This window comes from Cavia porcellus, unplaced genomic scaffold (genome assembly GCF_034190915.1).
Source record: "Cavia porcellus strain 051 isolate PalLab524CR breed Dunkin Hartley unplaced genomic scaffold, mCavPor4.1 scaffold_17, whole genome shotgun sequence".
NCBI classification, from domain to species: Eukaryota; Metazoa; Chordata; class Mammalia; order Rodentia; family Caviidae; genus Cavia; species Cavia porcellus.
In genome coordinates, this window is record NW_026947500.1 from 46,948,387 (window position 1) to 47,020,475 (window position 72,089).

A 72,089-nucleotide genomic window follows, 5' to 3' on the forward strand; every position below is an offset into this window, starting at 1 on the left:
TTTCCTGCCAGGGCTTCTACTAGGGACAGGGTATATGCCCCGTTAACACCGTACATGGTGCTGGCCTCCTTAAGGTGCTTTATCACTTTTATATCTACAGGCAGGTGGGCTCTGTTTCCCTGAGCATCTACAGCAACCGGAAAAGCATGGAGAAAACGGCCCAGGCCTCCTGGGTCCTCTCTTTTGACTTGATGCCATAGGTCTTCCTGGAATGTCCCAGAGGACGCCTGGACCCGTTGCGGGCAGCTACATAGCTGATGGCAGGGTCTCGGGTAAACATGATAATCTGGTGGGTAGGGAGGCAGAGCCGTAGGTCTTATACGGGGCGGCCCTAGGATCCCATACTCGCTTTCATTGACCCATTTACTCTGAGAAATCATGTGTTGCAGCTCATTTATGGCCTCAGAGTAGGGCCCTCTTGACTGCATGTGTGTGACTTCCCCTCTTTCGGTGGTGTCTACATCCATTACCCATGTTAATCAGAATTTCAAGAGTTTCTTTTTATTTTTATTTTTGTTTCCTTTTTCCTTTATTTTTTTTTATAACAGGGACAGCTTAGTCCCCGCGCCCCTTTACGGCGCCCCTAAAACTGGCCTCTTTATGGCCCCTGGAACTCTCTTTACGAATTCCTCAATCCGGCCTCTCTATGGCCCCCGGAACCCTCTTTACGAATTCCTCAATCCGGCCTCTCTATGGCCCCCGGAACCCTCTTTACGAATTCCTCAATCCGGCCTCTCTATGGCCCCCGGAACCCTCTTTACGAATTCCTCAATCCGGCCTCTTTACGGCCCCCGGAACTCTCTTTACGAGCTCCTCAATCCGGCCTCTTTACGGCCCCCGGAACTCTCTTTACGAGCTCCTCAATCCTTGCGATGCATCCACCCAAGGTTGCCCGATAGCCCCCGCTATCCGGCCCAGCAGCACTCGCTGCCTGTTGAACAGTTTAACCTGTCAGCCCCCCGCCCGCCGAGTAGCCCCCGCCATCGGCGCTTGACGGTTTTACCTGTAGCGGACAAAGAGGTTGGTTCCCTGTACTGTCGGAGAGAGGGTCTCAGCACTCCTCGTACTGTCAGAGAGAGGGTCTCGTTCCCCGTACGGGCCACCAGTTGACCGGCGCAGCTCCCCAATGAGACAGGAAACGCTTCAGGTGGGTAACAGGAACTGCCAACTTTATTGTTGCAGGTTCTGGCTTATATATCTGACTGTAGCCAATCAGGCTGCCACGAGGAGGAAGGGCTGGAATGAGACACGGGCTCTGGCTAATATGCCCAGCTGTGGTGAATACGAAGTGAGTACGGGGTGACTAATTTGGAGAGGGACGTAGCGCATTGCGGAAGCCAGCGTGGTCCTTAGTCCCGGGTGGGGTATGGTATGTTGAGCACCTGCGCCCAACAATAATCACCATCCCAGAAATCCAACACAAGAATAGATTATTAAAAGCTGTCAGAGAGAAAAGACAGATCACTTACAAAGGAAAACCTATCAGAATCACAGCAGACTTCTCAGCACAAACAATAAAGTCAAGAAGAGCATGGAGTGAAGTATTCCAGATCCAAAAGCAAAATGATTTCCAACCTACACTTATGTATCCTGCAAAACTATCATTCAAAATTGATGGTGAAATACGATACTTCCATGACAAAGAACAGCTGAAGAACTTCATGAACACCAAACCAACCCTGCAAAAAATATTGAAAGACAGTTTAGATACACTAAGGAAAAAACCACTAAGCAAAGCAGATAATTAAACACAACAGAAAGATAAAGATGCAACAGCAGAGAGATAACATGTCAAAAATAAACCAGCATTTAACAGTAATAACCATTAATGTAAATGGTCTCAATGCACCAATCAAAAGAAACAGACTAGCAGAATGGATCAAGAAACAAAATCCAACCATATGCTGTTTACAGGAAACACATCTAACCCAGAAGGATACTCACAGACTGAAAGTCAAAGGATGGGAAACAATACTTCATGCAGCAGGAATCCAAAAAAAAAGCAGGAGTAGCCATTCTGTTTGTAGACAACATGAACATTAAACCAACAATAACCATAAAGGACAAAGAAGGTTACTACATACTCGTTAGTGGAAAACTCCAAGAGGAAGAGATAACTATCTCAAATATATATGCACCAAACTCCAGAGCACCCAATTATATAAAACAATTATTAACAGAAATGAAAACTCAAATTATCAGTAACACAATTGTAACAGGAGACCTTAATATGCCATTGATACCAAAGGACAGATCAATCAGACAGAAAATGAGTAAAGAAATAACAGAACTGAATCACATCTGGGAACAAATGCATTTGATAGACATATACAGAATGTTCCACCCAACAACACCAGAATACACATTCTTCTCAGCAGTACATGGATCATTCTCTAAAATAGTCCATATATTAGCTCACAGAACATATTTAAACAAATGCGAAAGAGTTGAAATCATCCCTTGCACGTTATTGGATCAATATACGTAAATCAATAAATGTAATCCACCATATAAATAAAGCCAAAAGTAAGAATCACATGATCATTTCTATAGATGTAGAAAAAGCCTTTGATAAGGTCCAACATTTATTCATGATAAGAACTTTACGGAAAATTAGAATAGATGGTCTTTACCTCAATATAATAAAGTCCATTTATGACAAACCAACAGCCAGCATCATACTAAATGGACAAAAATTGAAAGCCTTTACTTTAAAATCAAGCATAAGACAAGGATGTCCTTTATCACCACTCCTATTTAATATAGTCCTGGAAGTACTAGCAAGAGCAATTAGGCAAGAGAGAGAAATGAAAGGGGTAAAGATAGGAAAGGAAGAAGTTAAATTATCATTGTTTGCAGATGACACGATACTCTACATAGAAGACCCCCTAAACTCCATTGGAAGACTCTTAGATATAATAAATAAATACAGTAATGTGGCTGGATACAAAATCAATACTCAGAAATCAATAGCATTCCTATACATGAACAACAAAATCACAGAGCAGGAAATAAGAGAAACTACACTCTTCACATTAGCAAGCAAAAAAATGAAATATTTAGGAATTACTCTTACGAAAGAAGTGAAAGACCTATACAGTGAAAATTATAATACACTGAAAAAAGAAAATGAAGATGATCTCAGAAAATGGAAAGACATTCCCTGCTCATGGATAGGAAGAAAAAACATTGTGAAAATGGCCATTCTCCCAAAACTGTTATACAGATTCAATACAATCCCAAGAAAAATACCATCAACATACCTTATAGATCTAGAGAAATCACTCCTAAAATTCATCTGGAACCAGAAGAGACCTAGAATAGCAAATGCAATTCTAAGCAGCAAAGGCAAAGCAGGAGGCATCACAATCCCTGACTTGAAGTTATACTACAAAGCAACAGTAGTAAAATCAACATGGTATTGGAATCAAAACACAGCCAAAGATCAATGGAATAGATTAGAAGATACAACCACAACTACCAACACACTCAACCACCTTATCTTTGATAAAGCGGCCAAGCAGGTTCACTGGAAGAACGACAGTCTCTTTAATAAATGGTGCTGGGAAAACTGGCTCTCCATTTGCCAAAAACTAAAGCTAGACCCATGTCTATCACCATGTACTAAATTAAAATCTAAATGGGTCAAAGATCTAAATATTAAAACAGAAACACTAAATCTATTGGAAGACAAACTGGGTAGAAACCTTGAAGACATAGGAGTAGGTAGAGAATTCATGAACAGGACTCAAACCACACGGGAAATACTTCCCAGAATCAATAACTGGGACCACTTCTTATTAAAAAGTTTCTGCATGTCAAAAGAAATCTCCAGCATAGAGAAAAGAAAACCCGCAAGCTGGGAAAAGGTTTTAGTGAACTCTCTCTCAGACAAGGAACACTTGTCTAAAACATATAAAGAATTTAAAAAACTCAGACCCCCAAAATTCAAAGATCCAATCCAAAAATGGGCATCTGAGATGAATATGCACTTTTCAGATGAAGAAATGCAAATGGCAAATAAATACATGAAAAAATGTTCATTATCATCGGTCGTTAGAGAAATGCAAATTAAAACCACACTGAGATTCCATCTCACTCGTGAAAGAATGGCCAGGATCAAGAAAACCAACAACAACAAATGCTGGAGAGGCTGTAGGGAAAAAGGAACTCTCCTACACTGTTGGTGGGAGTGTAGACTGGTACAACCTTTGTAGAGGTCAGTCTGGAGATTTCTCAAAAAACTGGGACTGGAAGTCCCATTTATTCCAGCTATTCCACTTCTAGGCATATTCCCGGAAGAACTGAAAGCATCATACCACAGTGATATATGTGCACCTATGTTTATAGCAGCACAATTTGTAATTACCAGATCTTGGAAACAACACAAGTGTCCATGAACTGAGGAATGGATAAAAAAGTCATGGTATTTCTATACAATGGAGTATTACTCAGCTATAAAGAAGGATAACATTGAGATATTTATCAATAAATGGGCGCAGCTTGACACCATACTCATAAGTGAAATAAAATAATCTCACATGTGTGAATACTGAATAGTTTCCCTAATGTAAGTAATGATTCAAATATATAAAAATATGTGGTAATCATGATTCCCCATTGTGTGGCCTTGAAGCCTTATAAAGTGTTCACTTATTAATTGGAAAGGTTTTATTCTGGGCTTCTTGATATGGAAATATTTGTGGCTATAGTATATGAAGTTTTATTCAAATATTTCAAGGAAAAATACAGACACTATGGTAACTACTATTAAGTCAGGTTATTTGGTGGTGAAGCACTAGGTTGCTGAAACAGTCATGCTTTGACCTGTATTGTTATATTGTTATGTCCTCTTTTATCTCAATCTCTCCCTTATTCATTAAAAAATTATTTAGTTATTTTCATGCTTTCTTTTAATTAAGGGGAAAATTTTTAAAAATTAGCAGGATATATAATAGTAACATTTTTTGATTTCCTATGAACTTGTTTTGAAGTCCTGTAATACTCCCACTATCTTGTTTTGACTGATTAGACTCTGTTCCATTCTGTATGATAGTATCAAGTTTGAGGATATAGGCCACTACTTTTAAGGCAATAAGATTCACTAAGATGCCCATTCTGCTTTGACTATTTTCTCCTTTGGAATTCCTGTAATGTTTACAATGCTTAAGTTTTATTGGTCTTGTTCTCTACTGTTTTGTTTACCTTTATAATACCTAATGAGATAGACAATTCTTTTTAAGGAAATGAGACATTATGGTAACCATTGTTGATAACCTTGTACTCTGTTTTTACATCATGTGCTATATCTATCCTTGGTTTTGACTGACAGCTTTGTTTTGCCATATCTGACATTATTCTCTCCCCCCAAAAATGTAATAAGAACTAAGGAGTAATAAAACCCAAAATGTGTAAATTTTGTTGTAAAAAAGAGAAGGGAAAAAAGTGCTCTAAGGGATACAACAGCAAGTGTGTTTAGGGGTGTTAAATAGCTGACCATATTAATGTTTTTGGTTGGATCATTGAACACAACTGTTTGCAGCTTCACTGTTTGAATGTCCACTTTATATGCTTTGATACTGTGACTTGAGCAACTATCTCTAAGATGATAATATGTAATCTATTACCTGGTGATCTCTTACTGGTTTTTTTTTTTTTTTGGTAGTTCTGTATTACTTGTACCCTTACACTGCTTTGTTTTGTTTTGTTTTTTCTCTTTTTCCTTTTAAATAAAATTTTTTAAAAAGTTGAGGCTGTGGCATAGCTATTGTTGGGGGATTTTATCCAGAATCAAGAGCAAAGAGCCCAGCAGGATAATTTAAAATACTGTGCATCTGGCGAGAAGGAAAACAACAGAGCTGGGCCTGGTGGCTGATGCCTGTAATCCCAGCACCTTGGAAGCTGAGGCAGGACAATCATTGTGAGTTCGAGACCAGTCTGGTCTATCAAGTGAGCTCAGGGCCAGCCTGAACTGCAGTGAGACCTGTCTCAAAAAGACAAAAAAAAAAAAAAAAAGAAAAAGAAAAAGAAGGAAAACAACAGTAAAGCCTTAGAATGTAAAGATAGAACAGAGACTTTGATTGCTGAGAAGAAACAAGTAGATAAGAAAGATGGCCATGGGGTATCCCTGGAAGCAGTGGATCTCCACCCTTTGCAGCCTCAAAACTGAAAAAGCAAAAGAATTTGCTCAAAGGGAAAAGCTGCAGAGCACCATGATCCAGAATGGTGTCAGAGGCCACATGAGGTTCCAAAAGAGCAGCAGCCACATGAGGTTCCAGAATGGCAGCAATATAGAGAAGCTTTTCTTCAAAATCAGGTTCACATAGCCCAGCAATCCAGGCAACTGACCCCTACAGCCAAGAGAGAGAAAAGCCTGGCTACTACTCCAGCTGGCAGCAAACCTTGGTGGCATCCACATGGTGCTGATTTTAGGTGCAGGGAAATGCACAAATTCTGAGGTTAAGAAAGCTTCCACCTTGATTGCAAAGGGCCTGGGAGGCCAAGAAGTGTGCCCCTAAGAAGACAATTTGTAAAGATGTAAAGGTGAAGCCAAAGGTACAATGAAGACCCCAGAAGTGAGGAAAAGCGAGGTATGTGGGTCATCCGAGAAAAGCTGCAAAAAGTGAACAGAGAGGGTTCAAGATAGAAGCTGTGAAATCCCTGAGAGTGCCATGGAGGCTGGAATCACCCAAGCATTTTAGAGCTTGCAACCAGATTGCTTCAAATGCTGAGCATGGACTTAATGTTCATCCTGATGGATGTTGGACTTGCTTTGTTTCCAATGCTTTATATTCCCATTTGCAAGTTTTAGAATTGTAATGTTTATCTTCTGCCTTTGCAATTCAAAAATGTTTAACCTTGTTTCATTTGTACCAGTGGTTATAGTTAAGAGTTTGCTATAAACATGAGAGGAGACTTGGGACTTGGACTTCTCAGCAATGCTGAAGATGTTAGGAGTTTGGCAACTTTTGGAGATAGACCAAAGGTTTTTTGTATAAAGGATGTGCACGAGTCCTTAGGGGCCAAGAGTGGAATGTCATGGTTATGTTGGTGGCCCACAAGCCTCATGCCTTTGTATTATGCATTTGCAATTGGTTCATTGCCTACCACTTGGATTGGGGGTGTGAGTGCTACACTGGCCTAGGGGTGGAGCCAGGATGTGATGTAATGTCAGGAAAAAGGTGTGTCTCACTCTCTTGCTAGTTTCTACCTTGCTGCTTACAACCTCTGTGCACTGTGCAAAAATATATAAAAGTACTCAATGTCCTTGGTCATTTTAGATCTGCAAGTGAAAGTAATACCCCAGAATAAATGGTTAGCATCAAGAAATTAATCAATAACAAATGCTGCAGGATCTGGGCGGGGTGGTGCTGGTAAGGAACAGTTTTCCACTGTTGGTGGGAGTGTAGATTGGTACAACCACTGTGTAAATCTGTATAGAAATTCCTCAAAAGCCTAGGATTATAATTCCATTCACAGCAACTATTCACCTTCTGGGAATAATAATTGAAAACATCATGCCACAGCAATATATGTGCATTTATATTTGTAGCCGCATGATTAGCAGTAGCCAAATCTTGGAAACAACTGAAATCACTTGAGGAATGGATAAAAATGATGTGTCATCTTTATACAATGTAATACTATTCAGATGTAAAAAAGATAAAGTCAAAGTTATTTATAAATGGGCACAACTAGAAAATATTCTCATAAGTAAAGTCAATCAGACTTGCATGTGTAAACACCATTTTGTCTCACTAGCGTAAAAAACTGAAAGACTAAATATGATCTGAATTTTCCACTAGATTCGGTAAAAGAGAAACAGACTGATCAAAGTGAAATTATATTGTTTGATAAATCTTGCATACCTGCATCTGGTAACCTGAGAAACTATTTTGAAGATAACAATACACAATATAACAACCATTGCTACATTCCTATCACCTTGCTTTAAAATCCTATTTCACTTTTTTTGTCATTTTGCTTTTATTGTTGTTGTTATTTGATTGTCTGGTAGTTGTTGATTTTTCTTTTTATCTTTAAATAAATAGATAAATAAACAAATTTTTTGTCTAAAACATCAACATGCCTCATTGCAGCACGCAGGTGAGAACTGTCTCCTCCCTGCACTTGTGGCTGGAATGGGGACTTGAGTAAGAGCTTGTGAGATTACAGCACTGAGACATGTGGTAACATCACAGATGAGGATATGTGACTCTTAAATAATATACTCTCCTGCAGTAAATGGGCCAGCCTTCCATCCATCAAGCTATCCATCGCATTGATAAATGGAGAGCCTCTCTGCCTGATGAGTGGTGTTCTGTTTGTCCTGATGACCAATGTCTGAAAAGATTTTTCTGTTGTACTGTACCATGCCCCCCACTCACCTCCCTTATTGACAGCAATAAAAGCTATGAGCTCTTGTAGCCGTGGTTCTTTTTTCCACAGAGAGCACTGGAGCATCCCAGACCTCCTCAAGTGCAGAATATTGTCTTTGTCTTTCTTTTGCACTCAAGTGCCATGTTGCCAGATGAAAATGTGAAGCCTCTGCAGGTGTTTTAGTATAGCATAATTTACAAAATTTTTATACAGTTTTAATTCAATCCCAGTGAAAGCACCACTAGCATGCTTCACATAACTAGTGAAAACATTCATAGCCTTCATTTGGTACCAGGAGAGATCTAGAAAACAAGACACAATTCCAGACAAAAAAAAGACAAGGCAGGGTCCATCACAATCCCTGACTTAAAATCATACTACATATTTTGAAAATAGCACGGCACTGGCAAACATAACACACGTAAGTGTCAATGAAATAGTTTGGGAGATGCAGAAACAATGTCAAACACACTTGGGCTTGATAAAGAGACCAAATATTTTCAATGAAATCAATAAAAACGCTTTAAGAAATGATGCTATAAACATTGGCTTTCCACATGCCCAAAACTAAAGCTAGACACATGTCTATCAGTATATATTAAACTAAAAACAAAATGAAACTTTGATCTAAACATTAAAATAAAAGCACTAACCCTGCTGCAAGAGAGAATAGGTAGAATTCTTATAGTCATGTGTGTAAGTAAGGCTTTTATGAAATATAAAACCCCTGATTGTTTTATAATCATAAATGTTGGAGTGGCATTTGTTGCAGTTACAGAAATGGATCATCACATTATACTAAGCCAAGGACTTAGCACAATGTAAAGAATTAAAAATATTAGGAAGAAGCTGCAATGTACACTCCATTAATGTATTATCATTGTGTATTGATCTTGAAGTGTCTATAGATTCAGTGCAATTACTGGTTCCTGAGGCAATAGGAAAGGTTTGTGGCTTGGAGATTTATGTTGGCACATAAAACTAGTGCTCAGACAAGCATGGGAACTATGAAGAAGATGGTGTAACTGCAATGATCCCTGGCTGTACGGGACTATCATAGGGAATATATGAAGGACTAGTGCATATTCTTCATGAGGGTGAACTCTCAGAACATTTCAGAAACACATTACATTGAGCCCACAGGTGCAAGCCTTCTGCATCATCCCAAGTGATCTCTGAGTAAAGATCTCTGAGTAAAGAACCTGTTGATATAAGTGTGGAAGAAAATTGGAATAAAAAGAGGCCCTTGGGATCTTATAAGTGCTCTTGGTTGAAATCTTCATGGCTGGAGGTGGAAAAGCAGATCTTTAGATATTTTGCAAGTTTCACCTGGACACCAGATCACAGATGCAGAGCTTCAGGGCAAAATGATGGAAAGTTCCTCCAGAGATATGAAGGAGGCTTGGCTGAAAGAACTCAGGAGTATTAAATACATACACTCCAGTTTAGTTTAAAAACTCACATAGATACTTATATTCATATATACTTACATACATATATTTCATATTTACCAGCGTGACACTGGAATTTCCAGCTGCACTCTGACTTCATTCTTATAGAGGCTCAGAAGATGCTGCCTTTGAGTATCACCTGCCTTCTCCTGCAGCTGCTACCCTTGGTGTGCACTTGGGGCAATGGCTACTGCCTTCGCAGGAAGAGCACCAGCGTGCACAAGGATGGAGATGTGGTGATTGGCGGCTTCTTTTCACTCTGCACCGGTGCAGAATTCACTGGCACCACTAATATAAAGCCCATCAAGGACTTCATTATCCTGCAGTAAGTGCATTATTCTATTACTCTTTTTCCTTTTCATTATCATAAGGAACAATGCCTAGATGCTGAACCATGGATATCTCACAGGCTCTGCCTCCTTAACCAGTCTTTCCCCCACACACCACTGATGAACAGTTCGTACTTTACCATTTTGTGTTTCCATTTTCATTTTAGCAAGTTTGAAAAGAGAATAATAATTTCTTGGTGTTTGTGTTCCTCTTCCAGTATTAGAACTTAAGGGAGACACCATCTTCAATCATATTGTCGTATGTGTGCACCACCTTACAGCCTGGCAATGCAGCTGTAAAGTGATATTCATTACAAATTCAATCCAGACCATTGTACCCAATGCAATACAATGCAGATAAAGTAAACTCTCAGGTTCATAAAGTCCAATGTCTTATATATTTTCTTATTTATGAATAAATTTTTTGTCTTTTTTTTATCAGTGCCAGGGATCAAACTCCCGTCCGCACACTTGCAAAAAATCCTCGTTGTGTTGGCAGATTCTCGCTGTGGATATCTGAATGTTTTCTAATACTCTCAATATCACACTTTCATACTGCATGCCTCCTGGAGGTGCACATCAAGCTAGATAGAGAGGGGATTTTTCTATGATTTTTAATCACCTAAGTTGTTTCTTATTCATGTACGCATTTTCTGTGTTCAGGTATCACTGCATGAGTTCCTATGCTGAAGTTATCATTTTAAAAAAAGCATTTTACAGAGTCAGAAAATCCCAGAAAGTTACTTATGCTCTTGGAGAAAAGAAAGTACCATTACACGACTGCTCATGTCTTTGATCATTATTGTTGTCCTCAGTAGCTGCTCATGTTTCCAGCAGGGATGGCGTGGGTGGAAATCACAGCATCTTCCTGCCACAGAAGTTGCTACTTCCTATCACATATTCCTTGTCAAATGCAAAACATTACTTCTAAATTTTTCTAGTTAGACACTTCTCTGATGTTTATATACTTTTCATGAAAGGATTCATTATGTTGTCAAGGTTTGTCGTCATTTTCTTGGTGGAACCCACCTTCTAACTTCAGGCTCTCACATGACTATGAGAGAAATTATGTTCCACTACAACCTAACGATTCTCCCCACAGTTTTCACAATTTTTTTAATACTATTGATCAATCCATTTAATGTAAAACTTTTGATATTGATGATTTCTGTTTATTATTTTTATGTCTAGTTGCAGGACTTTAAGTCTATTGGGTCAGTTAGTCAGGATAATCTGGTCTGAATTTCCTGAAATCGGTTCCAGGAAAAAGCTTACTAATGGCATTTCTTGAAAATGGGAACAAATTTTTATATAGTCAGGTAATGAGAGGCAGTGTCCTGATCACTGCAATCAGAGTTACCCTTTCATAAGAGGGTTGTGGGGTGGTTTCTAAGCCTTGCATATGTAATGGGGGTTTATTGCTGAAATACAGGAAGCAGTCAGGATGCAGCACTGCTGAGAGACAGTGTGCAGTCAGGATGGTTCTGGCTAACCCACTCTGAAAGGATTCCAGCAGGAGGAAGCCCAGGGTAATCAGACAAAATCTGAGGACAGTAAAGGAAAAGCAACCTGTGAGATGCAAAGTGTGATGACTAGATTTTGGTATATTTCAAACGTGTTGGAGAGAGTTTATTTTTCTCCCAGAAATCACAGGAAAGGCTTTTTGCTACTTATTTTCTCTTATGCTTACTCTCATGGCTCAGGCAATCTCTGTGTGCTAACTGAACTTTCCCAAACCCATGCACACTGTACAGTATCTGTAAAGAACATCCTTTAAATTTCACAAGCTTTTTATGCCATGATTCACTGATTATCTAGGGAGAAATAACTTTAGAGCTACCCTGGAATATTTAAACATCTCCTAAGGTAAGAAGAACAGGAAAAACTGTGGAAGACAAAAAGTACACATATAAAATTTATGTATTTGTCTATACAAAAATGTTACATAGCAAAATATAATTAAATTACATTATGAAAAATTAACAATAAAATAAAATGAGAGTCTCAATAAGGGATACACTGTGTATCATTATCTCCACAATATTTACTTCAAATGAAGCTTTTCTCTTACAAATAAGAAACCAGATGTTAACACAGAAACTGCTTTTCAATAAATTGAGAGAAATTAATCATACATGATATATCTAAATTTTAAAAACTATTCTTCACAATGTATTTTCCTTACATAACAAAATGAGGGTTAGTTATTCATCACAGCCAATCCAACAATTTTTTTACTTTTTTACTTTTTTTGATGACTGCTTTTTCTAGATTAAGATGGAAAGTTAGTGTTGTTTCAATTTGCATTTTTCTGTTGCCCAGTGAACAGATTTTCATGTGCTATTCAACGGTGATGTCTTCTCTTTTTTCTGAGAATTGCTTGCTCATTTGACTTGTCCATTCCAATGAATACTTAAGCTGATGAGAAAATATATGTAGTTTAGCAGGTATTTAGTTGACTTATACATGACAACATGAAGATGAAGGATGCAGTTGATGGGTGTTTAGCCTAGCAGCATGAGTGCTTGCCTGCCAAGTGTGAGGTCATAAGTTTGATCCCTGGTGCCTGAGAGAGAGAGAGAGAGAGAGAGAGAGAGAGACAGACAGACAGAGAGACAGAGAGAGAAACAGAGAGACAGAGAGACAGAGAATGAATGCAATTTACTTAAGGAGAATTCAGTAGAATAAAAAAATAGGTACACATGAATACACAATAAAGAAAACAAAGTCAAAATAATATGAAAATAGCAAGATATACTGTGTTTAAAAGCAGTGTATTAAATTATCACAAAACTGCATATATAATACATTTCTTACTTGAATACATATTGTGTAATTTGATGGAAAAATACAAGTTATTAACTTTTTTGATAAAAAAAAATGTGTAAACGAAACTAAATATAAATGGCTCAGTAACAAGGTAAGGCGATAATTACAAAAACATTGTCAAGATAGTCACAGTTGGAAGAAACCTATAGTAGCCTTATTAATTTTAAATTAACTCAAAAGACCATCAGCCACCCCACTGTATGTGTACTCCTGGCTTGCTGGGATAAATTTATTTAGATTTGGGCTCTATTTGCCACCTTTGTCTATATATCAGTGACAGCAGAGACATGCCCAGAAGTGCACATTTTTTTCCTGTTGTTGCTCATATTTTTCCCCAGATATACTATTATTCTTTTTGTATGAATGTGAAAATTGTTTCTAGTTTTGTTGTTGTTATTTTTCTACTCTTGTTTCTGTTTCTTCCTTTTTTGCTTGCTCCCGAGTACTTTATTGCATTTCTCAAAGATTGTGTAATCTTCCTTTGTACTTTAGACTTGCTTACACTAATTTTCTTATTTTTTATTTATGTATTTTTCCCAACTCATTTCATATTTTATCCACTGAGGGTAAAATTACCATACTATACTATTACTATGTATACTTTGGTGGTTTGTTTTAAATTTTATTATGTAAATACAATCGTTCATATGATTAAAGATGTCGATTTTATAGTTACCACTCTTTGTCTTTTACTGAGTTGTGTTTCATGGCAGTATATTATTGAGGTTACATAGTTATTCTACTTGGTTGTTCTCTTTTGTATATCAAAACTGTGACTTTTGAGAGTCATAAACAATACTGTAGGCCAATGCTAAATGATCTAAATAGGATAGGGCAAATATACAGTGCCTTTTCTCCCCAAATAAATTGACAGGAAAGGGTCCTTCAAGAGACTGAAAATCCAAAAGTTAACTGCACGTAGAAGACGTCTCTTAAAAGAAGTCGTTTTCTGGTGGTTCTCAATAACTGGCAATAAGTCTGTCTACAATAAGCAATTTACCACATAAATGGAAAAATTAAGCTTAGGAATATATAAATTAGAAGAACAGAAGCAAGATGCAACCACAGACTTCCAGATCATTAAAGGAAAACCCAGGTGAGAATGTGATGGAACAATATAAAAGATATCCCAGGGGCTGGGGATTTAGCTCAGTGGCACAAGCGCCTGCCTTGCAAGTGTGTGGTCATGAGTTCAAACCACGGTACTAAGAAAAAGACAAAAAAAAAAAAGATATCCCAACTGGCCTCATTGAAATGGCAACAGTAGCAGTAACAAAGCAGATGTATGAGGTTTCAGAGAAAAACAAATTAGAAATAATTTCTCAGATAACTGAAGAGATGTTTACCATAATAAAAGATACAGTTAATGATTCTAGAGCACATACAGGTAGATGACCTGCCTTGACAAGGCAATTATTTACCTGCACACCTTTCCCCATCAGAAGGAAGGTTTACTTTCCTCAGGTAACCAGCATAGGCAGAGAGAAACAGTTATGTCCCTGCATGCCTGCTGCCTTCAAAGGGCTTGATTCTTTGGTAGCCAGTAAGGTTAGGGAGAATCAGCCAGACTGAGTGCTGCATCAGAAGGCTTGCTTCCCCTGAATAACCAGTCTAAGTAGGGAGAAACAACCACAATCCCTGTGTATGCTACAATCTGGAAACTTACTTCCCTCAAGTAACTAACATTGGCAAGGAGAAACATTCAGGTATACCCCATGTGCCTGTGGGCCACTGGACCTACATGGCCTCAGAGAACCACACAAAAATGCCTCTGTGCAACTGCAAGCATCAGAAGAGACCCCATGTAGCCACACAGGCTAACAAATAAAGCAGACACATCACCATGTAACCATGGCCATTGGTGAAATGTAAGTGCAACCACACAGGTCTGTTTAGGTTGACCTCACACCTGCCTCACTGGGAACCTGGATTAGACCAATTTCCCTGCACTGCAGAAGGGCAGCCAACATGGCAAGTTCCTGGAAGCCAGATTTCTTTTGAGAAACCCAGAGAAATTTCTGGTTTTTTCTTTTTTAAAAATTTTATTTAAGTAGAAAAAGAACAGAAAAGGGGTACAAGGTATACAGAATTTCAAAACAATAAACAAAAGGAAATCACTAGTTAATAGATTACATATTGTCATCTTAGAAATAGTTATTCAAGTTACAAAATTAAATCATATAAGGTGGATATTCAAACAATGAGACTGCAAACAGTTCTTTTCAATGATCCAACAAAAACTGAGTAATATGATTATCTATCTTATACGCTTAAATATAGATGCATTATATCCTTTAGAGTACTTTCTTTTCCTCTCTTTTTTACAATGACAATTACACATTTTGGGTATTATTACTCACACAGCTCATTACTTTTTTTGAAGAGAATAAAACCAAATGTGACATAACAAAACAGAGTCAGTCAAATCAAAAGGATGGACATAGTACATAACATAAAAACAGAATACAAGATGATCAACAATGGTTACCATAATGCATCTTGCTATCTTAAAAAGAATTGCCTATATCGTCAGTTACAATAAAATTGAACAAAACAGTAAAGAAAAAAAAACAATAAAACCAAGGCATTGGATACATTACAGGACTTCAAAAGAAGATAATAGTCAAACCAGAATGGGCATCATAGTGAATCTTATTGTCTTCACAGTTGTTGCCTATACTCTCGAACTTGGTACTATAGAGCAAAACAGAATAGAGTAAAATCAGTCAAAACAAGATGGTGAGAGCAATATAGGGTTTCAAATCAAGTTAATAGGAAATCAAAGTGGGTTACTATAATATATGCTGCTATTTTTATTTTCCCTTAATTAAAAAGACAAAAATAAAAAATAAACAATTAAAAAAAGAGATTGATATAAAAGAGGGCATAACAACAAAGTAGCACCCATCGGAACATAACCATTTAAGCAAATTAGTGTTTCACCACAAGATATCCTGGCATAAAAGTAATTACCATAATGTTTCTTTCCTTGAAATCTTTGAGTATAACTTCATATACTGTAGCATCAAACATATCAAGACAATGTAAAACCATTCAAGCAATTGACAGTATTACGGGATATTTAGACCTGACTTACAGAAAGTGAACAATGGTCTCTGTATTATCTCCTTGTCTATAAAAGTTTTTGTTTATATTATCACATATAATAAAATCCAACAAGACACAACATGTTAAGACTGATGGAGACAGAAGAACAAAAGCTTGATGGGAATTCAAAACAAGATGATATTAAATCAGCACTAGCTATTATGATGTCTTGTTTTCTCCAAAATAGCTGTTCCTAGCATCCAACCTTCCCTGCCTCATTTCTGTTGAGTTATTTTCTGTCATTAAGAAAAAGTTGTCAAAGTTGTCAATTTGTCCTCTTCATTTTGCTTTCTGCTCCATTCATTGTGGTCTCTCTGCCATTGTTTCTGGAATCTTGGTATTTTTGTCATTTAGAATGTCCTGCAGTATTCTCTGTACAGTAGAATTGGTGGTTGCAAATTCCCCTAGTTCCTCTTTATCCTGGAAGCACCTTGTTTCTCCATTAATTTCTAGGGAGAGTTGTGCAGGACATATCAATCTTGGCTGGGGGTTATTTGTCTTTCAAAGCTTGAATTATTTCACCCCATGCTCTGCATGATTTGATGGTTTGTGCTGAGAAGTCTGCTGTAATTCTGATGGGTGTTCCCTTTGTGAGTGACTTGTTTCTTGTTTCTGACAGCTTTTAATATTCTGTTCTTATATTGGATTTCTGGAATTGTGATCATTATATGCCTGACTAGTTCTGTTTTGCTTGTAGGTGGCTGAGGTCCTGTATGCCTGATAGATCTGAGTATCTTTAACTTTTCCCATATTAGGGAAGTTCTCCTTGAATATTTCTGTTAATAGCCTTTGTAGCTCATTTGTTTGTATCCTTGCTTCTTCCTTTACATTCTTAATTCTTAAGTTATAGATCCTCTTATCATCTTCTAGCCTTTGTATTGTTAGAGCTTGTTTCCTTGTTATTTCTAAGAAGTTTTCCTTCCATGTTCCCACATTACAAATCTGTCCTCCAGTTCAGATAATCAGCCCTTAGTTTCTTTCAACGTGTTATGCTAGCTTTCAATAGAGTTTTTAGTTTCCTGATAATCTCTTTGAACCTGCTTAATGTATTCTATGTTTTCTCTATTTTCTCCATCAAACAATTCTCCCCTTTTTTTCTGTTCTTCCATTCCACCTTCTGATTTTTCTTGGGAGGTGCTTAGCATTTCTGTACCTATTCTACTTATATCTTGCTTTACTTGGTTAAATACTTCACTTTTGAACTCATCCAAGAGGTCCTGGAGATATCGTTTTATGTCTATTGGTGCCATGCCTGATATTGCATATTTTCTGTCCTCATTCTCCTTTAAATTTACCTTTCCTGGATCAGTGTTCTCAGGATTGGGGTCTGACAACTCTTTCTTGTTGCTCCCTCTTTCCATACTTTTTGTTCCTCCTATACAAGAATATACAGGAGGCCCCGTTTCTTTCTTTGTTGATTACAGTTTGTTTGAATCGTGCTGGCTAGGTGTTCCTGCCCACTGCCGTGTACTAGGGAGACACAGACTGGGCAGCCTCTGCTTGGCCTGCCCCTCCAGGTCAGTCAACCTGCTGAAGGCTTCACTACATTAGGGTGCACTGCCTGGCACAGGGACCTCTTTTGGGCTAGCCTGCTGGGTCTTATTGGCATCACCCTGGTCAACCACTCTCCACCAATCCCACTTGAGAGGGGAATATGTTCCTGAAGTCACTGCAGCATGCTGTTCCAGCTAGTCTGCCATGTCCTAGAATGTCCTCTGTTGGTGCCTCCTAATCTATGGAAGGGTCCCCATTCCTCCCACTCACTGCAGGTCGATGCAGGGCTCCACAACAGCACTGCTCTCAATTCAGTTCACCAATTCCCACTCTCAGAGCTTTCGTGTCTCTATCGTTGCTGTGTTGATCCAGATGCAGCAGTGGCAACAGAAAACTCAAGCCATGGTTTCCAGAGGTGTGGGTTCCAGCTTTTGCACTGAGACATTAGCTGTTCCAGTTGTTGCACTGGGATTGCACTTCCAGTTTGTTTCTCTCAGCTTAGTTCACTCCTGGGGCAGCAGGATATATCTCCCCATGGTTAGGACTTCCCACACCGCTGCATTCCTGGAATCTAAGCTGGCTATTTCAGAGAGCCTCCATAGCTGCTGTTATCTATCTGCCATGTTCTCCCAGAAGTCCACTCAGGGATGACATGAGCAAAAAAAGATGAGGGAGCAAAAGAACATCTCAGACTTCCATCCCACAAGAACCAGTCTGGGAGACAGAGACTTGGGAAAAAATGGAATTCATATACCTGAAATCTTCAAGATGATAGCAACTTCAGTAAAGAAACAATTTCATGAGTTTACAAAAGTAACAAAATTGGAAATATTTCATGAAAAGAAATCACAAATATAATGAAAGAACATACTGAAAGAAGAAATAAATAAAAAAGAAGAGCATAAGAATGTAATGGAAACCTTGAATGGACAACATATGAAGAAATTTCAATGTGTGAAAGACAGTCAAAGAGATATCCAGGAAAATGAAAACTCTATGGAAAGTTGACAAAACTGCATGAAAGGGATGCAAGATAAACATTCACACTTGAGGACAATATTGCAGCTAGTGACCATGAAAGAATAGATACCTTGAAAATAACAAGGAACTAGGAAATAACAATTCTTTCACTACAAGAATATGAAAAGAAAGATACTCTAAGAGTGATAGGTTCACCCAAAAAAGCAGCAGGCAACACAAATCATATAAATCACACAAATGACGTACAAGTAGTTGCAAGGAATTTCCCAAGCATGAGAAAAGGAACTCACAGGCAGATCAATGAGGCATGTAGCACTCCAATTCACCATCGCAAATAAATCTACACTCAGACGTATAATAATCAAAGTCCCAGAAGTTCAGTACAAAAATAGAATACTAAAGAATAGAATATTAATATCAGTACAAAAATAGAATAGAATATTAAAGAGAACAGAAATGTTTCCCCTATAAAGCAAAACCAGTCAGAATCATGGCAGACATGTCAACATAAACCCTTAAGTCAAGAAGAGCTTGGAACGAAGTGTCTCAAATCCTGAAAAAAAAAAAAAACATCTTCCAACTCAGATTGATGTGCCCTGCAAAACTATCTTTCAAAATTGATGGAAAAATAAGATACTTCCATTGCAAAGAACAACTGAAGGAATTTGTTACCATGCAACCAACCCTACAAAGAGCACTGAAAGACATTCTAGAGATATAAAAATGACCACAATTCCAGGAAGAGCAGACGGGGATGATCAAACAGGGCAAGTAATTGAATGAAGGGGAAAACTGGGGGTCCAACAGCAGGAGAATGGGATGGCAGAGTTGAGACAATCCATTCTGGTTGTGACCATTAATGTACACTGCCTCAATTCACCAATAAAAAGAAATACAGAAAGAGTTGACCAAGAAACATGATCCATCAATATGATCCATTCAAGAAATGCATTTAACTCAAACAGAAGTTCACAGACTTAAAACTGAAGGGGAGAAAACAGTGTTCCATGCAACAGGAAACCAGAAAAACAAGGGTAGCTTGCCCATAAAACACAGAATGGATATAAAAGATATAACGTAATATTTTCATACAATGGAAAGCTACTTAGCTATAAAGAAGGATAATCACAAGGCTATTGTAGTTAAATGGATGCAACCTGAGATCATGTTTATGGGTGAACTCATATGAGTAAACATTTTATTATGTCCCAGCATAAAAAACTGAAATAGTGGGATCCAAAATGTACAGCAGAGAGTATGAAATTGATGGGCAGGAAACATCTAAAAAGGGAAAATAATAACCACTGTTAACTTCCTGTTATCTTGCTTTGAATTTCTGTATTGTTTTGATAGTTTTGTTAAGTGTGGTTTTATTCTGTCTTATTCTCTTTGATTTTACTCTGTCTGATGGTATGGGCAGCTGTTTGGAAGAAAACGGAATGTATTATGCTAGCCATTGCTGATTTGCTATTGTCTTGTTTTGAAGCCCTGTAATGCTTTCATTTTTTGTTTCAATTGCTCTTGTTTTGTTTGATTCTATTATGTTTGATGGTATGGACAGGCATTTTGAAGATCACAAGAGACATTATGGTACCCATCTTTGATTTTGTTTTGCAGTCCGGTATTACTTTCATTGTTCTGTTCAGATTACCTTTATTCTGTTTTGTTTTTTTGATGTTATTCTCATATAAATAAGTAAATAAATCTCTAAAGGAGCTTAGAAAAGTGATTCAAACAATGAGTACCTAGTGTGGGCAAAAATGGAATCCATGAAACAGAAAGAGGTATCTAGGAGAGTAAAATCCTATTGAAAATATACACATGATCAACCAAAGTGATCACAGAATACCAGATCTAGAATACAAATTAGAAATTAGTAATCATGAAATTAAAGATTTTTTTTAAAAAAGCAAAGAACTATAAATGAATTAAACAACTGTTAGATGATTCACAGAAGTAAGACATTGGTATGACTTGGAGTCTGTAAAGAAGCAGGTGATCATGTAAATCACACAAAAAACCTGTACAGTAATGGAAATAAAAAGGCAAAACTGTAATTTACTGGAGACTCTGTTTAGAGGACACTGAAAAATGTGAAGAACATAGGGGCCATGTGGTAATAGGCGACGGATTGATAAGATCTCAAGAGAAGACAGAAAATAAGGGGCACAAGAGATCAACACAGCTGCTGAGAGAATTTTTTGCATTAAAATTAACTTACATGAGCCAGGGATTTACTCAGTGGCATCAGTGCCTACCTGGCAAGTGTGAGGGCATAAGTTGGATCCTCAGTACAAAAAAAAACCTAAATTTATATTTTTGAAGTGAAAATAGATAATAAAGTTAAAACCATACCACTTTAGGTTTCTTAGTTTTTCTAAGTGTTTTTGCTGGAGTCAGTCTCATTCTCCTTACAAATGTCTATGTCTTTTTTTTTATTTTATTTAAGGAGAAAAAAAAGCAGAGAAAGGGTACATGTTATACAGATTCACAGAAAAAAATAAACAGTAGGAAATCACTAGTTAATGGATTACATATTGTCATCTTAGAAATAATTGTTCAAGTCACAAAATTAAAGCTTGTAAAGTGGACATTCCAACAGTGAGACTGCAAACAGTTCTGTTCAATGATCCAACAAACCTCAGTGATATCATTATCTATCTTATACACTTAAATATACATGGAGTTATATCGTTTAGAGCACTTTCTTTTCCTCTCTTTTGTAAATGACAATTACACATTTTGGGTTTTGTTGCTCCCACAGTTCTTATTACTTTTTTGGAAGGGAGTAGAACCAAATGTGACATAACAGAACAGAGTCAATCAAATCAAAAGGGTGGACATAATAGATAATGTAAAAGCGTAATACAAGGTGATCAACAATGGTTACCATAATGCCTCCCGCTATCTCTAATAGAATTGCCTATATCAACAGTTATAATAAAATTGAACAAAACAGTAAAAGAACAAAACTTACAAAACCAAAACATTGGAGACATTATAGGTCTTCAAAAGTAGATAATAGTCAACGAGAATGGGCGTCATAATGAGTCTCACTATCTTCACAGCTGTTGCCTAAACTTTCAAACCTGGTACTATCAAGCAAAACAGAATAGGGGGACATCAGTCAAAAACAAGATGGTGAGAGTAATACAGGGCTTTAAATCAAGATAATGGAAAGTCAAAGTGGGTTACTATAATATATCCTGCTATTTTTTATTTATTTTTCCCTTAATTAAAAGGACAAAAATAAAAAAGTAAATAATGAGGAGGAGATTGAGATAAAAGAGGGCATAACAATAAAACAGCGCAGATCAAAACATAACCCTTTAAGCAGAATAGTGTTTCACCACAAGATAATCCTGACATAAAAGTAGTTACCATATTGTCTCTTTCCTTGAAATCTTTGAGTATAACTTCGTATATTGTAGCATCAAATATATCAAAACAATGTAAAACCATTTAAGAAAATGACAGCACTACAGGGTATTTAGAATCAACTAACAGAAAATGAACAATGTTTTCTGTATAATCTCCTTGTCTTTAAAAGTTTTTGCTTATACTACCATACATAATAAAATCCAATAAGATACAACCTGTTTAGACCAATGGAGACAGAAGAACAAAAGCTTGAAGAGACTTCAAAACAAGATGATACTAAATCAGTATTACCTATTAAGATGTCATTTTCTCCAAAATTGCTGTTCCTATCATCCAATCTTCTCTGCCTCAATTCTGTTGAGCTCTTTTTCTGTCATTAGTTCTCAGTTTATCTTCTTCATTCTGTTTTCTGCTCCATTCATCAAACGTCTATGTCTTTTGAAGAGTCTTCCTCTTTAGAAGCTCTGAAGATGAAATGAATGTTCTGAACTTCAGTGGTGGCAGAACCAGGTTCTTGTTAACCATAAACTCCTCATGCATATCATACCTCTCTATGCCTAAGACACTTTGCCAGCGCTACTGTGCCTTCTCAGTGGTATTTCAACTTCATCTTAATCACAGTTCTGTAATATTATGCTCTTGCTGATATATTATTATGTGGCATTTTATTAGTGCTTCATACAACAAAATATTTACAAAATCCACCCCAAGTGCAGTGTCCTTTTCAAATTTTCCCACTTATGTTTCATAAAGAAATCATTTATTCTCTATGAATATAGTAACTAGAAAGAGCTTCCCACAATGTAAGTTTTTACTTGCTTCAGTATTAAGGCCTTATACGTACCAACTCTTCCAGAAATCGGTTATAAATTCTGGGTGTTCTTCTTCACATAGAAAACTATTTTATCTCACATGGATGCGTATAAATGTACCATCAACTCCATATATAAAAGAAAATGTACTTCTGTGTTGCAGTTGTTCACCTAAGCAGTTAAGGAGTCTCTCATGGCTGTCATATGCATTGAAGTTGTATTAATATATCCTCAAAGGACAGCAGTAGGTAATAGTTTCTCTCTGGTGTACAGTAAGGGTGTAAAAACTCAGCCAGGAAAACTTCATGCACATAAACTAATTTCAACAGCAGTTATCTCTCTAAAATAAATTTTCTCTGACCATCACATTCAGCTTTAGGGTCTAAGAATATGAATTGGGGGAAGGAGCAAACTTTCAACTCAAAAATGATGTTGCACTGCATTGGAATGCAATCAGAGGTTAAGTCTTTTCCTAACTACTTCTGTCTTCTCCCGACAGGATTATGCCCCTCAACTACCAGACTGCTCTCTCTTTCATTTTTGCCATAGAAGAGATCAACAGGAATCCTCATCTTTTACCAAATATATCTCTGGGATATGAGTTTCATAATTTACTTCCCTCTTATTGGAGGTTATTGGAGAGTTTCTTCATTTTGCACACGGGGCAAAATGAAATGCCCAATTATACCTGTGGAAAAGAGAGTAAGTCTGTAGCCTTACTAACAGGAACATCGTGGGCAACTTCTACTCAAATAGGACCATTGCTGGAACTTTACAAGTTTCCACAGGTGAGGGTGTGTGTGTGACAGAAATTGATAAAATCATATCATAATTCTCTTGTTTCTCAGGTTCTTAAGGAAGGTGAATGGAGGAACTGAGCTTGAGAATCACTCAAATTGCATAGTGTCAGTGAGTAATCATATGCTGAGATTTTCAGGCTACACCTGACTGTCTCCAGCAGTAAGGACGGAGAGACGAAAGCAAAGAACTTTCCTGGATCTCTGGGTCACTTCGCTTGTTTTAAAAAATAAGGATCTTAGGGGATACCACAGAAGAAAAGAATGTACATTTCCTTATAAAGTTCGCTCTAGTCACTTAATAGTCTTCAGTACCAAGACTGGTTGACATCAACTCTCATCAAATGTCTTCCAATTTTCTTTCTGCTTTTAGCTTTCCTTTGGCTCTTTTGATCCTATGTTCAGTGACAATGGCCACTTAACATCTGTCTATCAGGTGGCAGCAAAGGACACATCTCTGGTTCATGGCATGGTCTCCTTGATGCTTCATTTCAGCTGGACCTGGGTGGGAATAATCGTTGCTGAAGGTCATAAAGGCTTGCAATTTGTCTCAGATATCAGAGGAGAGGCAGAGAAAAGCAGAGTCTGCATAGCATTTGTGAAAATGATCTCAAGTTCTTATGCATCCTATTTCTTCCATATAGAGAAAAATATCATAGCCCAGGAAGCATCACCAGTAAATGTGGTTATCATTTATTATGATACAGACAGTCTAAATCATGTAAACTACTATATACAGTTGCATTTAGTGACTTGGAAAGTCTGGGTGACAAATTCACAATGGCATGCTGATGTGGCTGGGAGAAACTTCATTCTTGATACATTCCATGGGCTTCTGATTTTTTCACATCACCATGAGAAGATTTCTGGTTTTAAGGACTTTATCCAGAAAGCCACCCCATCCAAATATCCAGAAGACACTTTTCTCAGTCTGTTTTGGTTCCAGAATTTCCATTGCTCATTGTCTGAATCCGACTGTTCCCTGAAGAACTGTACACCGAATGCCTCTCTGGCTTGGCTTCCTGAGAATATTTTTGACCCAGTCATGAGTGACTGGAGCTACAACATATACAATGCTGTGTATGCAGTGGCCTATGCCCTGCAGGAGATGTTTCTTCAACAAATTCAAATGCCCCCAATGGAAGATGAAGGGATGTTTTACCCTTGGCAGGTAATGTATTGCTATTGGATAGCAGGTCCAATTATCACAGTCATTTTTAAGGTGTTTTACAAGTGCTAAGCAAGCAGGCAAAATCTTGTTTCAAAAATTCAAGAGATTATGCACTGGTTTCACTGTTGAGGTAAATTTTGAGCTTCAAATGAATAAACAGCACTCCTTTTTTAAAAAAAGATGTCAGTGTTCTTCCATGACATTTTCAATAAAATTTAACCTTTATTATAGTTTTTAAAAGTACAATCTATTTAAACTTTTTTACTAAAATAGTGTTAGAAGTGGTACTAAATAGATTATCATTTTTACACATTTTAATTGTACAAATGCTTGAGTATTTATAACTTAATTATGAAGGCAGATGCTGTGGGGATAGAAAGTGGGCTTGGAAATGTTTGATATCTTTGTACACCATCTATTTAGATGGACCTGGTAAGAATATTATGTCTCAAAGCTATCATTTAGGAATATTGTGGTATTTTTGCATTTCACACACTGGTTTACCTGGTGACTATTTTAAAGTCTAAATATGAAGTGATGAATAAAGACTTTCCCACATTCACATTTTGCATTTTGAAATTGGAATCCATTTTTTTCATAGCATTATGTGTCTCTTTCAGCTGCACCCTTTTATGAAAAGCATCCAATTTACCAGTCCTGCTGGAGAGCAAGTAAATTTAGACTTGACAAGAAAAGTGGATGCAAACTACAACATTGTCAACCTGTGGAATTTTCCAGAAGGTCTTAGACTTAGGGTCAAAGTAGGAGAGTTTTTCTCTCATTCACAATTTGGACAGTATTTGGCTATATCTGAAGATTTGATAGAGTGGGCCACAGAAATTACAGAGGTATGGGACCTAAACATCCTTCACGGTAATAAAATAAGTACAATATAGTTCATTTTTGTTTGTCAATGATGGACACATGTGAAATGTTACCATTCATATTTAATGTTCAGAATTTGTGGTTTTCTCCTTTTTGTGCCAGAGTTCATACTCACGGCCTTACACTGGTCAGGCAGGATCTGTGCTGCTGAGCAATATCCATGGCCCTTGTCCACTTTTGGATTAATGACATAAAACCCAATAGCTTAACTATTTTTAAATGAATATCCATGTTTTGAACATTAAAGAAACTCATCAAACAAATATTCAAATTAATGTATTCATACACTTTAAGTTCATTGCTGTGGTTATTGAGGATTCAGTTAAATACTTGGATGTTATCAACACAAATCTGAATTTCTCCAGCTTCCCCATTCTTCATGCAGTGAGACCTGTCACCCTGGATTCAGGAAATCCTTGCAGGAGGGAAAGCCTGTGTGTTGTTTTGTTTGCACTCCTTGCCTAGAGAATGAGATTGCCAATGGTACAGGTAAGAATTTAAAAAATGAACTATTCTCCACCATTCATTTTTCTCCCACCAACCAAGAAATGTCCAAAAAACTCTAAAATAAAAAAGAAAGGCAACATTCTTTCTTGCTTAATTTATCAATTTAAATCCAACACCCGTTTTGTTGCAAAGCATGTATTGCGGATATAGATAGGCATGTCTTTGGATCGCAGCAACTCACGGTACAGTATCAACTCAGGTTGTAGGGTTTTAGCCATAATCTCTTGGAAGTTCCAGAATATTGGGGAGACAACATTTGAGACTGTAATAGTGTAAATCCATAGTGTTTATGTTTTTAAATATTTATGACTCTAGGACTCACACTGCACGAATGCCTTCATAACACTCTTCTTCTTGTCCATGTGCTTATTCCATCGTTCTTGGCCCCCGTACAAGCAGTACCAGAAATCCTCCTTTACTTGGGCTATTGTGTCTTCCTTGGTGTTCTGCAGTGATTTCAAATGATTAATTTTCCAAATCCCATGTTTCCCTGAACATAAGACCTTCTAGAGACTGAAGGTTACAGCCCCAATCAGTGTCCCCTCACTTTGATTACATTTGTGAAATAGCCACTGAGCAGGGACCAAAAATGCATCATCTACTGCAGGACACTGGCCCTCACCATGGCAATGTCCTGAATATGTTTTATTTTGGGGGAAACGTAGTCATTCGACTTTGAGAAAGAGACAGAAGTGGCACTGGAGTCGATCTAGCAAATGAGGTGTTTGAGGACCCACCATATTTTTAAACATCTCTTTTATATGGAAAAACAGGGCAACAGGGCTCACTGAATATTTGATCAGAGCTCATAAAAGGACTCACAAAAGGCATCTTTCAGATTAGACTGAAAGAGTGATTAAAACTGAGGAATAAGTGTGTGTTAATTAAGGGGGAGTGTTTTGATAGAAAACATGAGAATTATTCTCTGTAATGATTTTTAAATGATAGCATTAGACATAGTTTTCAAATACCAGTTTTATAATACCATAAGTTTTGTTGGTTTCACAGATTTACAAGAATTGTATGAACACAATTAATATAATTCAGTTCATAATCATATCTGTAGCTCTGAATAGGGGATCATAAAACTTTTCCCAGTGGCTTGAGCACCAACACTGTATCAGACGAATGAATGGTGAGATCAAACTTGTTGATTAAATGAAGTGGCAAAGATGGAAAATTTCCAATTTGTATGGTGGTGTTATCAGGAGAGAGAACCAGTTTTTCTGGTTCTTATTGTCCTATTCAATGAATTTTTTTCCCAACCACCGGTGAGTGTGAAAGGTTTCTGTTTCTTTGGGGCAGAAATAATAAGAAAAACAAAAGAAACATAAAAGAGGTGCTCAAAGAGATAAAGGTCTTTTGATAGAAGAAAGACAAGATGTGTCCTGTCTGAAGAGTGAACACCTCCACAGACGTGAGAGTAGCATCACAAATTCAGTTGCTGCATTTTTTTCTGTGCTTCCTCAATAGTTGGTAAAGTGACACCACTGGAGTTTGTTATGAGATTTGCACCAGGTGCCAGGCTCAGCTTGCTCTCCTATCAGCCTAGGAGCTGCTGCATGCACCTGTGGTTCAAAAGTCTCTTCAGCTGGCAGGTCCCGCCCTTGATCTCTTATCTCATTAGGTGGAGTGCATCAATGAGATTCAATTTAATTTTTTAAAAAGTAGTGCATATGGGGTCAGTATTGCAGCATTGTGAGGAAAGATGAAGCAAACCAATATTGAAGATTTTTGAGTACCACAATTATCACTTTGAAAATAATTAAATTTGTAGTAATAAATCCTCAAATGGCGAAAATACCTATCTACTGCATTTTTAAAAATTATTTCTGTTGCTGTTATATACTTCAACTCATAATGTACTTGGATTAATTTTGTATTAGACTTTAAATGCAATAAAATTGATTACCTAGGATATCATCTAGTTAGTTTGTGTACATCTATTCAGACTGGGATATATGGCACATATGTGCTCATGTGCACACACAGAAAAATGCATCAAAAAACTCAGAGACTCAATGCTTCTGGTTGAATAAATACATATTTTAGCAACATTTGCTTTATAGAAGGTATTAAAACAGAAATGCTTAATATCTTCTATTGAAAATATTACTTGGCAAACCTTGTGAATTGAAGCTAAATCTGTGTTTAGAAACAAAATATAACTGATATATACTTATGCGCTATTTATACATATTTGAATAAAGAAAAGCTGAAATTCTGATTTTGAAAGTATTATGAAACACAAGCTAAGAGTCAAATAAATACAAAGAAGGAAATACAATGACAAAATAATTTTAATAGAATGAATACCTACATTAAACATATAACACAGATAAATTGAATTCTGATAAAAACTATTAATAAGCTTTGAGATGTTTGATCAAGAAAAGGCAAAAAATTACAATAGTAAAGCATAACTACAGAGCAATTGATCCCTTGTACAAATACAAGGGAAAAAATTCATGTGGCAATACTACATGAAGAATTTCATGTCAACATCTGAAAATTTACTTGCAACCTTCAAATTCACAGGAAAATAACAAAGCTGTCCTAAAATGAACACTACACTCAGTGTTAGGTCTAGTAACAAAATTGAGCTTATAGTTTCATAATCTCCCAAAGTGATCATGGTAAGTTTCATTCATGCATTTAATAAGCACTCAAGGGCACAGTAATGCTGATTACACAAATTTCTTTAATGGAAAGGAAATGTATATTATAATTCATTATACATAGAAGGCTGAAAGTTTTTATTGCCTGACAAAAATGGCCCTGAAAACAAAATACCTGTCCTGAAGAAATTTCTACTCAGAAACATGATTTACATTGTTAGGAAGCTAAATAATAACAAGACTAATGAAGTGATAAAAACATAATACACATGAATATCTTTTCATAATTTACAAATATTAAAAATAATTATTTTTACTAAATTAAAAGGTGAAAACATTTTTGCTTCCATAAGTATTTACAGTATCCAAAGTTAACACCATATTTTGTGGCTCAAATATGAAGCAAGAATGGACACAAGTTTTCCATATGGCCTCTTTGATCATAGACAGCTAATGATTTATGACCAGAAAAATAATTACTCATGAAATACGCTCAACAATGTTCATTATAAGAATATAGCTTTCTTTTTTTAACTAATTTTTTAATGGATAAGAGAGATATTGAGATAAAAGAGGACATAACATCATAACAATACAGATCAAAGCATGATAGTTTCAGCAACCTAGTGCTTCACCACCAAATAACCCGACTTAATAGTAGTTACCATAGTGTCTTTTTCCTTGAAATATTTGAATATAACTTTGTATACTATTGCATCAAACATATCAAGACAGTGTAAAACCATTCAAGTGGATGAAAGCATTGTAGGATATTTAGAAACACCTAACAGAAAACAAACAATGGTTTCTATATTATCTATTTGCCTATATCAATTTTTTTATACTATCACATATAATAAAATCCAGCAAGATAGAACATGAAAAAAACCAATGGAGACAGAAAAGACATAGTTTGGTGGGGCTTCAAAACAAGATGATATTAAATCAGCACTAGCTATTATGATGTCTTGTTTTCTGCAAAATAGCTGTTCATTTCATCACAGGCAATAATATCAAGCAGCCCAAAATAAAGCCATTCCAATTAATAAGTAAAAACTTCATAAGGCTTCAAGGCCACATAATAGGGGATCATGATTACCACATACTTTTATATATTTGAATAATTTCTTAAACTAGGGAAACTATTCGGTATTCACACATGCAAGTTTGATGTATTTCACTTATGAGAATGCTTTCAAGCTGCACCCATTTGTTGATAAGTATCTCAATGTGATCCTTCTTTATAGCTGAGTAGTATTCCATTGTATAAAAATACCACAATTTTTATATCCATTCCTCAGTTGGTGGACACTTGGGTTGTTTCCAAGATCTGGCGATTACAAATTGTGCTGCTATAAACATAGGTACGCATATTTCACTGTGGTATGATGCTTTCAGTTCTGCTAGGAATATGCCTAAAAGTGGAATAGCTGGAAGAAATGGGACTTTCAATCCCAGATTTTTGAGAAATCTCCAGACTGACCTCCGCAAAGATTGTACCAGTCTACATTCCCACCAACAGTGTAGGAGAGTTCCTTTTTCCCCATAGCCTCTCCAGCATTGGTTGTTGGTGGTTTTCTTGATCCTGGCCATTCTTTCAGGAGTGAGATGGAATCTCAGTGTGATTTTAATTTGCATTTCTCTAATGACCAATGATGATGAACATTTTTTCCTGTATTTATTTGCCATTTGTATTTCTTCATCTGAGAAGTGTGCATTGATCGCAGATGCCCATTTTTGGATTGAATCTTGGAATTCTGGGGGTCTGAGTTTTTTTTTATTCTTTATATCTTTTAGAAAAATGTCCCTTGTCTGAAGGGGAGTTCACCAAGATCTTGTCCCAGTTTGTGGGTATTTTTTTCACTATGCTGGAGGGTTATTTGACATGCAGAAACTTTTAATAAGAGGTGGTCCCAGTTATTGATTCTGGGAAGTATTTCCCATGCAGTTTGAGTCCTGTTCATGAATTCTCTACCTATCCCTATGTCTTCAAGGTTTCTATGCAATTTGTCTTCCAATAGATTTAGTGTTTCTGTTTTAATATTCAGATCTTTGATCCATTTAGATGTTAATTTACTACATGGTGATAGGCATGGGTCTAGCTTTAGTTTTTGGCAAATGGAGAGCCAGTTTTCCCAACACCATTTATTAAAGAGACTATCATTCTTCCATTGAACATGCTTGGCTCCTTTAACAAAGTTAAGGTGGTTGAGTGTGTTTGTAGTTGTGCTTGTATCTTCTAAACTATTCCATTGATCCTTGGCTCCGTTTTGATTCCAGTACCATGTTGATTTTACTACTGTTGCTTGGTACAATAACTTCAAGTCAGGGATTGTGATGCCTCCTGCCTTGCCTTTGCTGCTTAGAACTTCCTTTGCTATTCTAGGTCTCATCTGGTTCCAGATGAATTTTAGGAGTGATTTCTCTAGATTTATAAGGTATGTTGATAGTATTTTTATTGGGATTACATTGAATCTGTATAACAGTTTTCAGAGAATGGTCAATTTCACAATGTTTGTTCTTCCTATGCATGAGCAAGTAATATCTTTACATTTTCTGAGATCATCTTCAATTTCTTTTTTCAGTGTAATATAATTTTCCCTATATAGGTCTTTCACTTCTTTCATAAGAGTAATTCCTAGATATTTCATTTTTTTGCTTGCTAGTCTGAAGAGTGTGGTTTCTATATCCCTCTCTGTGATTTGTTGTTAGTGTATAGGAATGCTATTGATTTCTGAGTACTGATTTTGTATCCAGCTACATTACTGAATTTATTTATTATATCTAAGAGTCATTCAATGGAGTTTAGGGGGTCTTCTATGTAGAGTATCATGTCATCTGCAAACAATGATAATTTAATTTCTTCTTTTCCTATCTTTACCCATTTTATTTCTCTCTCTTGTCTAATTGTTCTGGCTAGAACATCCAGTACTATATTAAATAGGAGTGGTGATAAAGAATATCCTTGTCTTGTGCCTGATTTTAAACTAAAGGCTTTCAATATTTGGCCATTTAGTATGATACTGGCTTTTGATAGATGATAGATGGCCTTTATTATATTGAGGTAAAGACCATCTATTCCAATTTTCTGTAAAGTTCTTATCATGAATGAATGTTGGACCTTGTCAAAAGCTTTTTATGCATCTATAGAAATGATCATGTGATTCTTTTTGGCTTTATTGATATGGTGGATTACATTTATTGATTTACGTATGTTGAACCATCCTTGCATGCCTAGGGTGAATCCTACTTGGTCATGGTGCATAATCTTCTTGATGATTTGCTGCATCCTATTTGCCAATATTTTTATTGAGGATTTTTGTACCTGTGTTCATTAGGGAGATTGATCTATAGTTCTCTTTTTTAGTTGGGCCTTTGTCAGGTTTTGGTACTAGAGTAATATTTTCTTCCAGGAATGACTTAGGAAGGATTGCTTCCTTTCACTTTCATTGAATAGTTTGAGGAGTGTCGGCATTAGGTCTTCTTTGTATTTATTGCAGAATTCTGCAGTGAATCCATCTGGGCCTGTGCTCTTCTTTGTAGGTAAGGACTTAATTACATTTTCAATTTTGTTAATAGAGATTGGGTTATTCAGCAGTTTTACATCCCCTTAGTCTAGCTTTGGTACTTCATATGTTTCTAAGAATCTGTCTATTTCTTCTGTGTTATTAAACCTTCGAGAGTAGAGGTTTTCCAAATAGTTGTTCAGGGTCTTCTGTATTTCTGTTGAGTCTGTAGTGATTTCACCTTTTTCATTTCTTGTTGCATGAATTTGAGCTTTTTCTTCCCTTTTTAAAAAAAGGTTGACTGGTGGCTTATCGATTTTATTTATTCTTTCAAAGAACCAACTCTTTGATTCATTGATTCTTTGGATTGTTTTCTTAGTCTCTATTGTGTTGATTTCTGCTCTGATATTTATAATTTCCTCTCTTCTTTTGGCTGTGGACTTGACTTGCTCTTTGTTTTCTAGCTGTTTGAGGTGTAGCATCAGGTTATTTATTTGTATTCGTTCCCTTTTTCTGACGTGTGAACTCAGTGCAATAAATTTTCCTCTGAGGACAGCTTTCATTGCATCCCACAGACTCTGGTAAGTTGTATCTGTTTTTTCATTTTCTTGTAGGTAGTGTTTGATTTCTTCTTTAATTTCCTCTGTGACCCACTGATTACTCAATAGTGTGTTATTCAGTTTCCATTTGTTTGTGGGATTTTTGCGGTATCTTTTATCATTAATTTCTAATTTCAAATCGCTATAACATGCAAGGGATGATTTCAACACTTTTGTATTTTTTAAAATATGTTCTGTAAGCTAATATATTGTCTGTTTTAGAGAATGACCCATGTACTGCTGAGAAGAATGTGTATTCTGATGTTGTTGGGTGGAACATTCTGTATATGTCTATGAAGTTCATTTGTTCACAGGTGTGATTCAATTCTATTATTTCTTTGCTCATTTTCTGTCTGGTTGATCTGTCCCTTGTTGTCAATGGTTTGTTAAGGTCTCCTGTTACAATTGTGTTACTGATAATTTGATTTTTCATTTCTGTTAATAGTTGTTTGATATAACTGAGTGTACTGGAATTTGGTGCATATATATTTAAGATAGTTATCTCTTCCTCTTGGAGTTTTCCCCTAATGAGTATGTAGTGACCTTCTTTGCCCTTTTTGATCATTGTTGGTTTAAAATGCATGCTGTCTGCAAACAAAACGGCTACTCCTGCTGCTTTTTTGTGGATTCCTGTTACATGAAGTATTGTTTTCCATCCTTTGACTTTCAGTCTGTGAGTATACTTCTGAGTTAGATGGGTTTCCTGTAAACAGCATATGGTTGGATTTTGTTTCTTTATCCATTGTGCCAGTATGTTTCTTTTGATTGGTGCATTGAGACCATTTACATTAATGGTTATGACTGTTATATGCTGGTTTATTGTTGACAAGTTATCTTTCTGCTGTTGCATCTTTCTCTTCTATTTAATTATCTGCTTTCATTAGTGGTTTTTTCCTTTGTGTATCTAAACTGTCTCTCAATATTTTTTGCAGGGTTGCCTTGGTGTTCATGAAGTTCTTCAGCTGTTCTTGTCATGAAATATCTTATTTCACCAACTTTTTGAATGATAGTTTTGCAGGATACATCAGTCTAGGTTGGAAATCATTTTGCTTTAGTATCTGGAATACTTCACTCCATGCTCTTCTTGACTTTATTGTTTGTGCTGAGCAGTCTTCTGTGATTCTGATAGGTTTTCCTTTATAGGTGATCTGTCTTTTCTCTCTGACTGCTTTTAATAATCTATTCTTATGTTGGATTTCTCAGATGGTGATTATTATATGTCTGGGTATAGTTTTATCTTGGTTATGACTATTTGGATTTCTATAGGCTTCTCAGAACGTGGTGTCAGTTTCTGATCTCATGCTTGGGAAATTTTCAGCTATTACTTCTCTAAATATCTTCTTGACATCCTTTATGTTGTCCCCTTCTTTTTCATTAATCCCTATCAATCTTATGTTGCTTTGCTTTGCATCATCTTGCAGTTGTTGAATTCTTATTTCCTGATTCCTTGGTATTTTTAAAATATCTTTCCTTTCCTGTTCACTAGCTGCAATCCTGTCTTCAAGGTCTGAAATTGTATCTTCACTTTCATTGAGGCCACTTTTTACAGCTTTCAGTTTGTTTGATTTCCTGTATATCTCTGTGCATCTCCTTTATATATTCTGTTTGTTTCTTATATTGCTCGTCGAGGGATTCTATATTTTTGTTTAGTTCCTCCAATTTTTTGACTGTGTTTTCTTTAGATATATTCAGCATCTCTTTCATTTCTTTTATCATTTCTTCTTTTACCTGGGAGATTATTTCAAGTTTGAGTTCCTTTAAAGCTTCCCGGAGTTGCTTGTTTATTTCAGTAGGTATTATGTCTGATATTTGAGTGTATGGTATATATTTTCTTCTACATACATTCCCCCTAAGGTTTCCTGGGATGGGATGGAGGTTTGAGGTTGTAATTTGTTCTTTCGTTTTGTCATTTTCCTATATTTCTGTGTTTCAAGTGTTATTTGAAAGCTTCCTCGGGGCCTGTTGGAAATCCACTTCTATCTTCGCAGCTCCTGGGACTCTGGCACCTAATTCCCCCAGGCTGCTAGGCCTTTGAAGCCCGTAGCACTCATCTGCCTGCTTAGAACTCGACAGTCCCAGATAGGCTGGGCTCCAGGGACAGTGTGCGCCAGCCTGCTTGCTTGGAACTCCACAGTTCTCTGAGCACAGCCTGAAATGGGAGGCAGATGTAGGTGCCTCTGACCTGCCTATCTACTTCACTGCACCCCAAAGGCTCAGGGATCCCAAACAGGCTGGGCTTGGGGGAGAGTGTGCTGGACACTTACTGCAGGCTGCAAGGCCTCTGGAACTGATGATGCTCGCCTGCTTGCTTAGGAAAACCACAGTCCTCCAGACACACAGGGAGGTAGATGCAGGTGCCCCAGCCCTACCCAGCCATTCCACTGCACCCAGGCTGTGCGAGGGTCCCAAATGGGCTAGGATCTGGGGACAGTGTGCACCCGCCTGCTTGCTTAAAACTCCACAGTTCTCCGAGCTCAGCAAGAACGGGAGGCGGATCGAACATAGCTTTCTAAGGATACTTGTGTGCAAGAAATAAACCCTAGGATGCTTATAACTTTGTTTGCTGTTGACTGCAAAAAGATTAATGGTAAAAATGAAAATATTTGTACATCACATTCATGAAATTTTCATAATTAATTTTTTCATAGATTAATTTTTAGAGTTAATATTTATTGCATCTCAACATATTAGATATATAATGATAAACAGGTTACATGTTTATAATTATGCTTCCAATAAATTATAGAAAATAATTTAAAACTGGAATGAGTCACTCAATAAAGCATGTTCAAAATAGAAAGGCTCAGTGATGAAGAGTTTCAGTTCTTTCCAATGGATTAATTTTATCTAACTGCAATAGATGATGTCTACACATTCTGATGGAAATAACAGCATTTTCTAGAGTATTTTTTATTATTACTTCATATGAAGTGCTACTGATAATATCTGTTTTTATCAAGCATCTCAAATTATATTGCTTTGCAAGTGATTGATTGCTCAGTATATTCAGGACAATAGTAACAGCAGTTTCATTTACACCGGTCTATCTCTGCTTTGTGAAAGGAGAAAATCCTTATGAATATTAGATTAAGAAGCACAATAAATTATCATGCACAGGAGCGTAAGGAGAATGAGTAGTATTCATGAGGCATTATTTGTTACATAGTGTTATTTTACATCTGTTTAGAGAAAAATGAGGAATTTAGCTCAGCTAAAAATGAGCATCTGGGAATAAGGGCTGTGAACAGGAAATAAATGCAGAATTTAGAATAATGATGATTTCATTTTCTCACTAGACATAGAACAGTGTGTGATGTGTCCAGACCAAGAATATGCCAACATTCAGAGAACTCGCTGCCTCCAAAAGTCTGTAATATTCCTGTCTTATGAAGACCCTTTGGGGAAGACACTGGCTGGAATTGCTCTGAGTTTCACTATCATCACTTCTGCTGTTTTGGGGCTCTTTGTGAAACACCGAGACACTCCTATTGTCAAGGCCAACAATCGGGCTCTCAGCTACACCCTGCTCATCTCCCTCACCTTCTGCTTCCTCTGCACCTTGCTCTTCATTGGCCATCCCAACACAGCCACCTGCATCCTCCAGCACACCACATTCGCAGTTGTCTTCACTGTGGCTGTGTCCACTGTCTTGGCCAAAACTATTACTGTGGTGTTGGCCTTTAAGGTCATTGCTCCACAAAGAAGTATGAGGCAACTGCTGGTATCAGGGGCACCAAACTCCATCATTCCCATCTGCTCCCTGATCCAGCTCTCTCTCTGTGGAGTTTGGATGGGGACAAATCCACCCTACATTAACACAGATGCACACTCTGAACATGGCCACATCATCATCATGTGCAACAAGGGCTCCCTCACTGCCTTCTACTGTGTCCTGGGATACCTGGGTTCCCTGGCCCTGCTCAGCTTCACTGTGGCTTTCCTGGCCAGGAACCTGCCTGACACCTTCAATGAGGCCAAGTTCCTGACGTTCAGTATGCTGGTGTTCTGCAGTGTGTGGGTCACCTTCCTCCCTGTGTACCACAGCAGCAAGGGGAAGGTGATGGTGGCCATGGAGGTCTTCTCCATGCTGGCCTCCGGTGCAGGGTTGCTGGTCTGCATCTTTGCTCCAAAGTGCTTCATTATTTTGTTCAGACCAGAGAGAAATTCTTTGCATGGATTTAGAGTAAATAAGTATCCTGAGGAAAAAGTGTCTTTTTAAGTTAAAAATATTCATTCACTAAATTACAGAAATATTCTAAGGCAATTTAGCGTCATTTGTGCAGTCAAACATTGGACTATACTATGAATTTTGTGGAATAAATGAAAAACAGCTACTTCTTCCCCCAATAATTTTATCGTCACTAACACTTTTAATATTCACCTTTTCTTTTTTTTTTTTTTTTTTATTTAAGAGGAAAAAGAGAAAAACACAAAACAAAACAAAGCAGTGTAAGGTTACACATAATACATAACTACAAAAAAAAACATAACAGTAAGAAATCACCTGTTAATAGATTACATAATATCATCTTGGAAATAGTTGCTCAAATCACAGTATCAAAGAATACAAAGTAGACATTCAAACGGAGAGACTGCAAACAGCTGTGTTCAATGATCCAAAAACATTAATATAGTCAGCTATTTAACATCCCTAAACACACTTGTTGTTATATCCGTTAGAGCTCTTTTTTTTTCCCCTCCCTCTCTTTTTTATAACAAAATTTATACATTTTGGATTTTATTACTCCTCAGTTCTCATTACTCTCTTGGGGGGGAGAGAATAAAGTCAAATATGGCAAAACAAAGCTGTAAGTCCAAACCAAGGATAGACATAGCACATGATGTAGAACAGAGTACAAGGTCATCAACAATGGTTATCAACATTGTCTCTTGTTTCCTTAAAAGGAATTGTCCATCTCATTAGATATTATAAAGCCGGACAAAACAGTGGAGAACAAGACCAATAAAACTTAGGCATTGTGAACATTACAGGACTTCCAAAGGAGACAATAGTCAAACCAGAATGGGCATCTTTGTGAATCTTATTGCCTTCAAATTAGTTGCCTATACCTTCAAACTTGCTACTATCGCACAGAATGGAACAGAGTCTAATCAGTCAAAACAAGATCTTGGGAGTATTACAGGACTTCAAAACAAGTTAATAGGAGATCAAAAAGAGTTACTACTATATATCCTAATTTTTTAAGTTTTTCCCTTAATTAAAATAAACATAAGAAATAGCTAAATAATTTTTTTTTAAAGAATAGTAGTTACCATAGTGTCTGTCTTTTTCCTTAAAATATTTGGATAAAACTTCATATACTATAGCTTCAAATATTTCCATATCAAAAAGCCCAGAGTAAAGCCTTTCTAATTAATAAGTGAAAATTTTATAAGGCTTCAAGGCCACATAATGGGGAATCATGATTATCACATATTTTTATATATTTGAATCATTACTTACATTAGGGAAACTATTCGGTATTCATACATGCGAGATTGATTTATTTCACTTATGAGTATGGTCTCAAGCTGCGCCCATTTATTGATAAATATCTCAATGCGATCCTTCTTTATAGCTGAATAATACTCCTGAAATACGATACTTCCATGACAAAGAACAGCTGAAGAACTTCATGAACACCAAACCAACCCTGCAAAAAATATTGAAAGACAGTTTAGATACACAAAGGAAAAAACCACTAAGCAAAGCAAATAATTAAACAGAACAGAAAGATAAAGATGCAACAGCAGAGAGATAAGAATCCTACAATTAAACAACATTTAACAGTAATAACCATTAATGTAAATGGTCTCAATGCACCAATCAAAAGAAACAGACTAGCAGAATGGATCAAGAAACAAAATCCAACCATATGCTGTTTACAGGAAACCCATCTAACCCAGAAGGATACTCACAGACTGAAAGTCAAAGGATGGAAAACAATTCTTCATGCAGCAGGAATCCAAAAAAAGGCAGGAGTAGCCATTCTGTTTGCAGACAACGTGAACTTTAAACCAACAATGACCATAAAGGACAAAGAAGGTCACTACATACTCGTAAGGGGAAAACTCCAAGAGGAAGAGATAACTATCTTAAATATATACGCACCAAACTCCAGAGCGCCCAGTAATATTCACCTTTTCAAACTCACTGTTATCTGAATTTGTTTTCAATTTGTTGTAGTCAATGTTACTTTTACACAAATTTATTACATTATTGACTTCTAATTTGGTTACTCTTGATTGTTCATGTAAGTTTACTAATTTCAACACTCTAAACATTTTTTTTCTTTTTTTCCACTATCAGGGACCGAATTCAAGATGTGCGCTTTCCTGGCAGACTGTTACACCAAGAGCTAAATCCCCAGCCACAATACTCTAAACTTTATGTTTAGATCACTGTGCCTGACTCCCTTAATATATTTCTATTATTTGTTTTCCAGTAGTTCCATGCTATTTATATGGTGATAACAGCATGATTTGATCATTGTGTGTATAGGTTTTTTTCCACAATAACTTTTGCAATACTCATGAGGCTATCTTGTACAATTTTCCTACCTGTGGACTTCAAATTTCTAGATTCTGAGAAGATGGCAGAGCAGTAACAGCCTGTCTGGGAGAAACAGTCCTGATACAGATTATAGCATTCTGGAGAAGACAAGAAGGAAGGAATTGAGTCCCGTTGACACAGGAAGAAACTAAAGAGAGAGTTGAAGCCCAAAAAGAGAATAAAAAAAAGAAACTTAAACAGAAGAAGGCAGGAGTTAGCAACACTTTCAACCAGAGCCAGAAGGCTCTGCAAGAAGTGTGGTTGGAACCTGGAGCCACACAGGCACAGTCAAGCTGGTGGCTGGCAAACCTGAAGTCTTCTCATGGGTGCAGCAGTGGGGAGCAGCAGACAGGTGAACTGCATTGGCTGGCAGTAAGTTTGGGGAATCTGTCCTCCTGCATGAGTGGGTGACTGGCCTGGGGCCATTTTGGAGTCAGGCAGTATAAGCTCAAGGCCAGGACTGCAACCAGCTTCATTCAGCCCCTCCTAGCTCAGAGCTAACTAGTGGAAAGTGCTGTGACAAATTTGTGACCCTGCGTGTGGTCCAACAGTCACTGCCGAGGTTTACCTAAAGCTATCCACAACCAACTCTACCTGACTGGTGCATACTAACATGGTGAAGATTCCTTGAATTTAACCAGTTCTGAAGGGAGGCACTAATCTTCCCTGCCCCTACTTGCACTCCAGTAGCCACCAGCAGGCTGGAAAAAGCTGTAAACAGCAGAAATCCCTAGCCAGTATGCTTCAAAGTAATTATAACCAATACAGGGAGTGCCAGGGTCCCCATTACCAACTTATTCAAAAGAAATAAGAAACATGACAAGAGGAAGAAGCATTAGGCAGTCTCTGGCTTCCAACCCAAGCAGTACTGGTTCAGGAGATGTAAACATGGAAGAGATCAGGAGTCACACACCTGAAGTTTTTGAAGTAAGAACAACTGAAATAAAGAAACAACTTCATGAGGCTATAAAAGAACTTAGAATAGAAATACTATCCTGGATGCAAGCAGAAATCAGAAAAATAGTAAAAGAATTGCTAAACACCTCAAAAGAAGGCACAGATGAAAGAATAGGGGAACAAAGAAAATGGGGGAAACCTTCAGTGAAGAATATAAAAAAAATTTAGAATACATGAAACAGATTCAAAGAGATTACCAGGAAATTAAAAGCTCCATTGAAAACTGGCAAAACAGCTTGAAAGAAACTAAAGATAGATTATCAAGCCTTGAAGACAGATTTGCAGCTTGCGATCATAAAATGAAAGGTCTCTTAAAAATTAACAAGGAACCAGGAAGTAACAATACAAAGGCTAGAAGATAACAAGAGAAACTATAACTTAAAAGTACAAAATGTGTGTGAAATAACAGGGATAAATACAAATGAAATACAAAGGTCATTTACAGAAATAATTAAAGACAATTTCCCAAGTATAGGAAAAAGAAATAATATTCAGATAAATGAGACATCCAGAACTCTAGCCAGCTGTAAGCCAAATCGATCAATATCCAAACATATAACAATGAAGATCCCAGAAATTCCACACAAAAACAGATTATTAAAAGCTGCCAGAGAAAAGAAACAGATCACCTATACAGGAAAATACAACAGAACCTTAAGACTTCTTGATACAAACCATCAAATCAAAAAGAGCTTGGAATGAAGTATTCCAAGTCTTGAAAGAAAATAACCTGCAACCCAAATTGATGTACCCTGAAAAACTATCTCTTAAAATTAATGGGGAAACAAGATGCTTCCATGTCAAAGAGGAACTGGGGGAGTTCATGACCACCAAAACAACCCTACAAAAATACTGATAGCGAAAGAGAGAAAAGACCATCTCTTCACAAACAGCAGCACTGGGGGCTCACTGAACGGGGCAGAATGTGGAATGAAGGGGAAAAGTAGATAACCAACAGCAGAAAAATAGAATGGCAGACTTGAGGCAAAAATCACTAATACAGATGGCCTCAATTCACCAATATAAAGAAATACAGGCAGAGTGGATCAGGAGATAGGCTCCATCAGTGTGCTTTACATAATAAGTATATTTAAACTGAAAGAGGGTTTGTAGAGTGAATGTCAAAAATGAGAAAATGTTTTATGTGACAGAGAACCAAAAAAAGTGAGGGTAGCTTGCCCATCACTTGCAGATAGTTTAGAAAGCCATGACATGTTTATACAATGGAAAAGTACTCAGGTATAAGGAAAAAAACCTTGAGGCTCTTGCAGACAAATGGATACAGCTGGAGATCATGGCTCAGAGGTAAAAAGGTCCAGAATCACTTAAGTGAATAACGGGTTGCCTCCCTAGTATAAAAACTAAAACAGTTAGTGGAATCCAAAATGAACAATACATCTCATGAAAGTTCAAGTGAAGGAAATGTATAAAAGGAAAGGCAGTCACTATTGTTAATCTATTATCATGATTTAAAACATGTTTTCATTGTTCTGTTTAGTTTGATTTTATTGTTTCAGTTTGTCTACTTGTATTAGATTTGATGGCATGGACAGCTATTCCAAAGATAGAAGGATGTATTATGGTAACTATTTTTGATTTCCTATTAACTTGATTTGAAACCCTCTGTTGCTTTCACTATTTTGTTGTGAATTATTTAATTTTTTTCTTTTCTGTTTTGTTTGGTATTACCAAGTCTGGTGGTATAGGCAACTACTTTGATGACAATAAGATACAGTATGATAACCATTTTGGTTGGACTATTATCAACTTTTGAAGTCCTATAACGTCTCCAGTGTTTTGCTTATATTGGTTTTATTCCATACCATTTTGTTCAATTTTATTATGCCTGACGATATGGGCAGTTATTCTGAACATAACAAGAGGCATTATGGTAGCCATTATTGATCTCCTTATATTTTGTTTTTAAGCCATGTACTATGTTGATCCTTTGGTTTTGACTGACTCATTTATTTTGTTTTGTCTCATTTGCTTTTATTCTCTTTACAATAAAAATTTTAAAAATTTCTAGGATTGACTTGTCACATGCAATAAGAAATAGTCTTCCATTTAAGATGGCAAGACACTGAGAGAATACATTAATTTTAGAGACAACTGGATAGTGTGCAGGAGTTATTCTTCTTATGCATAATCTTTTCCATTTCCTCTTGTTTAACCATCCTTTATTAATGTGAGACATTTATCTAACTATGTATGACTTTTTTTCTACACATTACACACACATAATTAACATATGATTTTGCCTTTCTCATATTTCCCCCTGCATAATTTTGGAATTCAGTGTATTTCTTGGTTCTCGACACTATCTTAGACACACATGACTGTCAGCATTTAGAATGGATGCCTGTGATGCATATGCCTCTGGACCATACTGGGAATGTTGGCTGACTGTCATTGAACCTGTGTATGAAAGGTTGTAACTGCAAATCATGTGGTTTTAAGGGCACTATGTTGAAGTATTCTCATCTGAGCATGGACTCTTTGAAAGCATTTCAGTAAAAACCTTACATTGAATCATGCAGAGAAGTTTTTTTACACCATCCCCCGAAGAACTCATGCAAATTGTTTAGGCTGCCACAAAATCTCCAGAAGGTGATATCTGTGATCTCACTATCAGTGGTTATTTATGAAATCATGATCTATGAAGGTAGATAATTGAACATGTTTTCTATCCTATGTTGTCTTTTGCTTAGATGCTGGACCCCCAGAAGCAAAGCCCAAGGTACAGAGCGATAAATATTTCTCCTACAAAGCAGAGAAGGCTCTTTCAAGTGTTTGTCTAAATATACAATAGCACGCACACACAGACACACATGCATGCACACACACTATATGTGGCTGACACTGCAAATTGCATCTATTTTCAAGCTTAGGTTTTGAGGATACCTCTAAGAGTTCTCTTTCATTACTTTCATCTCCTACAGAACCCACTCTTTGTATTTACGTGGAATTGCATCACTTGCCTTCTCCAAAAGACAAGAAGCAAGCATGGGAAAGGAAATGTCATGATTGGTGGGATTTTCCTCCTCTGCACACATTTCCCACAAGTACCAACAACAAAAGGCCATAAAATCAGTTATTCTTTCTTGACCAGTAAGAGCCATCTTCATTTGTGTATTTGTGCTGTATTGTTGGAACAGGCAAAGCCTAGGGGCCCCATGGGTGAATGGAGCAAAGTTCATTCCACTACATCTCTGTAATGTCCATCTCATCCATGCTCAGACACTCCTTACTTCAATTTGTTATGTTTGTTCATATGTTCTTTTGCTTTTTAGATGTGAGAAGAGAGCATTCTCCTTTTCATCTTTATATCTTCCAATTTTGAAGACAGCTTTCTGAAAGTACCAGTCCACTTTTTTGTCTACTTTATTAAATTATTCCTGTTCTACCTCCTACCTGAGTGTGTTCACTAAAGTAATGTGATATCCTTTGAAACACAAGTTATAGAACAGTGTTGATTAATGACAGGGCTTATTGATAAGAAGGAACAGCAAATCCTCATTTCAACAAAGACAAGAATGTACTTATAGTTCTTTTGTTCTACACATAATTCCTAATATCCTTGTAGAATGCAGATATTTTGCTCCAGACAAAGCTTAAGAAAGTAGAAATATGTAAGAGTTTTATCTCCAAGTGTTTCTTGTGCTTCCAAAGGGTCCATGAACAACGTCTACTTTAAATATTCATAGGGTGAGTTCTGGAGCCAAAGGGTATACTGGCTTAATTAATGGGCAAAATGTTAGAGAATTAAAGAGGAGGACTTACAATCCTGAGATAAAAGTATATACTAGCCAAAGTAACAATGGCTTGTGTCTATTTTATCTGATATTACAGATTATAGGAACTGCCTACGTTTTGAATCAGTGATGGCAGGTTGATTCTTTCCTGCTGTACAACTGTCAGATATAGTGGAATGTGTGTGTGTGTGTGTGTGTGTGTGTGTGTGTGTGTGTGTGTGTGTAAGTACATATATATACTCACTAATATACTTTTCAATATTCTCCTTATATAAGAAAATATGACATTCATATATATGGCCATATAAAATATTTTATTTTCTTTTTTTAATTTAAAGAGAAAAAAGGATAGAAATAATACAGAATTTCAGAAAAATAAACAGTAAGAAATCACTAGTTGATAAGTTACATATTGTCATCTTAGAAGTAGTTGTTCAAGTTAAAAAAAATTAAAGCATACAACGTGATATTCAAATAATGACACTGCAAACAGGTCTGCTCAATGATCCAACAAAAACTTAGTAATATGGTTCTCAGTCCTACACACTTGTTTTTTAATCTTAAAGAAAGTAAGATTAAATATGTCAAAACAGAACAAAACAGTTCATAAGGAAACAATTTAAAGAAACACAGATTTCAAAGCAAGTCCACTGGAGATCTTCACTATCTTATTGTCTCTAGTTTTCTTCCAAATAGTTGTCCCCATCTTCACACACATTGAATATATACTGAACATCATAGAACTAATCAAATCATTACAGGATGATGAAGGCTTTTTAGGTCTTCAAGACCTGATTTTGGGGAAGTCAATAATGACTACCATAATGTCTCTCATTCTCTTTGGAGTAGCTGTCTTCATGTATGCTGTAATTGAACTTAAGAGACTAGACTAATATCACTCTGAAAAGTGAATAATATTATTGCTGGATTTTATATATCATCATGCTACAGAATTAGCATTGGGTTTCTTAGTGTCTCTTCTTCTTCAGAGTATCTGTTCATTACATTATGTATTATATAATCTGTTCCTGTAAATAGTTTAGAAATTCTTCCCATGTGTGAATCTCCACATGTATATCTATCCTTCCTGTATTTTAGGGAAAAACATATCAAATCAAGACAACAAAACAAATTCCTAGAAAAACATGAAATGAAAAAGACATATAAGACCACAATATTAGGTAATCTACAGTAGTTAGTATGCTTTCTCTTGTTATTTTCAATAGAGTTATCCACATTATCAGGTATTCTATAGTTAAGCATAGCATTACATAGCTATTTTTATAAAAACACATCTTTGGAGACATTGTAGGACTTGAAAGCAGTTAATAATCAAAACTGGAATGGATATCTTTTACCTCCTGTCATCTTCAGAGTAGTTGTCTCTACTCTTAGACTTGATTCAGTCAAGCATACGAAATTTGAATAAAATCAGTCAAGGCAAAATAACTATCTAACAAACCAGTTTAAATAAGATCAGTCATAGTAAGACAATGTAAGTAATACAGAATTTCAGTTTAAGTTAATAGGAAATTAAGGATAGCTACCATGGTATAACCTGTTATTTTGGGGTTAGCTGTCTGTTCCCTCAAATCTCACATGAGTAGACAGACCAGAACAAGATATAATCAAACTAAACAGAACGATAAGACTACTGTGGCTTTTAAATTCTGATACACTTTTAACAATGTCCTCTGCCTTCCTTTTTTAGGCAGTTCCTCACCTTTCCCCTTCTCAGGATGCTCTGTATATTTTGAGTCGTGTTAGATCCTTTAGTTTTTACACTAGGGAGTCAACCTGTAATCTATCTGAGTGTTGCTGAACATTTTTACCCCTGAATTAATCTTGAGCTGTACTCCTTTACTTACTAAAGCCACAAGTTTTCCCTTCCTTTTAGCTTTGTAGTTCTACACTGCACAAAAGTGTCATAACTTTCCAACCTATCTGTGGCTGCTGGATGAGTTGTACCTATTTCTCTCTGGTTTCCTGTCACATATAGCATTGTTTTCTCATCTTTGACTTTCAGTTTATTAACCCTCTTTCAGGTTGAGTGTATTTCCTATTCAGAGCCTCATGATGGATACTGCCTCCTAATCTACTCTGCCTGCGTTTCTTTTTTGTTAGTGTATCAAGGCTATCAGTATTAAAAATTATAGCTTACCCTCTCTGCCTCATCACTGCTATTCTATTGTTCTGCTATTGTTTGTCCACTTTACTCCTTCATTCAACTGTCTGCCCTGTTCATTGAGACCTCTCTGCCATTGTTGCTGTAATCTTGATGTTTTTCCTCTCACTCTCTCTAGAATGTTTTGAAAAGCTAACTTTAGTTTCTGTCAAGGCATTTTGACAGCTTTCAATGGAGTTTTTAGTTTCCTGGTAATTTCTTTGGATCTGTTTCATGTATTCTAGATTTTGTTTATATTTTTCATAAAAGATTTCTTTTTCTGAGTTCCTCCATTCTTTCATCTGTGTTCTCTTGGGAGGGGCTTATCATTTCTTTAATTAATCTTTTTATATCTTGCCTCAATTGGATCAGAAGTATAGATTTAAATTCATCTATGAGGTCATGAGGGTATTTTTTTATGTCCACTGATGCTGTGTCTAATATTGCACGATTACTGCACTGATTCTCTTCTGTGTTTACCTCTCCTGGGCTTATTTTCTCAGGGTCAGTGCCTCAAGGGGTTTTTTTTATTTCTATTTCTTGTCATGTTTCTGCTTTCTTTCAGACAGGTGTGTCCTGGGGGGTCTCTGACCTTCTCCATATTGCTTAGGGTCTTTCCATACCTTGCTGACTGGGGTTTTGCTGCCCTCCCCAATTTGCTGTTATCTGAGGTACAGGCAAGGATGCAGGGACGGTGAAGGCTAGCCTCTAGCATCTGAGCCAGTCAGCCCACAATTTCCTTCAGGGACTTATGTTGTACCTTGTAGAAGTCACCAAGTCGTGACCTTTTTGTCCTTGGCTATTGGGACCCAGAGGCGTAGCTCAGCCCCAGCAGAGCCCACCATTCCTCTCTGCACCATGGGCAGCTGACTGATGCTGCTGCGGTGCCAGGCTTTGTCCAACTCCAAGATGTCCTCCAGCCAGGGACAGCAGCTGTGGGACCCAATAGCCAGCACTCACCGAGAATCAAGGCAACTACTCCTCTTGACTCCAATCCATGCCGTGCCGCATCCTCCCACCAAGGGCACAGGACTCAACAATTCCCGTTATTGGCAGATGTGGCTTCAGCTCGACCTTGAATCACCTGACTCCATGGTGCTACCAGCACACTGTGGACTGGTCTCAGTAAGCTGGCAGGGCTCCAGTGCTACATTCACATTTTTCCTTTTCTGCAGAGGTAGATTCTAACTTGGTGTGGTTTTTCTGCGTCTAGATCAGCAGTCTGCCTTTTCAGAAAACTGCGCAGTGTGGTGCCCAGCTTGGCTCCCAGGCACATGGTCCTCTCGATGGCCTCCTCCAGAGCAGGGCCTCAGTACTTACCAAGAGATAATAAAGCTCTCCTCCTTGGCTCCACTTTAGACTGCGCCACATCTTCCTGTCAAGGGCCCGGGACTGATGACTCCTGTTACTGGCAGCTCTGGCTTCAGCAGGACTTTGGATCTTTGAACTCTAGAATGCACCCAGCACAGTGTAGAATGGGTCTCAGTAGGTGTGTCAGGCTACAGCCCTCCATCGTGCTTTTCCTTCCTCTTCCTACTTTTACTTTTCCCTTCGGTTTCCTCTTGGATTAATAAAAATCATCCTCCAATCGTCTGGCCCTCGCCATGCTGTCAAATTCTAGCATCTGAGTTGCGTTCCTTGCAGAGGCTCTCCATCCAACCCCCTATCAAGCCTCCATTTTCTCAATTCCATATACAATATTTTCGTGTTAATTTTTTGCCTAAGTAATACTTTGTCTTATAGTATTAGCATAATTATATCAATTTTGGATATACTAATCTTTAATTGGTTTTTAGCTCTGTGTATTAACAGAGACAGATCTGTGGTTTAAAAAAACTAAATAAAAAATTATGTGTTTAGTGGTAAGAGTTAATTCAAGTTATTAAGCTAGTTCAGCTTAAAAATAAAAGGTAAATACAAGAAAAAGAATAAAAGTTAAAACCAAGAAGGGAGATAAAGCTATTGCCTTCCAGAAGGAAAATATTCTAAATTATATGACAGCTCATCCCTAAACTTACAGATGGACTTGGGAAAAAACCTTAAAAATGCAGAGTAAAAATTTTTCTGTAAACAAGATAAATAACTAGTTATCTTTTCCATAAATACACAAGGCCACCAGCTTCAAACAAGTCCTCTCCACTCCCCTTATCTATGGAAGTCCAAAGCAAAGAAAGCATACTGGCAATGCCACTTTGACAATTTCCTTCTGGTGGAAATCTAGTGAAAGATTTTTATTTCATACTATTCTTTCCAATAAATACACTTCTGATGTTATTAAAATGATGCTGAGAGTGGAAAGGTCTTTGGCACAGGAAATAGACCCTTGGTCTCTGTCTTAGTTACTTTATGCTCATCACTGAGACAAACTACCTGATGCCCAAGTTGGGAAAGGAAAGGTTTATTTCTTACAGCTTTTGGAGGTTTCAGTCCACTCTCAGTTGGCTCCCAGGCAGGCGGGCATGGCTGGGCCATTGTTCATGGTGGCTGCAAACAGCAAAACAGCAAGCTGGAACCAGCAACAAAGCAAGACACACCTTCTTCCTGCCATTACATCACATCCTGGCTCCACCTCTATGTGGGTGGAGCACTGACACCATCAATCCAAGCACTAGAAAATGAACCGATCACAAATACACAATGCAAACTCATGAGGCCTGAGGGATACAGACATAAACCATGACAGTCTCTAATTACATTGCATTGTGCAACATAAAATAGATAGATTGCATGCTGTCTGTATTTTGCTATCCTTTTTGCACATATCAACAAAGGATCACACAGAAATATAATAACAGGCATTTTTACCAGCAATTAACTTCCAAAACCCCTGGAGATGGTTCAAGTCTCCTACACAGAAATATGACACATGGATGCAAAAGATAGACAAGCACAATATTCTGCAGTTGAAGCGCTCTAGGATGACCAATGATATCTGTAGAATAAAGGGTCACAAGTCCAAAAGTTCATATTTTTTAGTGATGTGAATCAGAGAGGTGGGTGGAATCGCAGCAGAGATGTAGGGAAAAGAAACATTTCAGGCACTGAATGTAATGTAAAACAGAGCCATTTTGCATCAGACATAGTGGCCCCCAATTAGCAACACAATGGAGACCTTGATATGTGTAAGGCTGACACTTTTATTTCCAGGAAAATATAATTCTTTCTGAATCCAAAGACTTCAGCTGAGATGCATTTAAAAACTGACAAGCAAATATACCTTGGAGAATACAAAAAGTCTACCATTACTTACATATAATCAAATGGTTGACAAAGTCTCTCCAATTCCCAGATGGTGCTTTCCTCCTAATGCTGTCTGCCTGAGGAGGCCCATGTACTATTTACCCTTTGAAAATATATTTTACTCTATATCCATTACCGCTGGTCCATTCAGTGTGTTCTATATTAAATCCCAAACATTCTAAAGTATATATTTTCCTTTCAAAATTATATACCTGTTTCAGGTTTACTGTTTTTGAGGCTGAATCACTCCCTATATGATACAAAATTATTGTCCTGTGGCAAAGACACAAAGTTTTAAAGAATCTGTTTGATTTAGAAATGGGGTTGGATCAGTGGTTGCTCTTGGGAAATGTAGATGAAACTCATCATTTGGCAAATTGCTCAGCCATGTGCCTCTTCTCAGAAAACTTCGACCTTTTTTTCCTGTTGTGAGTAGACAGACAGGAATGCTTTGCCTCTCTAGCAGAACAAAAATAGAGTATCATTTATATGTCTGCACAAGATAAAATTCCATGTTCCTAATATGTATTTCCGATAATGAGTTGTAATACCTCACAAATACAAACACAAATACACACACACACACACACACACACACACACACACACACACACACATATGGTTTTTATACACATGTATACTTATGAAAAAATTGATAAATTATGCAGATACTCACAATAGTATTTAATACTGAAATATTTATAATAAACCTGCTGAAAGGAATGTTATACAAGTGTATTATCTTCCTTGGCACATCTCATCCTTCATTGTGCTTAACCTTCTTATCATGTTGTGAAATCACTTGATTGCTTTCTCATAAAACACACTGAGATAAAGGGTGGTTCAAAGTGGCATTATGCAATTAACACTTTTTTTTTTTTTTTTTTTTTTTTTTTTTTAATTTAAGAGGAAAAAGAGAAAAACACAAAACAAGACAAAGCAGTGTAAGGTTACACATAATACAGAACTACAAAAAAAAAATAAACATAACAGTAAGAAATCACCTGTTAATAGATTACATAATATCATCTTGGAAATAGTTGCTCAAATCACAGTATCAAAGAATACAAAGTAGACATTCAAACGGAGAGACTGCAAACAGCTGTGTTCAATGATCCAAAAACATTAATATAGTCAGCTATTTAACATCCCTAAACACACTTGTTGTTATATCCGTTAGAGCTCTTTTTTTTTTTCCCTCCCTCTCTTTTTTATAACAAAATTTACACATTTTGGATTTTATTACTCCTCAGTTCTCATTACTCTCTTGGGGGGGAGATAATAAAGTCAAATATGGCAAAACAAAGCTGTAAGTCCAAACCAAGGATAGACCATACCACAGGGATATATGTGCACCTATGTTTATAGCAGCACAATTTGTAATCGCCAGATCTTGGAAACAACCCAAGTGTCCATCAACTGAGGAATGGATAAAAAAGTTGTGGTATTTCTATACAATGGAGTATTATTCAGCTATAAAGAATTAACACTTTTAAAGAAGAGCAAAGAATGATACATGTGGGCTTATGAAAGAGAAAAGAAGAAATAATGAATTGAGTGTCACATCAAGCAAAATTGACTCATTGGCTTTGGGAAATTCAGAAACAGAGAAAACTTTCATATCAATTTCAAGCAAAGTTCCTGTAGATAAAATGAGACCAAATAAATAAACAAATAAAATGACACCAAATACTTTTCCAGAAACTGTGATAGATTTTGAAAAATTCCTTCAACAAACAGGAGGTAGACTGGGTTGCTCGGATAATTATGACTAAGAGAACTTTGTAAAGGTGAGACACCAACATAAAGGAAAGCCCAGATTCAAAACAGGAGTTCTAGAACAACTTCACAGAAGAACACAGAATACAGTTCAAAAGCATGAGAAAGGGTATCAAAATTTTCTGGCTTTAGGAGAAAGAAGAAAGTCTATTCACAATTGGAAAACTACAAAGCAGTAAAAGGAGCAGAAAATTTTCAAGTTAAAAGAGAAGATAGACACCATTCCTGTGCCTTTTCATAATAAACCAGAAGGTAATACAAAGCAAAAAGAGGAAGAAAAAACAAACAAGGTGATGATTGAAGACTGGATAAAACAGAAATCTATACAGCTGTCAATGAAATACAAATCTAAGTCTAAAAAAAGAGGAAGAGAGGAAAAAACAGCAGAAAGAGCAACAATACCAGTTTAAACTAAAATTACTACTAGAAACGTACAGACAGAAGAAGAAACACAGGAAGAATTTCTGAGGCTTGAAAAGGAGATAAGGAAAAAAGCAGAAAATGCAGGGAAAAAACTGTTGCTGTTGAAATGACCAGGTTTAAAGAAAGGCATTTATATAAACTTGAATTGAGAATTCTAGATAGGCAAAGGAAGAAGGAGGAGAAGGAGGAGGAAGAAAAAGAGAGCAATGAGGAGGAGGAAGAAGAAGAGAAGGAAGAGGAGGAAGAGAAGAAAGGAAAAAGAAGAAGAAGAAGAAGAAGAAGAAGAAGAAGAAGAAGAAGAAGAAGAAGAAGAAGAAGAAGAAGAAGAAGAAGACCAGAAGGAGCAAAATGAACAAACAAGGTTGAAAATAATATTAATAGAAATTCCTCCTTCATGAATCTGCCAAAGCTATGGAAGAATGGACTAAAAGCATGAAACCAACAGGTTTGGGGTCACATCTAAACATCCCACCCAGAGGTATTGTGACCTGAAGAATTTAGAGAAATTTAGAGAATTTAGGAACTTAGAGAAAACTATGAGATAATGAAATTGCTGTTCATTCAATAGGGGTTCTAACATACCGAGTAATACTGGGACAGTAAGACTAAGCATTTTCTTTTAAGCACCACTAGACTAGACAACTAGAGACTAAGACGGTGGAGCAGTAAACAGCAGAGACAACAACCTTTCTGAGAGTCACCATCCAGACTGGAATATAGTATTTTGAGAAATACAAGAAGAAGGGAAGTGGGTCCATTGAACACAGGAAAAATCAGAAATGCAAACTGAAGCTCACAGAGAAAGGAAAGGGAGAAACTGCAGTGAAAAAGAAAGCAGCAGACAGTGCTTTCTCCCTGAGACAGGACTCACTGCACAAGAGGAGCAGTTCAAACCTGAAGACCCAGCGTGATGGTGACAGTATCATCCATGGAGGCCTCTGAAAGGAGACATGGTGGTGCAGGGGAGCAGCAGATGTGAGGGACTGCACTGGTTGGCAGTAAGTGCAGAGCACTTAGTCTACCCTCGGGAGAGCACAATTAACCAGGGGCCATCTTGGAGATGGACTGACTGAGCTCAGAACCCAGAACTGCTGCCACCTCCATCTAGTGGCTCCCAGCTGGGTTCAGACCCATGAAAACTGCTTGGACAGTGGCAAGCCCAAAGACTCTGGTCTCAAGGCAGACCTGCTGAGAGTATTCACAATCCCACAATGAAGCTACTGCTGGCTTACTGGGAGAGATCTGAACAAATCGAGACATGGTCTTCACAGGTGGTAGAGACCCCTGGAAGTGGATTTTTCCTCTTTTCCCCGCTTTCTCCTTTGTTATTTGATCTTGATTTTGCATTCATGTGAGTGTGAGTGTGGTTCCTAGACTCTGTGTTTCTACTTTGTCCTTTCATTCACTTCTCCCTTCTCTCTTTTGCTTCAGGCTTCTGCACCAGTTTCCCAAAGTTGGCATGATCCTATTTTTCTTCTGAGCTTGTTTATAATCTCTTATTCTTCCACTTCTCTATTTTGTGCTTAATTCATTTTAAATTTTAACCCTGAGTGCAAAATTGATTCATTTGCTGCATGTACTTTTCCAGTATGTTTCTGATTGTGTTACATAACCACAAATCTAGTTCGTATGGTTAAAAGTAGCAAATTAAGTGTTATCTCAGTTTCTCATTTTCTAGATGTTTGACGCTATTCAGACCACTGTACCAAAAATGGACATAATTGCTCAAAACAGTTATTGGTCCTGACATTCTATGACTTTGACTAGTCATGAATTTGACTAAGGGTCACAGATAATATTGTGGTACAAGTCCAAAGAACCGGGGACGAGGCCATATGAGCAACAACTTCTTATCTCCAGCAAACTGAAGAGGTGAGATCTTCCAACAGACTCAAAACCCAAAAACAAGCTACACCTGGAAGATACCTCAGAGAAATAGAAATAATCTAGGGACCCTAAACACTAACAATAAAGCAAAACACCAAAGGTAATTTATAAGCATCACCACAGGAATTAAACTAAAGTTCAACAAAGGCAAATCCGAGGGGCCCTGAAGCAGAACAATCCAAAAGCCTCCAACCTGGCCTCTCTGAAATGATAACATCAAAGCAATTGAATGAGGTTCTGGAAAAAGTGAAATCAGAAACAATCTCTCAGATAAAGACTATACTTAGTGACACTAAATCAGATACAGACAAAAAATTAGATGAATTTTAAAAATTATGAAAGGTCAATGTATGAAAGAAGTAGAGTCCACAAAGCAGATGTCCTGGAGAATAAAATTCTACTGAAAGTATTGAAAGGATATTAGGCCGTTACAAAGACAGTATCTGAGATAATAAAGACAGGCTTTCAGTTAGAAATCAAGAAAGAAAAATTTCTCCTTACAAAAAAATATAAGATCTAAGGGAGCAATAAAATCCAAAATGTGTAAATTTTGTTGTAATAAAGAGAGGGAAAGAAAAGTGCCCTGAAGGATACAACAGCAAGGGTGTTTAGGTGTGTTACATAGAAGATCATATTAATATTTTTGATTGGATTACTGAACACAACTGTTTGCAGTCTCACTGTTTGAATGTTCGCTTTGTGTGCTTTGATCCTGTGACCTGAAACACCGTTTCTAAGATGATAGCGAGTAATCTATTAACTGGTGATAACTTACTGGGTTTTTTTGTAGTTCTGAATTACTTGTACCCTTACACTGTTTTGTTTTGTTCTGCTTTTTTTCTCTTTTTCCATTTAAATAAAAAAAATAGCAAGGGACCATGAGAAATCAATTCAACAGCTGCTAGATGAGAAAAAGAAGAATAAGGTAAGAGTGCATGAATGAATGAAAAAGGAAGAGATACCACAAATATTTAATAATGTTCACAGACATCATGGCAGGAAACTTTCCTGGTAGGGAAAGAAAATTTGATATGCAGATAAGCCAGGTATATACAACTCCAATTAGCCATGATCAAAAACTGAGCATCACCACAGAGGAGAAACAGCCTATGATGTGCTGGGCAGAAGGCATCAAAGCAGCAAGCAGCAGCAGGCTTTCATTTCCATTTTATTCTACCTGTGCTACAAGCCTTCTGGGGAAAACACACACACACACACACACACACACACACACAGAGAGAGAGAGAGAATGGAGCTTGCATCTTCCACAAATCCATTAAACAAACCCAGAACCATGCTAATTCCAGGCAGTGGACTAACTGAGTACCTCACAGTCTTACTTGAGTATTCCACCTTAATCTACATTCATACTCATAAATCCAGCCATCTATAAATAGCTCCTCTATTGTGGCATAAGGTTTTGGGAGGACATCTAGACACAAGCCATATCACCTACAATCTGTATGTACACACTTTCAAGACATTCCTCCCTCCACAATTTTTATGGGTATAAAAAAATTATAAAAATTTTTTCTTTCTACCTTTCATTCATTTATTCTTCCATTTTTTTGCCTTAGCTCCTTTTGGTCACCTTTTGATCCTCTCAGTTGCTCATTTTTTTCTCATTTCCTCCATCTCCCATCTCTTTCTCTATCATTGCTAAATCCTTTGTATTTCTGGACACTGAGAGCAGAAAACACACTAAACATGCTGTAAACTCTACATCAATCAGTAATGGCCCTTGGGTATTGATAGGTACTGTTCGCAGTCTACCATGCAGTAGTAAAGTGGTCTACTCCTCTGGAAGAGCTTTTAGTCCAACTCAGCTCAAAAAATCAGTACAATAAAAGGAGAAATCAAGACGATGAGATGCCTCAAAAATTTACAGCTCCTCAGAGCTTAATTTGAAGGCATAAGAAAGAGACGTTTTCAGGAAAATTACTTGAAATCAAAATAATCAGAAGATGCATGGGACTAATAAATAAATTCAGCAAAGTATCAGGACAAAAACATCAACCAACCAAAATCTGTAACAGTTTTGTAACTCATAATGACCTTATTGCCAAAGAAATCCCTCTCATGTTTACTAAAAAAATTAAATACACAAGAGCCAAGCTAACCCAAAAGGTGAAAAACTATAGTGAAAACTGTACCTCTTTTAAGAAAGAGACTGAAGAGGACTTAAAAATGGAAGACAGTCTTCATCCTGGGAAACTGAAGTAATTTTGCAAAAATAGCCAGATTACAAAATGTATCCGTATAGATGAGAGAGTTTAATGTAATACCAATCAAAATACTAATGTCACAGTATTGTTCAAACATTTAAAAAGTACAAGGCCACTGGTATAAAACAGAAGACACAGAAACAGTATTTACATTTAGCATCTGATATTTAAAAATGGACTTACAAATAAATGCTGAAGAACAGATAGCCTTTCTAAAAAATGCTAATGGGAACACTGGTTTTCCAAGCGAAGAAGAATGAATCTCGACTCAGATCTCTAATCCTGCAGTATATACAAATAGAAAGTGACTAAAGACTGACATATAAAGTGAAAACACTGAATCTGCTAAAAGATAAAATAAGTAAAACACTTGAAGACATTGCAATGTGCTTCTACTTGTTGAACAGAAGCACAATTACATAAAGAATAATTTCTAGAATCATTAATGGGATTATATCTAAATGAATAATACCTGTACAAAAATGGATGATCAAAAGAGTAAAGATGATACTCAGGAATGGAGTAAGGAAAAATTGTCCCAGCTACTCATCTGTTGGAAGAAAAATAGCGAGAGCAAGAGAGAAAATCTAAAATAAAATAAAAGATTTGCTAGGTATTGTGGTTCATGTCTGTAATTTCAGCGTGCAGAGACTGAGGCAGGAGGATCACTGCAAATTTGGGGCCAGCCTGGGCTACATCAGGAATTCAATGTCAGCCTGAACTACATGGAGAGATGCTGTCTCAAAAAATAGAATAAAATAATAAAATAAAGTATTCAAACAAAATGGGCAATTGAAACAAATAGGTGCTTGTAAAAAGAAGCAAACTGGCCAATAAGAACATGGGGAAAATGCTCAGAATCTTTGGTCATCGAGGAAATACAAATTGAAACAACACTATAATTTTATCTTAGTAAGAATGACTATCACTTAAGATCAAAACATCATAAATGTTGAGCCAGGCATGGTGATGCACTCCTGTAAACCCAGCACTGGGGAGGCTGAGGAGAATTGTTACATGTTTGAGACCAATTGAAGCTACAAAATGAGCCCAAGGCCAGCCTGAACTTCATAGTGCAACCCCGTCCAAAAAGACAAAAAATATCATAAATGTTGGAAAGTTTGTGGGTGAAAATCAATCTTCCTCATTTATGATGGGAAAGTTCACTGTTACATCAATGGTGGAAACCATTATGCAGGCTTCTCAAACATCTAACACTTGAAGTTCCACTTAACACTGTTATTTCCCTTCTAGGTATCATCTCAAAAGAGAGAAAATCATCATGATACAGTGACACATGAACACCTACATTTAGCTGCTACAGAACTGATAACAGATAAACCCTGAAAGAATCCTATGTGCCCACCAACAGATGAATGGTCAAAGAAATATGGTTTTTACATGTGTTTACATGTGACAGAGAACTACACTGCCACAAAGAAAGATAAACTTGAGTCATTTGTAGAAAAGCGAATAAACCTTGAGTCCATAAGATTAAATGAAATAAAGGAGACACCTGATATTAAATATCACATGATTCCTCTTGTATAAGAGAACAAACAAAAATAAAGATAGATAAGAGGAAAAAGGGATATAGTTTCTTCTCAAATGGGAAGGGGATCAAGAAACGATGGAAGGGGCAGTCAGGAGAGGGAAAGGGGATGTAAAAAGGAATTAGAGGTGCAATACACATAACCTAATTCCACACAAGTTATGAGACATTTACTGCAGATATATATACTAACATATAAATGTATATATATTGATATACATATATGTGTGTGGGTATCAACAGCACAGTGAAGGAGTCATAAAAGCAATAGGGATGTAGGCATTTGAGAAATGGGAAACAGGATTTGGAAAATAATCAAAGGAAATATTAACTGGAGAAAATGAATCAAATTATCACAACTTTGATTCTCCCAAAAATGAATGTAATTGTTATCTGTCATAAAATCTCATGAGAAAAATTAAGAATGTAAAGATATGGCTCTCCTTGAAAATAAAGAAAATTTAATAAAATGCATTAGTTTTTATTAACATGCAGTAATATATATGTAGAAGATGACATACTAGAAATTAGCAAAATGTAAGCTTGCCAAAGGAAACACAAGGCAACATAAATAAAACAATCAAAGCATAATAATATGAAAGCATATATTAAAGCATAATAATATAAAAAATCGCATCTTTTTCATCTACCCTATGGTTAATGGACATTTTGGTTGTTTCCAAGTTTTAGATATTACAAATTGTGCTGCTATGAACATGAGTGCACATATATCACTGTGATATGAAATTTTCAGTATTTATGGGAAAATACCCAGGAGAGAAATAGCTGGATTGAATGCAACATCCAATTCCAGTCTTCTGAGAAATCTCCATACTGATTTCCATAGTGGTTTCAACAGTCTGAACTCCCACCAGCAGTGGAGAAGTGTTCCTTTTTCCCTGCAGCCTCACCAACATTTGTTATCAGGTGATTTCTTGATGGCAGCTATTCTTTCTGGAGTAGGATGAAATCTCAATGCTGTTTTATTTGCATTTCTCAAATGACAAGTGATGGTGGACATTTCTTCATGCATTTATTTGACATTTGTATATCTTCATCTGAGAACTATGTGTTCGTCTCAGATGCCCATTTCTGACAGAGTCTTTGAATTTGGGGGACTTGAGGTTTTTCCATTCTTTACATGTTCTGGATTTAGATCCTTTGTCTCAGGGATTGCTGGCTAAAATTCTTTCCCATTCTGTAGGTTTTCTTTTCATTCTGTTGGTGATTTCTTTTGAAGTGCAGAAACTTGTCAATAGTACAAGATTCCAGTCCTTGATTCTCAGATGTGGTTCATGTGCTGCTTGCTCATGAATTCTCTGCCTACCCCTATGTCTCCAAAATTTCTACCTACCTTGTCTTCCAGTAGATTTAGTGTTTTTGTTCTAATATTTTCATCTTGACCCATTTTTACTTTACTTTTGGGCATGGTGATAGGCATGGGTCTAGTCTCAGTCTTTGACAACCAGAAAACCAATTTTTCCAACATCACTTATTAAAGAGGCAATCCTTTTACCAGTGAACATGTTTAGCCCCTTTATCAAATATCAGGTGGCTGAGTGTCTTTGTAGTTGTGTTTGTATCTTCTAATCTGTTCCACTGGTCCTCAGGTCTACCTACTTCTTTGCTAGTACCATGCTGATTTTATCATTGTTGCTTTGTAGTACAATTTAAAGTCAGGAATTGAGATGTCTACTGCTTTGCCTTTGTTGCCCAGAATTTCCCTCCTAGATGTTGTGACGCAAAATTGAAAATATCACCACAGTGATATATGTGCACCCTTGTTTATAGCAGCACAATTTTTAAAAGTTAAACCTTACTAACAACTAAAATACCCATTAACTGCAGAGTGGATGAAAAAGATATAGTATTTTTATATAATGGAATACAACTCAGCTCTGAAAAAGGAAACTCTGAGACCCTCATATATAAATAGAGGCAACTGGAGACTATCCTCATAAGTGAAATAAATAAGAATCATATTTATAAATATTACATTGTGTCCTTACTGTAAAAAGTAATAAGAACTGTAGGAGTAATAAACTCCAAATGAGTAAACACTATTTGTAAAAAAAAAAGAAAAAAAGAGATGGGAAAGAAAATGCTCTTAAGGATGTAACAGCATATATGGTAAAGTGTGTAAGATAGAAAATCATATTACTAAGTTTTTGTTGGATCATTGAGCAGAAATTTTTGCACTCTCATTGTTTGAATGTCCACATCTTATGCTTTAGTTTTATAACTTGAAAAACTATTTCTAAGATGACATGTAATTTATCAACTAATAATTTCTTAATTTATTTGAAATTCTGTATTATTTTTACCCTTTTTCTGTTTTGCTTTTTTCTTTATATAAAAATTAAAAATATATAGCTTAATAATTTGACACATTGCAGCTTTAATAGGAAGGAGAAAAATTCATAATAAAATTCAAAGTGAAAAATGGATCATTATCATTGATATTGTCTATCATACTGTGAAGTAAAAAGTTCACGTCTTAATTGAACTAAGTATCATATTGTCATGTATTTTCTGATAGAAAAGTAGTACAGATTTAACACATACCATTTAAATACTTACACATACCATTTAACACATACCATTAAAACACATACCATTTAAAATCATTGTTATACACTTAGGAAGATCTCTTTCTTCCAGAATTTATTTTGTCTTTCAATCCATGAAAAGAATTTCTTCCTGTTTGTAACAAAATAATGAGGCACTGATGGAGAAAAATGCAGCCCAGAAGCCCTGCAATGGGGGCCAATATGAAGAAGACCTCCATGGCCACCATCACCTTCCCCTTGCTGCTGTGGTACATGGGGTGAAAAGTCACCCACACACTGCAAAACATCAGCATGCTGAATGTCAGAAATTTGGCTTCATTGAAGGTGTCAGGAAGATTCCTAGCCAGAAAAGCCACATTGAAGCAGAGCAGAGCTAGGGGGCCCAGGTATGCCAGGACACAGTACAGGGCAGCGAGGGAGCCCTTATTGCACATGATGGAGATGTGGCCATGCTCAGAGTGGGGATCGTTGTCGTGACCTAGGGTTATATAAAGGTGCTGATCCAGTCTGCACAAGATTTGCTCCATGCATCTGAAGAGGCATCCACTGCTGAAAATCTTCTTGTGGTGGTATTTACCAAATTGACAATGAACTCTTTAATGCTTGTTTGTATTCTATTGCTATATGTTTTGCAACTCACAATGGGAGCTAGAGTCCCTCTACCTACAGGAAAGATTGGAATACAAGATTTGGGTTCAATTGGAAAAAACAGCTAATGTCTCTCATTTCTCTCTTGCTCAAAAGACAAATAAAATAAATTCTTGGGTCCCATCTGATTCCAGTATGAAAGGACCCTGCCTCTCTAAGTAATGACACAATTTTCTCTAATATTCCAAACAAAATTGTAACATATGCTGACTATCCAAACTGGGGCACTACCACCCTTAAAAAAACCTGGTAATGCTGTTAAAATGTTCACTCCATGTGTTGCGACTTCAAATTCCTCATGTGCTCTTCTTGAAAATTGTACTACTCAATGTCTTTGCCTTCGTAATAGAATTTGGAAGTGTTCTAGCTCTGAACCAATATTTTATGGACATGGACATGTTCCTCTCCCTCCTGGATGGTTTTGTCATGTGAAGTGTATACATTTGAAAATGTATCCCTGGAAACTTATCTAATAACACAAACTATTGCCTTAGTCAACTTACTGTACTGTTTTTTTTAAAAATTTTATTTAAAGAAAGACTGAACAAAACATAAAACGAGTAGAAATAATACATACTTTCAGAGAAAAAATAAACAGTAAGAAATCACTAGTTGGTGTTTTCATACTGTCTTTCACAAATAGATGTTCAAGACACAAAAGTGGAACATATAAAGTAGGAATTCAAACAGCGAGACAGCAAACAGTTCTGTTCACCCATCCAACAAAAACTTAGTAATATGGTTATCAATCCTATACACTTAAACATACAGGCAGTTATCCATGTCTTCATTTATGTTGAGATTAAACAAACTAAAGCAGGCTAAAGTAATTTTGAACAAAGAATATAGTATTGCTGGGTTTCATGAAACTCCAAGATCAACACTGGGTACTGTGGTGTCTTTTTAAAAAATTTTTATTTAAAAAAAGACTAAACAAAACAGAAAATGGGTAGAAATAATACATACTTTCAAAGAAAAAAATAAACAGTAAGAAATCACTAGTTGGGTTCTGAGCAAGATTGCAGATAGATAACAACTGGCTACAGAAGCTCTCTGAGATAGTCAACTTAGAATTCAACATAATACAGAGTTGGGAGCCCCAAAGAGAGGGAGATGAATTTTCTCATCACAAGAAGAAATTAAGGTGACTTGCCAACCATCCAAGGTCCCAACACTGTTCCTCCGCAGCTTGCTGAGGTCCTGCTGGGTCTTGCCAAGGTCCTGCTGCAACTTGCTGAGCTGTCCAAGGTCCCATTGCTTCAGCATTGAATTCGGGGGCTGGTGAGCCAAAGGGAGAACTGAGTTGGCAGGATGCCTACATCTACCTTTGGTGAGTAATGGGAGTGGAGCCATTCCATAAATAGGGGGGCTCTGGCAGATGACATTCTGGGATTGGACAGGAGTGGAAAGTACAAGGGGCAGCAGTGACTTCAGTCAATTGCTCCCTTCCTGAACAGGATTGGTGGAGTGAGCTAGGCCTGGGTCACATGACCTGGCTGAGACCCAATAGGTTATCAGAAATCAAGTCCCTACAATGGTGGCACACACTAACCACACTAACCCAGTAAAGCCTCAGAAGTTTGACTGACAGTAGAGGCCACAGCAGCTTGACTGACCTGGAGGAGAGGTAGCACAAATAAATGCAGTGCACGTCACAGTAACTTGAATGATCCCTGCACCACTGCACTCCAGCCTCTGCCTACAGAGCCTCCAGCCCTCTGACAAGACCTGTTGCCATGGGCCTGGGAGTGACTCGGCACCCACGGGCTGTCCCTTCACCTCAAGATGCCATGGCCACCGACCCAGAGGGGAGGTGGCATAAAGTCTGCTGCTGCCACCACTACCACTGTGCTTCAGCTACTGACACCCAGAGGGGAGGTGATGCAAAGTAATACAGTGCAGGTCACAGTGCTTGACTGATCCGGAGTGGAGGTGCCAGCATACATTGCTCCTGTCTGAAAATCACTAGCACACAGCAGAGGAAAGGGCCATCTAGCCAGCATGCTTCAGAAGAATTTTAACCAACAAAGAAAGAAACTGGGGCCTCCTAGAAGAAGCAAAAAATATGGGAAGATGAAGCAACAACAAAAAGCCCCCAGGTCCCAATGCTGAGAACATTGACCCAGGACAGGTCAACAACAAAGGAGAACAAGAACAGCAAACATGCAATATCAGGCACAGCATCAGTGAACATAAAGAGATATATTTGGGACCTCATAGACAAGTTCAAAAGTGAAATTTTAGCCAAATAAAGCAAGATATAAGAAAATTAATTGAAGAGATACTAAACAACCCGCAAGCAGACACAGATGGAAGAAAGGAGGAACTCAAAGGAGAGAACCATTTGATGAAGAATATAAAATATAGAATACATGAAGCAGATTCAAAGAGATCACCAGGAAATTAAAAACTCTATGAAAAGATGGCAAATCAGCCTGGAAGAAACTAAGGATAGATTATACAAACTGGAGGACAAGTTTGCATTGTGGCAGTATGAAAGGGAAAACTTTTTTAAAATAACAAGGAAGGAGTCAGGCGGAGGCAAGGAACCCTCTGCCAGCCTGGAAGAACTCTCTTCCTCGCCCGGGGGTCAGGCCGCAGTTTCCTGCCAGGACCAGTGAGTTGGGTCGAGGCACGGAACCTCATCCCAGCCTGGCTGAACTCTCTTCCTTGCCTGGGGCCAGGCTGCGGCTTCCTACCAGGAGCAGTGAGTCGGGCCAAGGTGCGGAACTCCATCCCAGCCTGGCAGAACTCTCTCCCTCGCCTGGGAGCCAGGTCGATGTTTCCTGCCAGGACCAGTGAGTTGGGCCAAGGTGTGGAACCCCATCCCAGCCTGGCGGAACTCTCTCCCACACCAAGGGGACAGGCTGAGGCTTCCTACAGGAACAGTGAGTCTGTCCAAGCTGAGGAATCCCATCCCAGGCTGGCGAACCTCTCTCCCTCACTAGGAACAACACTTAAAGTTTGAAAATATAGGAAAATAAAAAAACTAAAGACCAAAATGCAATCTCAAACATCCAGCCCATCCCAAGAAACCCTAGGAACTATGTGCAAAGAGGAAAATACATGCCACATACCTAAAATTATAGTAACTAAAACAAAGAAGCAACTCTGGGAAGCCTTAAAGGAATTCAAACTAGAAATAATCTCTCAGGTAAAATAGAAACGATAAAAGAAATGAAGGAGATGCTGAACATATCTAAAGAAGACACAGTTAAAAAATTGGAGGAACTAACCAAAAAGATAGAATCCCTGGATGAACAATATAAGAATCAAACAGAATATATAAAACAGATGCAAAGAGATATAGAGGAAATCAAAAACTCCATTCAAAGTTGTAAAAACTGCCTCAATGAATGTGAAGATAGAATTTCATACATCGAAGACAAGATTGCAGCCAGTGAACAGGAAATACCTTATAAAAATAACAAGATATCAGGAAATAACACTTGAAAAACTGCAAGATGATGCAAAGAGGAACAACATAAGGTTGATAGGGATGAATGAAAAAGAAGGGGACAATATAAAGGATATCAAAAGGATATTTAGAGAAGTAATACCTGAAAATTTCCCAAACACCAGATTGGAAACTGATATCAAGCTCAATAAAGCATATAGAATGCCAAATAGCCAAAACCAAAATAAAACTACACTATAATGACCATCCCAGAAATCAAACAAAAGAAGAATATTAAAAGCCATCAGAGAGAAAAGACATATCACCTATAAAGGAAAACCTATCAGAATCCCAGCAGATATCTCATCACAAAAAATAAAGTCAAGAAGAGCATGGAGTAAAGTATTTCAGGTCCTAAAGGAAAATAATTTCCAAACTAGACTGATGTACTCTGCAACATTGTCCTCCAAAGTCGATGGAGAAATAAGATACTTCCATGACAAAGAACAGCTGAAAAACTTCATGAACACCAAGCTAATCCTGCAAAGAATACTGAAAGCAGGCTAGATACATTTAGGAAAAAAACTACTAAACAAAGCAGACAGTTAAACATAACAGAAAGATAAAGATGCAACAGTAGAAAGATAACATGTCAACAATAAACCAATACATAACAGTTATAACCATTAATGTAAGTGGTCTCAATGCACCAATTAAAAGAAACAGACTGGCAGAATGGATAAAGAAACAAAATCCAACCATATGCTGTCTACAAGAAACCCACCTAACCCAAAAGGATACTCACAGACTAAAAGTCAAAGGATGGAAAACAATACTTCATGCAACAGAAACCCCAAAAAAAGCGGAGTAGCTATTATGTTTGCAGACAATGTGAACTTCAAGCCAATAATGAGCAGAAGGGATAAAGAAGGTCATTATATACTGGTTAGGGGAAAACTCCAAGAGAAGAGATAGCTATCTTAAATATATATGCACCGGGGGCTGGAGGTTTAGCTCAGCGGCATAAGCACCTGCCTTGCAAGCAGGCGGTCGTGAGTTCGATCCCCGGTACTGATAAAAATGAAAAAGACAAAAAAAAAAAAAAAAAAATATATATATATATATATATATATATGCACCGAACTCCAGAACAACCAGTTATATAAAACAAGTACTAACAGAAGTGAAAAACCAAATTAGTAGTAATAAAATTCTTTTTTTTTATTTTGTTTAAGAGGAAAAAGAGAAAAACACAAAACAAAACAAAGCAGTGTAAGGTTACACATAATACAGAACTACAAAAAAAAAAACCATAACAGTAAGAAATCACCAGTTAATAGATTACATATTATCATCTTGGAAATAGTTGCTCAAATCACAGTATCAAAGAATACAAAGTGGACATTCAAACAGAGAGACTGCAAACAGCTGTGTTCAATGATCCAATAAACATTAATATAGTCAGCTATTTAACACCCCTAAACACACTTGCTGTTATATCCGTTAGCGATCTTTTTTTTTCCTCCCTCTCTTTTTTACAACAAAATTTACACATTTTGGATTTTATTACTCCTTAGTTCTTATTACTTTTTGGGGGGGGAGAGAATAAAGTCAAATATGGCAAAACAAAGCTGTCAGTCCAATCCAAGTATAGACATAGCACATGATGTAGAACAGAGTACAAGGTTATCAACAATGGTTATCAACGTTGTCTCTTGTTTCCTTAAAAAGAATTGTCTATCTCATTAGATATTATAAAGTTGAACAAAACAGTAGAGAACAAGACCAATAAAACTGAGGCATTGTGAACATTACAGGACTTCCAAAGGAGACAATAGTCAAACCAGAATGGGCATCTCAGTGAATCTTATTGCCTTCAAAGTATTTGCCTATTCCCTCAAACTTGATACTATCATACAGAACGGAACAGAGTCTAATCAGTCAAAACAAGATCATGGGAGTATTACAGGTCTTCAAAACAAGTTAATAGGAAATCAAAAAGAGTTACTATTATATATCCTAATTTTTTTAATTTTTCCCCTTAATTAAAATATTATAGGGAAAACCAAGTCATAACAAGACAGCAAAACAATTTCCTAGAAAAACAATGGATAAGACATATAAAACTACAATATAAATGATCTTCCGTAGCTACTATGTTTTCTCTTGTTATTTTCAATAGATTTGTCCACAACAGTGGCTTATTATAGTTAAACATACTATCACCTATTTTTATAAAAACTTAACTTTGACTGCATTGTAGTATTTGAGAGCTGTTACTGATTCATACCAGTATGGATATCCTTTACATCTTGTCATGCTCAGAGTAGTTTCCTCTACTTTTAGGGTTGATTCTAACAAGCATACTAATTTCAAATAGAATCAGTCAAGGCCAACCAATAGTCTTATGATTCAGATACAATTAAGATCAGTCATAGTAAGACAATGTAAGTAATACAAGATTTCAGCCTAAGTCAATAGGAAAGTAAGGATAGTTACCATGGTATAACCTGCTATTTTTGGTTCTAGAGGTCTGTGTCCTCGAATCTGACATGAGTGGACAGACCAGAACAAATTAAATTCAATCTAAATATGGCACTAGGACTACTGTGTCTTTTAAATCATTATACACCATTAGCAATGACCTCTGCTTTTTTTTAAATATAGTTTCAGAGCTGTCTATACTAAAAACTAGTTTACCGTCTTTGCCTCATGTCTGCTACTCCACTTTTCTGCTATAATTTGTCCACCTTATTCCCTTTTTCCATTGTCTGCCCCGTTCACTGAGGCCTCTCTGCCACTGTTGCTGGAATCCTGATATCTCTTCCTCTCTTTCTCTGTAATGTCCTTCAGCGCTCTCTGTAGGGTTGGATTGGTGGCCTCGAACTCCCACAGTTCCTCCTTGTCTTGAAAGTATCTTATTTCTTCATTAATTTTTAGAGAGAGTTTTGATGGATATATGAACTTTGGTTGCTTCAGGACTTTTTTCCTTCAGGACTTGGAATATTTCTCCCCACTCCCTTCTTGACTTAAGAGTTTGTGTTGATAAGTCTGCTGTTATTTTGATAGATTTCCCGTTATAGGTAACCTGCATCTTTTCTCTGGCTGCTTTTAATATTCTGTTTTTTTGGTGGATTTCTGGGATCTCGATTATTATATGTCTAGGCGTAGATCTGTTTTGGTTGTAGGTAGCTGGTGTTCTATATGCTTCTTTTATCTGGATATCATTTCTTTTTGCTATACATGGGAAATTTTGCTTTAATATATCTGTGAATATTTTTTGTATTTCATTTTTGGATGTTCCTGCTTCCTCACTCACATTCTTTATTCTTAGGTTATGTATCTTTTTGTCATCTTCCAGTTTTAGAATTGCTTCTTTCTGGTTCCTTGTTATTTTTAAGAGGCTTTTTCTTTCACGTTCATATGCCCTAAATCTCTCTTCAAGTTTCAGAAGGCTGTCTTTAGTTTCTGTCAAGGCATTTTGCCAACATTCAAAGGAGTTTTTAGTTTCCTGATATTCTCTTTGGATCTGTTTCATGTATTCTAAGTTATGCTTAAATTCTTCTTCAGATGCTTCTCTTTCTTTTCTGATTTCCTCAGTTCTTCCATCAGTGTTCTCTTGGGTGGGGCTTGTCATTTCTTTAATTAATCTCTTTATATCTTGCCTCACTTGGATCAGGAGTACAGCTTTAAATTCCTCTATGAGATCATGTAGGTACTTTTTAATTTCGGCTGATGCTGTGTCGAGTAGAGGATGGTTACTGTGCTTGTTCTCTTCAGTGTTTAGTTCTCCTGGGCTTATTTTCTCCTGTTGAGCAGCTGGAGATTTTTTTTATTTTTATCTCTTGTCATGTTTGTGGTTTCTTTCAGACTGTCCTGGAGTTCTCTGGCCCTCTCCGAATTGCTTAGGGCCTTTCAGAAGCGTGCTGGCTTGAGTTTTTGCTGTCCTCCCCAATTTACTGTTATCTGGGGTAGGCTGGGATGCAGGGGTGGTACAGGCTAGTCTCTAGCCTCTGTGTCAGTTCATAAATTAGGCTGTACTTTCTGAGACACTGAGTTGTGACTATTTTGTATCCGGTTATTGGGCCCCAAGCAGAGGCTTGGTTTAGCCCCAGTAGCTCCTGCCAGTTCTCTTTGTACCAGAAACAGCTGAGTAATGTCACTATGGCACAGGGATCTGCCCAAATCCCAGCCGTTCTCTTCCAAACCTCTCTGTGACAGGAGCACCAGAATAGCAGATCCGCCCAAAACTAAGATGTCTCCCACTAAGTTCTCTGTGTGGAGCTGAAGCCAGCAAGTAATCAGGCTCTCCCAGGATTCCAGATGTCTTCCACCAACCCTCCCTACAGGGCGACCTGATGATGCCACCAAGCTGCAGTTTCTGCCGCCAGGCTAATATGTCTGCACCAGACTCTGTGTTATTGATTTCCCCGTGGTGGCGGGCCAGCAGCCGCGGGGTTCCCGGTACTCACCAGAGTCCGGTGCAAGTCCTCATTCCGGGACCACCACACACCAAGCTGTCCACCTTTCCCGCACTCCCGGCACAGCGCGGACCGGTGCACAGCGTGCGCTCCCGGCACAGCACTGACCGGTCAGATATCTGTGCACCATTTAGATTTGAAATGCCAGAGCTTTGTACATCCGCTCTGGTGCAGTGGTGCAGTCCTGGCTGCTACTTGGAGACCCGGTCCGGGTCTCAGTTTCCCGCAGTCCCCAAATGCAACTCAGCTTTTCCTGCTGGGTCCACGGGTCAGTTTGTTGATTTAAAGGCACGGGATTTGCAGCCTCCCGTTATCAGCGTTCAAGGTCTCAGCACGACTTTAAATCCTCCAGCTGTACTGTCTTGTTCAATAGAAATCGCTATCGATTTGTCTGGCCCTCTCCATGTTGTCTTTTTTTAGCTTCTAGTATGAATTCTCTGGAGAGACTCTTCGCTCGATCCCATAGCCAGCCGCCATTTTTTCACAGTAGTAATAAAATTCTAACAGGAGATCTTAACACACAGTTGAGGCCAATGGACAGACCAACCAGACAGAAAATCAGCAAAGAATAAAAGAACAGAATCACACCTGTGAACAAATGAACTTAATAGACATATAAAGAGTATATCACCCAACAACAACAGAATACACATTCTTTTCAGCAGGACATGTGTCATTCTCTAAATCAGACCATATATTAAATGATAGAACATATTTAAGTAAGTGCAAAAGGGCTAAAATTATCCCTTGCATGCTATCGGACCATAGCGCTATGAAATTAGAAGTTAATGATTAAAGATACTGCAAAAATCCCACAAACACATGGAAACTGAATAACACACTCTTAAGTAATCAGTGGGTCACAGAGGATATTAAACAATACCTACAAACAAGTGAAAACACAAATACAAATTACCAGAGTCAGTGGGATGCAATGAAAGCTGTCCTGAGAGGAAAATTTATTGTACTGAGTTCACACATCAGGAAAACAGAACAAATACAAATAAATATCTTGATGTTATACCTCAAGTATCTAGAAAAAGAAGAGCAAGTCAAGCCCAAAGCCAAGAGGAAGACAAGAAATTATGAAAATCAGAGCAGAAATCAATGCAATAGAGACTTAAAAAAAATCCAAAAAATCAACGAATCAAAGAGTTGGTTCTATGAAAGAATAAATAAAATCAATAAGCTCCTAGGCAATCTTATTTTTAAAAAGAAAGAAAAAGCTCAAATTCATGCAACAAGGAATGAAAGAGGCAAACTTACTACAGACCTTATAGATTACAGAAGATCATCAACACCTATTTCAAAAACCTCTACTCTCAAAGGTTTGATACACAAAGGAAATAGACAGAATCCAAGAAGCATACAGACTACCAAAGCTGGGTCATGAAGGTGTAAAACTGCTGAATAACCCAATTTCTATTAATGAAATAGAAAACATAATTAAATCTTTACCTACAAAGAAGAGCCCAGGCCCAGACGGATTCACTGCAGAATTCTACAATAAATACAAAGAAGACCTAATGCCAACACTCCTCAAACTCTTCAATGAAACTGAAAGGGAAGCAATTCTTCCTAAATCATTCCTAAAAGCAAATATTACTCTAGTATCAACACCTGAGGAGGACCTAACTGAAAAAGAGAACTACACACCAATCTCCCTAATGAACACAGATGCAAAAATCCTCAAGAAAATATTGGCAAATAGGATGCAGCAAATCATCAAGAAGATCACACACCATGACCAAGTGGGATTCATCTGAGGCATACAGGGATGGCTCAATACACATAAATCAATAAACGTAATACACCATATCAATAGAGCCAAAAGTAAGAATCACATGATTATTTCTATAGATGCAGAAAAAGCTTTTGATAAGGTCCAACATTCAACTATGATAAGAACCTTGCAGAAAATTGGAATAGATGGTCTTAGCTCAATATAATAAAGGCCGTCTATGACAAACCAACAGCCAGTATCATACTAAATCGTCAAAAATTGAAGGCCTTTACTTTAAAATCAGGCATAAGACAAGGATGTCCCTTATCACTGCTCCTATTTAATACAGTGCTGGAAATACTAGCCAAATCAGTTAGACGAGAGCGAAATAAAAGGCGTAAAGATAGGAAAAGAAGTTAAGTTATCATTAGGTGAAGATGACATGATACTCTCTATAGAAGATGCCAAAAATTCCATTGAAATACTCCTAGGTATAATAAATAAATTCACTAATGTTCCTGGATATAAAATCAATACTCAAAAATCAATAGCATTCCTATACACTAACAACAAAATCAAGAGAGAGAAATAAGAGAAGCCACACTCTTCACACTAGCAACCAAAAAATGAAATATTTAGGAATTACTCTCACGAAAGAAGTGAAAGACCTATACAGGGAAAATTATAATACACTGGAAAATGAAATTGAAGATGATCTCATAAAATGGAAAGACATCACTTGCTCATGGTTAGGATGAATAAATATTTTGAAAATGGCCATTCTCCCAAAACCTTCATACATTCAATTTAATCCCAATAAAAAATACCATCAACATACCTCAGAGACCTCGAGAAATCACTCCTAAAGTTCATCTGGAGTGAGTAGAGACCTAGAATAGCAAGGACACTTCTAAGCAGGAAAGGCAAGACAGAAGGCATCACAATCCCTGACTTGAAGTTATACTACAAAGCAACTGTAGTAAAATCAACATGGTACTGGAACCAAAAAAGAGCCGAACATCAGTGGAATACATTAGAAGATACAACCACAACTACAAACACACTCAAGCACCTTATCTTTGATAAAGGGGCCAAACATGTTCACTGGAAGAATGACAGTCTCCTTAATAAGTGGTGTTGGAGAAACTGGCTCCACATATGCTGAAAACTAAAACTAGACCCACGCCTATCACCATGTACTAAAATAAAATCTAAATGGATCAAAGATCTAAATATTAAAACAGAAACACTAAATCTACTGGAAGACAAATTGGGTACAAACCTTGAGGACATAGAAGTAGGTAGAGAATTCATGAACAGGACTCAAACTGCACGAGAAATACTTCCCAGAGTCAATAATTGGGATCACCTCTTATTAAAAAGTTTCTGCACGTCAAAAGAAATTTCCAGCATAGTAAAAATAAAACCCAAAAACTGCGAAAAAATCTTAGTGAAGTGCCCCTCAGACAAAGGACTTCTGTCTAAAACATATAAAGAATTTTAAAAAATCAGACCCCCAAAATTTAAAGACGCAATCCAAAAGTGGACATCTGAGATGAATAAACAATTTTCAGATGAAAAAATACAAATGGCAAATAAATATATGAAAAAATGTTCATCATCATTAGTCATTAGAGAAATGCAAATTAAAACCACACTGAGGGATCTGGAGTGCCTGCATCAGCCCCTTCCTTTGTCTGGAGGACTGTGAATATCTCTGCAAGCAGGGAGGGATCGCAGGTTCCTGAGGCACCTCGGCCTGTGGTGAGTGTTCAGCGCATTCTGCCCAAATCCCAGACTGTTTGGGACCCTCCAGGCTTCCAAGTGCAGTGAAGTGGAGAAGTGGGTTTGAGGCCTCTACATCAGCCTCCCCATCCCGGCTGCACTT

At 37.1% G+C, this 72,089-nt stretch overlaps 1 protein-coding gene and 1 pseudogene across 1 annotated transcript; both read left to right on the forward strand.

Annotated features, from left to right (window-relative positions):
* Positions 1–600: 600 nt before the first annotated feature.
* On the forward strand, positions 601–37,066 carry LOC134471104 (vomeronasal type-2 receptor 116-like). The gene is made up of 7 exons (XM_063229070.1): positions 601–961; positions 9,939–10,155; positions 23,264–23,552; positions 23,935–24,732; positions 25,353–25,580; positions 25,983–26,106; positions 36,144–37,066. Exons 1-7 carry the CDS (start codon positions 601–603, stop codon positions 37,064–37,066), a joined length of 2,940 nt encoding a protein of 979 aa, XP_063085140.1.
* Positions 37,067–47,273: 10,207 nt separating this feature from the next.
* On the forward strand, positions 47,274–51,911 carry LOC134471105 (coiled-coil domain-containing protein 112-like; annotated as a pseudogene).
* The last annotated feature ends 20,178 nt before the right edge of the window (positions 51,912–72,089 follow it).

Bases quoted from the DNA above. Each gene is read 5' to 3' on its own strand.
- LOC134471104 (XM_063229070.1), top strand. From the start codon at position 601: ATGGCCCCTGGAACTCTCTTTACGAATTCCTCAATCCGGCCTCTCTAT. The intron at 10,156-23,263 runs GTAAGTGCATTA...TTCTCCCGACAG, and splicing joins AAGGACTTCATTATCCTGCA to GATTATGCCCCTCAACTACC. The intron at 25,581-25,982 runs GTATGGGACCTA...GAATTTCTCCAG, and splicing joins GGGCCACAGAAATTACAGAG to CTTCCCCATTCTTCATGCAG.